The sequence below is a fragment of the Myotis lucifugus genome, unplaced genomic scaffold (genome assembly GCF_000147115.1).
Source record: "Myotis lucifugus unplaced genomic scaffold, Myoluc2.0 scaffold_161, whole genome shotgun sequence".
NCBI classification, from domain to species: domain Eukaryota; kingdom Metazoa; phylum Chordata; class Mammalia; order Chiroptera; family Vespertilionidae; genus Myotis; species Myotis lucifugus.
Window position 1 is genome coordinate 2,843,526 of NW_005871209.1, and position 61,935 is coordinate 2,905,460.

At 41.1% G+C, this 61,935-nt stretch overlaps 2 protein-coding genes across 5 annotated transcripts; one reads left to right on the forward strand and one right to left on the reverse strand.

The window, feature by feature from the left end:
- The first annotated feature begins 6,383 nt into the window (after positions 1 to 6,383).
- TSTD3 (thiosulfate sulfurtransferase (rhodanese)-like domain containing 3) lies at positions 6,384 to 14,002 on the forward strand. Of its 2 annotated transcripts, XM_014461827.2 has the most exons (5): positions 6,452 to 6,529; positions 7,546 to 7,692; positions 13,139 to 13,312; positions 13,407 to 13,566; positions 13,837 to 14,002. In XM_014461827.2, exons 2-5 carry the CDS (start codon positions 7,644 to 7,646, stop codon positions 13,907 to 13,909), a joined length of 456 nt encoding a protein of 151 aa, XP_014317313.1. In that variant the 5' UTR covers positions 6,452 to 6,529; positions 7,546 to 7,643; the 3' UTR covers positions 13,910 to 14,002. The 2 variants fall into 2 exon arrangements, with proteins under 2 accessions (XP_006095906.1, XP_014317313.1); XM_006095844.3 differs by lacking the exon at positions 7,546 to 7,692 and having other exon boundaries at positions 6,384 to 6,529.
- A 1,274-nt stretch (positions 14,003 to 15,276) lies between these two features.
- On the reverse strand, positions 15,277 to 38,434 carry CCNC (cyclin C). 3 transcript variants are annotated; one of them, XM_006095846.3, is made up of 13 exons: positions 38,144 to 38,434; positions 32,979 to 33,085; positions 32,060 to 32,144; positions 31,837 to 31,906; positions 27,932 to 27,983; positions 26,968 to 27,023; positions 23,698 to 23,733; positions 22,956 to 23,047; positions 22,267 to 22,334; positions 19,214 to 19,293; positions 17,916 to 18,034; positions 17,047 to 17,141; positions 15,277 to 16,503 (listed from the first exon to the last, which is right to left on the reverse strand). In XM_006095846.3, the coding sequence occupies exons 1-12, from the start codon at positions 38,173 to 38,175 to the stop codon at positions 17,090 to 17,092; spliced, it is 849 nt and encodes a 282-aa protein (XP_006095908.1). In that variant the 5' UTR covers positions 38,176 to 38,434; the 3' UTR covers positions 15,277 to 16,503; positions 17,047 to 17,089. The 3 variants fall into 3 exon arrangements, with proteins under 3 accessions (XP_006095908.1, XP_006095907.1, XP_023615524.1); XM_006095845.3 differs by lacking the exon at positions 17,047 to 17,141 and having other exon boundaries at positions 38,144 to 38,431; XM_023759756.1 differs by lacking the exons at positions 17,047 to 17,141; positions 32,060 to 32,144; positions 38,144 to 38,434.
- Positions 38,435 to 61,935: the final 23,501 nt, after the last annotated feature.

A 61,935-nucleotide genomic window follows, 5' to 3' on the forward strand; every position in this document is an offset into this window, starting at 1 on the left:
TAATGCGCCCGTGGAGCGCAGTGGCGGAGGAATTTCCAAGAGCCAGCCTCTTAGGCACCCGGAGGCCAGATCTTCTACCCGCGGGTCCGGGGCCTTAGGTTTCACACCTCTGACGTGGCTGGTTCTTACCGGGTCTGAACAGCGGGCAGACTGGAGCGGGCACAGGGAAACCCGGTGGCGGGAGTCAGAGTATCGGAGGCGGGGGCTGGGTGGCGGGGCCTGGGAAGACGAGATCCCGGGGGCGGTCCCGGAGGTCCTGGGCGGGCGAGGACCGCCGCTGGGGAGCCGCGCACCGGGTGGGGCGTGGACAGGGCGGGCCGGGCGCGGGAAGGCCTGCGTTCCCTCCGTGGGCAGAGCCGGTCGGTGCCCGCTGATCTTAAAATAATAGGGCAGGGCTCCCGTTTGGATTCGAATGGCAGCCTGGAGTGCACAGCTCGGTCTTCCCAGGGTCGGGATTCAATCTCCCTTGTGGCTGCGCACCTGCTGGGACAGCCTCTTCCTTTCCTCGTCACACTGTACAACCAAGTCACATCTGACACCCATCATACATGACCTTGCTTTTCTTCATTGTGATTGTCTTATCTTTCTTATTTCCTTTCTGGACAGGGAACTTCTTGATCTACACCTATACCTCTTGAAATTTAGATTACCCGTTAAAGTGGCCTGCATATTGCATATGCTTAGTAAACGTAGCTGGTTTGGAAATATTTCCATTGAACTGAAGCAAGGGAGCAGAAGCCCCAGGTTCTATCCCTCCCCTCCCCTTCTAGGTTAGGGCACTACGGGTTGACTTGTGGCCAGACACCTGTCCCCTTACTGACCCCCTTCCTACTTCTTTGGGTAAGAAATAGTTGAGATGGCCCTAGCGGGTTTGGCTCAGTAGATAGAGCCTGCGGACTGTAGGGTCCTGGGTACCGTTCTGGTCCAGGGCACATGTCCAGGTTGCGGGCTCAATCCCCAGTAGGGGGCGTGCAGGAGACAGCCGATCAATGATCCTCTCTCATTACTGATGTTTCTCTCTCTCTCTCCCTTTCCCTTCCTCTCTGAAATCAATAAAAATGTATTTTTTAAAAAATAGTTGAGACAAACGAAAACTAGTCTCAGCCAGAATTAGCAGTCACGTTGACCTACATCTTACTTTTGGGGCCTAGTTTTGAGGCCACTCTACCCTCCAGAAACCCCCCATCCAGAGAGGAGGGACTGGGATGAGTTGCACAACGAACACCCCGACCCCCACCCCCAGCGTCAGAGACCACTAGCCACCTCCATTCCCTCCCCTTGCTATGGTAGAAACCTCCACCCAGACTCCATGGGTGCGACTCACTTCCTGAGTTGGCCCGCACTCTACTCCTTCTTGAGAGTGTACTGTCACCTTAATAAATCTTCTGTGCTTTGTTTAATCTCTCTGTCTCGCTCTTGAATTTTTCCTGCCCAGTGACAAGAACCTGGACACTGTCACTGGGGTGAGGCCTCCCTTGGCCTCCCTGTGAGCCCTCCGGCATCAGAATGATATTGCAAACATTAATGCTAGTTATGGATAAGCTCTACAATTCTTGTAATCTTTCCAGGTTCTTCAGCATGGGTCAGGTTTGGCCTTATGAATAGAGCCTTGGATTAAGAGTCAAAAGATATTAGAGATAAACCAAAACATAACAACAACAAAACTCCAATTCATTTCTTATGAAATAAAAATTATTTCCATGTAGAGAATTTGGTTAAGGAGATTACTAAATGTTTACATTGTGTATGTTAACCATATTTTTATATAATTACCATTTGTTAAAAGAGAACACGGATTACATTAAAGTCTACACTCTATTTCACACTTGATTTTTTTTAATGTATTTTATTGATTTTTTACAGAGAAGAAGGGAGAGGGATAGAGAGCCAGAAACATCGATGAGAGAGATCCATCAGCTGCCTCCTGCACGCCCCCCAGTGGGGACGTGCCCGCAACCAAGGCACATGCCCTTGACTGGAATCAAACCTGGGACCCCTGAGTCCACAGGCCGACGCTCTATCCACTAAGCCAAACCGGTTCGGCTGATTTTTTTCACCTGACAGTATATCTTGGACATATTTCCACAGTAATCATTCTTTTATCAGTGAATAGATGTATCACTTTTTTTTCCTCTCCAATTATTCCCTTATTAATGTACATTTTTCCTTGCCTACTTGTGGAAATGTTTTCTGTAGACTATTAACAGTGGAAATGCTGAGCCAACAGATTGATTTCAATTTTAATTTTTGATAGAAACTCTTTTGAAAAAAGTTGTATGAAAGGCAAAACATTTCCTAATTCTTCACTTGATTAAAAAAATATCTAGGGGCTTGAAGTGGATTTAGAAAGAAATGAGAAAAATCTCAACTCTTTTTAATAATCCCTTCCTTCCCACTTGTCTTATGCCCCCCCCCAAAAGGAGCAAAGAAAGAGAAAAGAAAATGAGTTGTTTGAAAATTAATCGTTCATATCAACTTAGCATTAGTAGTCCTCTCCCAGAAAGTTAAATGATTTATTTCCCTTTCATCCCACTTTAAGCCTTGCTAACTCTCTCTGAAGGAAGAACTTTGACACTCGTCTGAGGAGCAATCTCTTTTGACAAGATCTTTATGCTCTAAGAAGTCTTAAATAAACCAAGTTTGGCACTGTGCTAGATATGAAAGGACACATTCACCTTTTCAGAAAAAAAGTCTTACAGAAACATATTTCTCAAATAATTAGTCATAAACATTAGGAAAAAGCTGTTTAGTAACGTGTGCTCTTGCCAAAGCATAAATCATTAAATGTGATTCATGGAGACATGTACATTGGTTTCTATGTCCGTGCCATCACAACTGGGTAGTTTATAATTGCATATTCAAGGCCAGCCTGGGGGTTGCCATGGAGAGTACATGAATCTGCAAATATATTAATGACATCTTGGTTTCAAAAGTTAATCCCCCCAAAATAAGATTACATAGGAGACTATGGGTTAAGATCCAAAATGATTTTGGAAAAACCATAATCGTTAAAGTGATGTTATTGGCATAGAAATCTGAAAGTGGTTTTAATAATTTTTAAATTTTTGAAAATGGAACAATTGAAAAGTACATGTTTAATGAAATTAACATGGGAAGGCATTTATAAAGATATGGGTGCTTGGACCCTAATAATTCCATTTAGACATTAATTTTTAAATTCCTTCTGTGAATAAATTCACAGTTAAGTATAGCTTTCTTTTTTTTTTTAAACATATTTTATTGATTTTTACAGCGAGGAAGGGAGAGGGAGAGTTAGAAACATTGATGAAAGAGAAACATTAATCAGCTGCCTCCTGCACACCCCCCACTGGGGATGTGCCCACAACCAAAGCACATGCCCTTGACCGGAATCGAACCTGGGACCCTTCAGTCCACAGGCCGACGCTCTATCCACTGAGCCAAACTGGTTAAGGCAAGTATAGCTTTCTTAATATAGTTCCAAGTATGCTTGGAACCCAAGTTAAGAATAAATTTAAAACAAGATAATAAGAAACTTTATGTGATAGGCTGAATAATGCGCCCCCCACCCCCCGCAAGGTGTTCTAATTCCTGAAACCTGTGAGTATGTTACCTTACATGGCAAAAGGACTTTGCAGATATGACTAAATTAAGAATCTTAAGATGGGAGGTTATCCTGGATTATCTGAGTGGTCCCAGTGTAAGGACAAAGGTCCTTATAAAAGGCTCTATCAGTGGATAGAGCATTTGCCTGCTGACTGAAGGGTCCCGGGTTCAATTCCGGTCAAGATCACGGATCTTGGTTGCAGGCTCCATCAGGCCCTGGTCAGGGTGTCTGCCAGAGGCAACCAATCGATCTGAGACACATCGATGTTTCTCTCTCTCTTTTCCTCTCCCCTCCACTCTCTCTAAAAATCAATGGAAAAATATCCTCTGGTGAGAATTAACAAAAATAAAAAAACAAGAAAAAAAGGGAGGCAAGAGGATCAGAGGAAAAGAAGGGATGTACAACAGAAGCAGGTCACACTTAGAGAGAAATTTGAAGATGCTAAACTGCTGGCTTTGAAGATGGGGAAGGGGACCACTAGCCAAGGAATGCGGGCAGCCTCTACAAGCATGTCAAACTCAAAGGCTAACACAGGCCAGATAAACAAGGTTTAAGTTTATGTGGGCCGCAAAAAAACAAAAGCTTCAATTTTCATAGAAACGTAGGTTTATTTCGATAGAGACAGCTGAATTCAAAGGGCTGAAATAAATGAGTAATTGTTAACATAAAATAATAGAACAGCCCTAACCGGTTTGGCTCAGTGGAAAGAGCATCAGCCTGCGGACTCAAGGGTCCCAGGTTCAATTCCGGTCAAGGGCATGTACCTTAGTTGCAGGCACATCCCCAGTAGGGAGTGTGCAGGAGGCAGCTGATGGATGTTTCTCTCTCATCGATGTTTCTAACTCTCTATCCCTCTCCCTTCTTCTCTAAAAAATCAATAAAATATATTTTAACAAATAATAGAACATTTTAATAAAAATTAATATTTTTTCTTGAACATTACCTTACCAGACACTGAATTACTACACAAATTAATAAGCGTAATGCAAATAAACCTATTTTTCTTCTTCTCTGAAAGCAAAATATTTCCTGTTGCGCACACCAAACAAGTCAGTCCAAGACTAATGATGTAGCAATTGGCTGCTAAAATATTTGCTGCTAGTATTAGTGGAGAGAATGGTGCACCTGCATGTAAGGCGCAAAAGGGAAATGAATGCAACATGATTATAGTAATCTGTCATTAGTGAACATTGTAGTTCGTTATTAATAATTATGTATTACAGGATATTGTAAAAATTAAGTTACGAAATTTTTATTAAAACGTTTCTTACAGCCCTGATTGGTTTGGCTTAGTGGATAGAGCGTTGGCCTGGGGACTGAAGGGTCCCGGGTTCAATTCTGGTCAAGGGCATGTACCTTGGTTGCAGGCGCATCCCCAGTAGGGGGTGTGCTGGAGGCAGCTAATCGATGTTTCTCTCTCATCGATGTTTGACTCTCTGTCCCTCTCCCTTCCTCTCTGTAAAAAATCAATAAAATATATTTTAAAAAAATAAATAATACGTGTCTTACAGCTCTAACCGGTTTGGCTCAGTGGATAGAGCATCAGCCTGCTGACTGAAGGGTCCCAGGTTCAATTCCGGGCCAACGGCATGTTCCTTGGTTGCAGGCACATCGCCAGTAGGGGGTGTGCAGGAGGAAGCTGATGGATGTTTCTCTCTCATCGATGTTTCTAACTCTCTATCCTCTCCCTTCTTCTCTAAAAAATCAATAAAATATAAAATATATCTTTTTAAAAAAGTTTCTTACATACTGTTATATTGACTGGGCCTCGAGTTTGACATGCTTGCCCTCATAGATGGGGAAGAAATTCTCGCCTAGAGCCTTTAGAAGGAACAAAGGCTTGATGACACCTTAATTTTAGCCATGTGAGACTGCTGACCTACAGAACTGAATAATAAATTTGTATTGTCTTAAGCCAGCAAACTTGTGGTGATGTATTACAGTAACAATTGGAAACTAACACATTTTTAAAAAGTAGTTGCACCCTAACCCTGACAAAGTTATCACCAAATATAATCAAATATCATCAAGTGGTGGGAAAAAGATGACAGCATGAGATTATCTTAACACTCGAATCAGTTGAATATCGGAGCCAAGAGAAATTCTGAGAAAAACCTCCATGTAGTTTGCTTTAATCTATAATATTAGAATCCCGTTGAAGCAAATTGGAGAAATATATTTAAATCTTTAAATATTATCTTCGGTATATTTCTTACTTTCTATGTTTTTTTGCTTTTATTAATACAACTTATTTACTTATTTATTTATTTTTAATTTATCTCTATTGTTGAAAGTAGTATTACAGATGTCCTCTTTTTCCCCCAATTGACCCCTTCCCCACCCAGGCCCGCCCCCTCCCCAGGTCTTCACCGCACTATTGTCTGTCCATGGGTTATGCATGTATTTACTTTTAAACTTTATCTCTCCTTAATAAAAATTAACTTTATCTCTCCTTAATAAAAATTAAATTAGTTTCTTTCCAAAAGAATTCTTTTTCTAAATGTTTTTATTGATTTCAGAGAGCGGAAGAGAGAGGGACAGAAACATCATGGGCTGCCTCCTGCACGCCCCCTACTGGGGATGAGTCCACAACCCCGGCATATGCCCTGACCGGTAATCGAACCATGTCTTCCTGGCTCATGGGTGACGCTCAACCCCTGAGACACACCAGCCAGTTTCCAAAGGATTTTAAATGCTAAAGTGGGACAGGTGTGGGTCAGCGATTAGGTCTTGTGGCACTACCCGGTTCGGCCGGCACCTGGCTGGGGGGCGCTCAAGAGCCCGACCCGGTTGGCAGGGCGACGGGTGGAGGAGGCGGAGCAGGAGGAGGAAGTGGTCAGAAGCCGGGGGTCGGGCTGCGCCAGCCCGCGATGCCGCTGCAGAGGTTGCTGCTCGCGGGTGCGCGCCGCGCGGTCTTCGGGTCCGCGGAGCCTGCGCTGCGGGGTGAGCTAGGCGGTCGGTGGGGCGTGGAGGAGCGCCTAACCTCGGGTCCCTGGGAAGGGAAGGGAAGGGATGGTGGGGCGCTCGCTTCTTTAGACACCCCTGAAAAGTGACACCGTACCTCTCGGCACCTGGGGTGTAGCGCCCTACAGTTCTTGTTCCCGCAGATCCCGCGTTTCTGGGGCCTGGGGCTGCTCTGGGGACGCAGGGAGAGGAGCACACATTGCGCCTGGGAGCTCGCGGGGAAGGCACTTGTAAACACACTGGTGCTTGACTAAGGCCGTTCGCGATCCCGGGAAGCGAGCCAGCGGGAGAGACGCAAGGACGAGCCCAGCCTTGAGTTCCACTTACAGTGCTGATAGCTCGGTGGACGTTCACCTAGAATTACATCAGTTAGAGCTCTAAAAGTGCCACCCTGGTTTTACAGATGGCGGAAGAGAAGACAGAGCAAAGGTAGTGCGTGGTGTTAGGTCTAGGACTCAGAGCCAGCCTCCATTCCTTCTCTTCGCTTTATATGCTGCCTCTCCTTTGGCAACAACTGTTATCTGTGGACGCAGGTACAGGGGCCCGGCATACCGGTGTCTCTCCCCCCCCCCCCTTCTCAAGTATTCCTTTTTTTTTTTTAAAGAACACCCAGTAAGAAGCAACTTGACAATGATTATTTATTTATTTTATTTTTTAAAAATATATTTTATTGATTTTTTTTTACAGAGAGGAAGGTAGAGGGATAATTAGAAACATTGATGAGAGAGAAACATCAATCAGCTGCCTCCTGCACACCTCCCACTGGGGATGTGCCCGCAACCAAGGTACATGCCCTTGACTGGAATCGAACCTGAGACCCTTCAGTCCGCAGGCTGACGCTCTATCCACTGAGCCAAACCAGTCAGGACTCAAGTATTCCATTTTAACTGTTGGGACATCCTTTGGTTTATGATGTGTGTTTTTTCTATGCAGATTCTTTGTAGCTTGGTTTTACCTTTGTTCAACAGTTATTTATTGAGCACCTTCTCAGCCAGGCCTCCTGGGGATACAGCCTCTACAGTTCTCTACCATTTGTGGGTAGATAGACACAAGTACACAGTCAACACACACAGCCCAGTCTAGTGAGACTGCAATGGAAAGAACAACTGACTCTACCAGAGTTGGGAAAAGTTCGAGAAAAGGTGCCTTTTCATTTAAAAATTCTAGTAGTAATACATGATTATATTTTGATTATATTAAAACAATAAAGCACAGCATGGGTGTCCTTTATACAACTTCCCATCCCACTCTCCTCCCCAGATATGGTTTGTTATCAATCTTTCTAAACAGTTTTCTATGAGTATACATAAATATACACATAACATACTGCATATATGCCCGGCCGGTGTGGCTCAGTGGTTGAGCCTCAACCTATGAACCCGGAGGTCATGGTTTGATTCCCCATCAAGGCACATGCCCAGGTTGCAGGCTCCATCCCCAGTGTGGGGTGCGCAGGAGGCAGCCAATTGATGATTCTCTCTCATCATTGATGTTTCTCCCTTTCCCTCTCCTCTCTGAGATCAATAAAAATATATTTTTAAAATACTACACATATATGTTACATATAATAGAACTCCATGTTATAAATCACATTTTATATATTATTTATATTACTAGAGGCCCAGCGCACGAAATCATGCATGGGTATAGTCCCTAGGCCTAGCCTTCGAGCAGGGCCATCTTTCCCAGCTGCCAGCAGCCACCTCGCCCCCCGCTGCCACTCACCCAGGTTCCCAGTTTGCCATCGGGTGATGGGAACCTGACAGCTGGGGAGGAGGGACTGAGAGGTCAGCTGTTCCTGCCCACTCGCCAGCCCCACCCCTGCTGTGGGTCGCCCTCTGTGTGTGGGGCAACCAGCGGGGCGGGGGGCTTGGCCTGGGGACCCTGCATCCCCTGCCACCCAACCCCGGGTCCCCGTTCGCCATCGGGCGATAGGAGCCTGCCGGCCAGGGAAAGGGACCAAGAGGTGGTCTGTGCACCTCATAGTGACTGGTTGGATGGTTGTTCTGCCGTTATGGTTGCTGGGCTTTTATTATATAGGATAATGTGATTTACAGTGCATATTTTTCTGTAATTTTTTTCTGTTATGTATTCAGTTTTTTATGACAATACATATAACTCTTTTAAACACTGCATATATTCCATAGTATAGATAACCAGTTTATTTATTTAGTCCCCTGTTGATGAACATTTTGGTTTCCAAATTTTTATTATAAAAAGACTATCCATAATTATCATTGTACCTACCTCTTTGTGTATATGTACAAGCATTTTACTAGAATAGAAACCTAGAAGTATAATTTTTGGATCAGAGTAACAAGTGGCATTTAACTGGGTCTTAAAGAAGAGTAAGAGTGTACCAAGTAGAGATGAGGGAGAAAGGTATTCCCTTCAGAAGAAACAGTGTGCATAAGTCATGGAGGAAAAGTGAAATTAGACATTTACTGTTTGTACTGTGTAGATTATTTAAACCTCACAGCAACTCTAAAAGGTTAAGTAATAGTATTCCCATTTTACAAATAATAAACTAAATCCCAGAGAGTTTAAGTAATCTGTCCAGGGTTACAGAACTAATTGGTCAAGCCAGGATTTAAAGCTGGTTTATCTGACTCTAAAACCCCTGCTTTTATTACTATAAAAATGTAGGTAGGACACATGTATACTATTTTTTTTTTCTGTGTTACAATCCATGTTTGTTTAGTATGTTTGATATATTTCAAGGGAATTAATTATATCTGATAAATATTAATATCTGGGTAATAACAAGCTTTGATGTAATGGTGTTTTACTATTTATCACTATTTTGGCAAAGAAAAATGTTTTAATCATAGATTTATAGAAATTCTACTTAGACGGTATCTTGGAAATAGTATAACTCATTTATTTATTTATACACACACACACACACACACACACACACACACACTAGAGGCCCGGTGCACAAAATTCATGCACTGGGGGAGGGGGGAGGATCCCCCTCTCACAGTCCAGGAACCCTCAGGGGATGTCCTACTGATGGCTTAGGCCCGCTCCCCCAGGGGAACAGGCCTAAGCCACAGTCTGGCCTCCCTCTGCGGGAGGTGACCAGGCTGATCAGGGGAAGGGGCCACCCCCATAACCCCGCTGCTGCTGCCACTGCCAGCCGCCGCAACTGCCAAGATGTTTTCATCAATATAGACTCCAGTCCCCTCACAAAAAACTGTGTCCGCTCTGGGCCTGCTCAAGCTGCGCAGTGGCGGCTCAGGCACCCCCCCCCACCCCCCCGTCTGTGTCCCTGCCCACCGCTCCTGCCTGCACATGCCTGTTGGGAGGCAGTGTGATGTTAGTGCTGGGCAGGCCTGCACACGCTTCCTGCAGAAGCCCCCGCCCCCATCCCTCGCTCACCAGCTCCTGTGTGCGCGCAACCTGTTGAACGGTCATGACTGGGACACGGTTAGGACCAATTAGCATATTACCTCTTTATACATATAGACTAGAGGCCCAGTGCACAAAAATTTGTGCACTCGGGGGGAGGGAGGTCCCCCAGCCCGGCCTGTGCCCTCTCGCAGTCTGGGACCCCTCGGGAGATAACGACCTGCTGGCTTAGGCCTGCTCCTGAGTGGCAGAGGGCAGGCCCAATCCCTAGGTGCAGCCCCTGGTCGGGCTCAGAGCAGGGCTGATTGGGGAGTTGGGGCGCCGCCCCCCTGTCATGCACAGAGCAGGGCGGATTGGGAGGTTGCGATGCCACCCTCAGTCACGCTCAGGGTAGGGCTGATTGGGGGGTTGGGGCACCGCCCTCTGTCACACTCAAGGCAGGTTCAATGGGGAGGTTGCGGCGCCACCCCCTGTGATGCACAGAGCAGGGCCAATCAGGGGGTTGGGGCGCTGCCCCCTGTCACTCACAGAGCAGGGCCCATCAGGGGGTTGGGGTGCTGCCCCCTGTCACTCACAGAGCAGGGCCAATCAGGGGGTTGGGGCACTGCCCCCCCCCATCACGCACAGAGCAGGGCCCATCAGGGGGTTGGGGAGCTCCCCCTCTCATGCACAGAGCAAGGCCCATCAGGAGGTTGGGGAGCTCCCCCCTGTCACGCACAGAGTAGGGCCGATAGGGGAGTTAGGGCACTGCCCCCTGTCACACACAGAGCAGGGTGGATCAGGGGGTTGGGGCGCCGCCCTCTATCACCCACAGAGCAGGGCCAATCAGGGGGTTGGGGCGCCACCACTGTCACACTCAGGGCAGGGCCGATGGGGAGGTTATGGCTCTACCCCGTCACACACAGAGCAGGGCCGATCAGGGGGTTGGGACGCCACACCCTGTCACACACAGAGCCGCAGGGCGATCAGGGGGTTTGGGCGCTGCACCCTGTCACGCTGATCTGGTGCCAGGAGGCCTCACGGCTCCGCTGATCCCGGTGCTGGGAGGCATATTACCCTTTTACTATATAGGATAGAGGCCTGGGGGCTGGCTGGTTTGCCCTGAAGGGTGTCCTGGATCAGGGTGGGGGTCCCCACTGGGGTGCCTGGCCAGCCTGGATGAGGGGATGATGGCTGTTTGCAGCTGGTCACACACCCTTCAGGGTGGGGGTCCCCACTGGGGTGCCTGGCCAGTCTGGGTGAGGGGCTGAGGGCTGCTTTCAGGCTGGCGGTTTTGACTGCTTTCAGGCTGGCGGGAAGCTCCCAACCACTCCTTTTTTTTTTTTTTTTCTTTTTCTTCTGGGACAGCTTTAGCTCTGGCTCTAGCTCTGAGGCTTCCGCTGCTGGTTTGTTTGCCGTTCTATAATCGAAACAATGTATAACTTCAGCTCTGAGATCCCAGCCGGCTATATTTGTTAGAATGTTTCAAACTGCCAGCTCAGAGTCCGGCAAGGCGGGGAATGTTGGAGTCTGCAGTCACGGGAGCAAGGAAGCCTCATGTTCGCTTCCAACTGCCTGGCTGCCGGCCGCCATCTTGGCTGACAGTTAATTTGCATAAGGATACGCTGATTAGCCAATGGGAAGGGTAGCGGTCGTACGCTAATTACCATTTTTCTCTTTTATTAGTGTAGATTATTCCACATATAAGACACATTGTACAGTATTTGTATTTCTCTTTCTGGCCTATTTCACTTAATATAGTTTTTGAGGTCCATCCCTGTTACATATGGCAAGATTTCATTCTTTTTTATGGCCTAGTAATATTCCATTCCATATATATGTATATATCACAATTTCTTTATCCATTTATCTGTTGATGGGCACTTAGATTGTTTCCATATCTTGACTATTATAAATGCTACAGTGAATATGTGGGTGCATATATCTTTGAAATACTATCTTTGTTTTTTTTTGAATACCTAGAAATGGAATTGCTGAATATAGTAGTTGAAACAATCCCTCTCCCAGCTTGAAGGAGTGGCCTCATCACTGTCTTGTCATTCAGCACTGCCTCAGCTTTTGGTTGACTCTCAAACCTTTGTGCTTGTCCAAGCAGCCCAGTACATCTTTTTTTAAAAAATATATTTTTATTGATTTCAGAGAGGGAGAGGGAGAGATAGAAACATCAATGATGAGAGAGAATCATTGATTGGCTGCCTCCTGCACGCCCCACACTGGGGGTGAAGCCTGCAACCTGGGTATGTGTCCTTGGCTGGAATCGAACCTGGGACTCTTCAGTCCATAGGCCAACACTGTATCCACTGAGCCAAACTGGCTAGGGCTCAGTACATCTTTAATAGCTCCCAGTAGTTGAACATATGCCAAGACCTGTCAGTGTCCCAAAAGGGTGACTCTTGGGCTGACTGGATGCCAGACCCTCAGGCATCAGCTTTGTATGCAGATGTACCCAGTCATGTGGGACTAAATGAGTAAGCGCCACTGGCCACCAGAAATCAGGGCTTGTATATTTTTTATATAGCTGGAGGGTAGGGTAATTGGGGCAGTGGAGGAATGAGGAGGAGGATAAGGTTTGAAAAATTATGCCGCAACAATTATTACTGGGTGTTTACCTAATGATGACTGTTTCCATCATTCCTTCTACATTTATCAATTGAAGCAATCCCTTCTCCCCATTTATTTAATTATATCGTTATATCAGTATGGACTGATAGAATTTTTTATTTTGTCTTATGGGTTATTTATCCATTACCTTATTATGCTGCTAATTATTTAACAGAGATAGAAACAGTACCATTAAGTACTTACAAGTGCTTTCAAATGTAAAGCCCCCACATCTAACATGACTTGTTATCTTAATTTGTAAGGAAAAATGATATTAAAATTTTAATATTGTAACTTAGATCAGGGTAAGATTTACATATTATTCACACAATTCAGTTGTCAAATGCTTTATGTGTATTTACAAGTCCTTCCCACCCCCACCCCCACCCCAATTAAGGGGCTTGGAGGGAGTAGAATATGGAGCTGGCATAAGGCCAGCCATTAAGCATGCAGGGCAGGAAGATAGCTGTATCTTCCTGCTCAGTCAGGCTGTGTGCAAAGTACATCCATTAAATAGTTTAGTAAAGTCAAAAGATTGAGTAGAGTTAGCTGACTGGAACCAGGGGAAAAATTTCTTCAGATACTAATAGTGATACCATTTTGAAGGTGCTTATATTATTTTATTCTTTCCAGGTTTGAACTCAATAAAAGGAAACTGGCACAATTTTTGTACTGCTGTTTATAAAGATGTAACTTATAAGGAACTGAAAAACCTCTTGAATTCCAGAAAAATTATGTTAATTGATGTTAGAAACACATGGGAAATTATTGAGTGTGGAAAAATCCCTGGGTCTGTTAATATACCATGTAAGTGACATGTATCTTAATCTGATTCATTTCAAAAAATACATATTCAGCCAATTTACTGTAGATAAAATTTAATTGAGATTCTTTCTTTCAGTAAATGAGGTAGGTGAAGCTCTACAGATGAACCCAGAAGACTTCAAGGAGAAGTATAATGAAATAAAGCCATCCAAATCTGACAGTCTAATGTTTTCCTGTTTAGCTGGCATGAGAAGCAAGAAGGCTCTGGACATAGCAATATCTTTGGGCTTTACCAGGTATGTAGGTGAAGGATATATACTGTAATGTTTCATATATATTATGTTATTGGTCTACTGAATTTCTTACACTATTAGTAATGGCAGTATAGCAAGAGTTAGAGCCTCTATCTTTTCATAGTGCTCAAAAGTAACACAATCTTTTAAATAGGCTTATAGTCTAAACGGTATGGTGAGTAGCCATCGCATCTCTCAATTACTAGTTTTCATCAACCTTGTTTTATGAAGCAGTAAAAAATGTTTACAGCACTATTTGATGTATGTTTTCAGGTCTCAACACTATGCTGGAGGATGGAAGGAATGGTCTACCTATGAACATTCAGAGAAGAAACAAGGAAACTGAAGTTTGGAATACAAGCTGGTTCTTGCCTTATGTACATGCAGCCTAGAGTTGTGGAATGAGCAAAAGAATAAAAATCTAGCTCTGGCACCACTGGCTAATGGGAAGGGGATTTTGTATAAGTCAATTAATTGTTGAATCTTTTTCTCAACTGTAAATTGAGAATACCACTTCCCACCCTGGCCTGGTAACTCAGTTGGTTATTGTGTTGTCCCATATGCCAAGGTTGTGGATTTGATCTCTGGTCAGGGCACATAAAAGAATCAACCAATGAATGCATAAATAAATGGAACAACAAACAGATATTTCACTCTTTCTACAAAAAAAGAAAAAAAGAATACTACTTCCCCCTGCCTACTTGCACAGGCTATTGAGGATTGAGATACTGTTAATGACCTGCCATGGAAATATAAGAGTTGGGATTCCAGAAATTAATTTTTAAATAGGTTACTAGAGTTCAATAGTATTCCAAAAAAAACCAAATTACTATTTGGATTTCCTAATCGTGTGCATGTGTGTTAGCACACCAATCAGAGGCTATGAGTTAGACCAGATTAATAAACAGACTTGACCTTAAAATACCAAGAATCTGAAATCCTTATTAAGTAGTTGAAATAATAAACAATGAAAATATATTAACAGCATCCAAAGACATGGCAGTGTTGTGGCCAGCATGGTAGTGAAATAATTTTCAATTTAAAAATAGGAATCAGAACTGTGGTTGCTTCTATTGAGGAAAGGAGACTAACTGGAAAGGCAAGGAGGGAAATTTCTAGGGTAATAGAAATGCCTTATATCTTGATGTACTGACACATACATCATCAAGAATCATTGAAGTAGACACTTGAAAATATACATTTTCTGTATCATTAAAAAAATATATATGTATATATATTTAAACTTAACCACTAGCATGAGTATATTCCTTAGCAATGCCTTACACTTGTTAGCGTGCTAGTGGTAAAATATTTGTGCTTTCTTCCATCTGTGCCTCTTTGGACCCATCTGGGTAAATCAATGATTATGACATATAATCACTCCACTCTTCCAACACAAGCCCAATCTTAGTTCCTTCAGACCTGAGGAAAGCTTTTTTTCTTTTATCTATCTTATCCTGCCCATGAGACCTTTATTTGTCGCTGATACTGACTTTATACATAATCTCCCTTTCCAGATTCTCTGCTACTCTTCACAACAACAAAAGCCCCCTTAGCACAAGTGATTAATATTTAGCCTTAATTTTAAACCTTTTGAAATTACCCACTTGATTAACTATAGGAGGCTTTAATACTTGTCTAAAGAAGAAGGACTCTTCTCAGAAAACAACATAAGGCAGATTAAAAAAGATAAATATTCAAGACACTGGTCAATATAGCTGGAGAACGTACTTTTATTTTTGCAGTTTTATACTACGAAATCAACATGTAATTTCATTGTTCACAATTGATTCATAAAAATTTTTAATCCTTAAATTGTACATCAATATCCTATGACTCCAAATTTTATCTCTCTCCTTCAAGTCTGAAGAAAATGATTAATTTATTAAGTTCCACAGACAGCACAGTCCCACTGACATAACATTTAGTCTTAAATCCTACGCCCATGTGAGAATTAAGAATAGCCAGTATCAAACTGGCCTGAAACCTGATTGTGTTCCTGGCTCAGGATACCTGTAATAAATTTGTAAATCCAGGCTAAGACATAAAAATAAACTAGAGTGTGTATGTCATATAAAAAACTTTTCACAGTAGAGTAAAAATTAACATTAAAATGTTATAAAATTTCAACCATTTTATGTTTTATCCAATTAGCTTTCTAAATGCCTGATTAAACTGAGTCAAATGCAAATAACTTCATGTAGGTTTTTAAAAAAAGTTTGCCCAGCATTTCAAAATGGTTACAGAATTAATAAAACTTTTAAAATGTCAAAGTATGCTATACATATTGCACTTTTCTGCGAGGCTGGGCTAGTATCTTCCATGGCAAGATACTAAAACTACTGAATAAAATACACTTTAAAATCAATAGGTATTTGATTAATTTCCCTGAAATTATCAATATCATTACCAAAATCTTCCAGGATTTTGTAAGATTTGATTCCTTAAATACAGTTTTAAAGTTTAAGTTAAGGAGGGGGAAAACCCCTCATATAGTTCACTTTTTATGTCCTTTTTTGGTCCTTCAATGACCAAAGAGAATTTTAAACAAATTATGCTTCATGTGTCCTGGCTTAATAAAAAACTACAATTATTATCCAAATTAAGAAAAATTATACTAAGTAAAAGCTATTAATTTTGAAATGTCTGTCTGCAGGTCCCCTTAGAACCTTTCCAAACTTTAAAAAAATCAAGAGCCTTTAATCAATTATGTACTAGAATCAAATTAGGTAAGGAAAACCTTATTTTGCAAAAATAAAATCACTTCCCAATATGCTTGACAGAAACAAGCTATTCATGTTCATTTGTGTTCCATTGAAGACATTACTGAAATCTGTCCAATGGTTTATTTCCAACTGGTCCACTACGGAATTCTTCGGAATGTTTTAAGATTGGCTGTAGCTAGAATTCTGACTTCCATTTGGACCCTGCTCTCCTTCACTGTTCAAGTGGGGAAGAAAGAGATTTTATACCAATTAAAAGATTCATTTTCAACACCCTGATAAGTCTACTAATAATTTTAACATTAGTTATTCTGTAGTACAAACTTACAAAACAAAGACATTCCCAACTGTAAGACACAGATGTGGAAAAATTAAATCCAGAAGACTAACATTTGGTTTTAAATTTTTATTCTTATATAACTTAGTGCCCTCATACATAACAAGCATTCTGGAAGTTAGTGTCCATATACACTCAAAAAATTTAAATTAGGGTATGGGATTTCATTGTCATTACAGGTATCACTCAACATATAGATTAGAGCTTCTGAACAAATTTCCTATAAAATTAAATCTTACATATAAAATCTTATTTCTACTAAACAACTATGAAAAATCAAGAAGTATTCTCCACCCAAAAAATTACTATCCAAAGGCATACTAAAATCATATGTAAACACAGCAAACCTTTATAAATAAAAATATGGTAATTTCCAGGAAAATTCTGAATATTCAAAATAAAAATAACTAAAACTGAAAATACCAGTATCTGTGGCAATAGGATTATTGCCTTATCTTGTCCATCATCATCTTGCAGCTTCAGGCCCTGCCACTAGTGGAGAATCACTCAGGGAATTTCTGCAAAAAATGCATCCAAAGGTAGCTGTTTGAATGACTGCCTTAAAACAGCTCCTTGTATAAGTATTTATTTTTTCCCAACAGTGACATTAACTTATCAGACCTACAAATCTATCTCAATGTTTGATAACTTAAATATAAGTTAATTAGGATGGGCACTATTTGTTTAATCCCTTCTGACCTTGATTCCTACCCCAATGATCTAATGTACAGTGAAAGCGAAGAACCACTAAACTAAATGAACAGATCCTATTAAAACAACAAAAGCCCCCTTAGCACAGGTGATTCATATTTAATAAGGTTATGTTTATTGGGTGTCATTTGGGGCACTCAAAAGCTAAAATTTTTTCTTTACAATATCAGATCAATAATCTAATTCATAAAACAGGATAACAGCCAGTATCGGGGAAAAATAAAAAAGATGACACAGAGTCACACTGACATTGGAGTACTACAGAATTCTTTATCTCTGAATTTCTGATAAACTGGCCTAATTCTGTCCTTTTTAAATTTATGTATAGTATCTAGCCATATGTTGAGGGATACCTGTAATAGACCTGCCATTGCATTAGGAAGTTACTAACAGATGATCCAATTAATATTTTAAAACGAGACATTCTTAATCTATCAAGTCAGAAACTTAAAAAAAATTAGTATGGTGAAGTTTTGGGAGAAATTTTAAGGAAAAAAAAACAATGTAATCTATGAAACAATGTGATAATATGTATGAAATATATAATTAAATGGAATCTATAATTAAAGTTTACAAAGTACCTGTTTGGAGGAGGTTTTGGTTTTGGCATCTTGCTAAGAATAGTTGCCATCTCTTTTCTCTCATCAAAATTCTTCCACTGTTCATACAGTTTTAAAATAACCCTGATTATTTCCAAAATCTAGAAGAAAATATTTAAAAAGTTCTCAGTGACAATGTAAAGCAACATCTAGTATATAAAGAATACACATCCAGCATGCCTCAGAAACAGTGAAAAGACAGTGTCTGTCCTTAAGTATTCAGGCTAGACAATCCTGATAAATGTGAAAGTAGTATTTGTATCTGCTATTTAGGCTTTTCCTTCTAGCCTCTCATCTGTTAACATGTATGCCCCTGTCCATCCTTATCCATCTCTCTGCAGTTAGTTTCCTTCCATCTGCTGATATCTAAACCAAAAGAAAACAGTGAGGTACTAGGAATAGAGGTCTAAATCATGAAGTTTACCACTATACAGTAGTTTCAAACAATTTAATGGAAAGTAGTGCAAAAAGATATTGTTTTGATTCTATTAACTATAGTAAACAAGTTAAGGTGCTAAAAAATTGGCAGCTATAAAGCTATATATCCAGTTTCCAAATTAGCTCTCTCTTTCTCACCTGAGTAGACCTAACCTTGGATTAATTTGAATGCTATTAACATTTCAGCAGGAAAGATGGAAAAAAGGGCAAAAACCGCTTTGCCAGAAGATAGCCTGTGTCCTAGAAGTTTATAGTACCATTTAGTGGTCACTAGGTAGCTTTTAAAATAATCCTGAAAATTAGAGGCTGCTCTTCAACTAATCAAACTAAAAGTTTACCATTCTGCTTAAACCTAAATTGAAAAGAGAAAGAGAACCTTAGTCTTCTTGCTAAACATGTTTCTTCTTTTTTATTTTTTACCAAAAACTTTTTAGCCTGATCTGAGCCTTAAGATTTTAGTAAATATGACCTTAACTTTAAAATGTTCAAGTTTATATTCCACTACGGCAGCAGTTCTCAACCTGTGGGTTGCGACCCCTTTGGGGGTCGAACGACCCTTTCACAGGGGTCGCCTAAGACCATCGGAAAACACATATATAATTACATATTGTTTTTGTGATTAATCACTATGCTTTAATTATGTTCAATTTGTAACTATGAAAATACATCCTGCATATCAGATATATACATTACGATTCATAACAGTAGCAAAATTACAGTTATGAAGTAGCAACGAAAATAATTTTATGGTTGGGGGTCACCACAACATGAGGAACTGTATTAAAGGGTCGCGGCATTAGGAAGGTTGAGAACCACTGCACTAAGGGAATTTTAAAGAATACCTTCTCCATATCCACAGAAAGCTCAGCAAACCACTGTCTGGCATCTTTCTGCTGTACAACACAGGCTACATGTAGGCAAGCTGGAAAGAAAATAAGAGACAAAGGCCCACGTTTAACTAGAAACATACAATGTGTGGACTCAGAACTAAAGGTAAAATTTTCTCTTACATTTTTCATGTATATTTTCCAATATTCTTTTAGAAAATTGCATAGATTCATATAATAGTTACCATTGACCATGCCATCAATTTAACCTCATACAGACAGAAAAAATTATTAGACCATATTAAGGTTCTTGACATTTCCAGCTCCTCAGTGTGCTAGACATGGTGCAGTTGCCTTGAGAGTCAGGGCATGTTAGAGAAAAATTCAATGAGGAAATTAAAGCAGAGAAACTATCTCTGAACAATGATACAAAGTAGTATACAATATAATCAGAAGTCAGTGTGATTAAAAAAAAAAAAAAAAGAAAGAAAGAAAATGCCTGGCCAGGTGGCTCAGTTGGTTGGAGTGTCATCCCGTGGCAGGTTAGGGTTAATGAGGCATGTGGCCCACCAGCCGTGAGTTTGACGTGCCTGCCATACACCAAAGGTGGAAGATTTGATTCCTGGTCAGGGTTCATACCTAGGTGTGGGTTCAATCCCCAGTCCAATTGATGTTTCTCTCTCACATTGATGTTTCTCTCTCTCTCCCCTCCCTTCCTCTCTCTCTAAAATCAATAAACATATCCTCGGTGAGGAGGTAAGTAAATAAATAAATAAAACAAAACAAAAATCTCAGCCAAGCAATATACTGATAAATTTCAACAATATGGACCATCTTTTGATATTTCAACTAAAAGTAGTTTGTTGTCTCTGCCTTTTTTTTTATGTCACATGAGGATATGTTTATTGGTTTCAGAAAGATGAAGGAATGGAGGGAGAGATGTGTGAGAGAAACATCAATCAACTGCCTCCTGTGTGCACCCTGACTGTTGAACCAGCAATCTAGGTATGTGCCCTGGCCAGAAATTGAACCTTGCATGAAAGGATGCTCCAACCAACTGAACCACCCAACCAGAACTACTTTTTAAAGTTATTAGTATATCAAATTAGGTGAAAACTGGGCACATTAGTACAGAATTGAGTGTTGTAATAAAATAGATCTTAGAAAAAATATATAATGCATTGTATATACTTATATACATTACTAGAGGCCTGGTGCATGAATTCGTGCATGGGTGGTGGGGTCCCTTGGCCTGGCCGGCGATTGCGGCCACAGGAGGTTAGCCGGCCAGGGGGAGGGGCCATGGGAGGTTGGCTGTGGGAGTGCACTGACCACCAGGGGGCAGCTCCTGCATTGAGTGTCTGCCCCCTGGTGGTCAGTGTGTGTCATAGCGACCAGTCAACAGGTCGTTCAGTTGCTTAGGCTTTTATATATATAGAATAGATATACAACTAACAAAGATAGTAAAAATTTCAAAGATAACAAGCTACATCATAATTTTGCCCAATATAATTCCTACTGAGCAGCTTGGTTACTTGGATTCCACCCTAGCTTGTTAAAACATCATAAGGGTATATGCAGAGTACATTCAATCCAGCATGAGATGATATAGGGAGGGTTAGTCGGGGGACAGTATGGCTAAAGGTGAAATCTGAGCCAAGTCTTAAAAATAGGTGAGAGTGGGAGCAGAAAATGGCATGCATATAAATGGTCAAAAGAAGTTGTATATTTTATCCAAAAATTGGGAGAAGCACTTAAAAGTTTTCATTGGAAAAAAAAAAAAGTTTTCATTGAGGCAAAATTCTACATCAGAGTTTCTCTACCTTGGCACCATTGACATTGTGGGCTGGACAATTCTTTGAGACTGACAATATCCCTGGCTTCTACCCACCAATGCCAGTGGCATCTCAGCACAGCTGTGACAACCAAAACCATTGCCAAACATCTCCTGAAGAACAAAATTATCTCTGGTTGAGAACTAGTAGCCAAGTTCAAGTGTGGAGAAGATTGACTGGCTCCCTAAGAACAGGGATGCTGGAGGCCAATTGGTCAGGAAATAGACTACTGTGGTAACCTGAACAAAAAAAAGATTATGGGTATGAAATTACTAAAGAAAGGTACTAATTACCAATACAGTGAGCCCTCGATTTAACGAACTTTGGATTTAACGGACAAAATTTCAGGTCCCTATGTCATTTGTCAAAATTAATACCCCGTTAATTCTAAAACGCTTTAAAGCAAAATTTGCTTATAATTAACAGGTTATTTTTGTCATTAATTGTTATTTTAAATAAATTTTGTGAAATTAAACTTCAAAATATATAAGTATAACTTATATGCCACCCCTGATATGAGAAGGATAAGAAACATTAACACTAAAGGAATAATTGAAAAAAGAGAAAACAGTAAGTCTGGACTGTTAAAGAATGGGGGAAGTGATCAAGTGGATAGAATCATGGCTATCAACAGAGAAAAGAACTGGAACAAAAAGTAATAAGTGCCTAATATAAGGCAGACAATATTTGGTGTTCTATAAGGTATCTCATTTAATTCTTACAACAAGTCTGTATGGAGCTGTTAGTATCCCCACATTTTACAATTTAGAAAACAAACTACGAAAAGTTAGATAATTTTTCCACAACTATAAAGGAAGCAAAGTTTAAACCTAGGGTCATCTGACTCCAAAGACTGTGTTCTAACCCAGTACTGCCTTCCACAGATAATAGAATGGTAGCTAACTTATCCCTCCAAAAAGGCGTTAAGGACCACAGAGGCTCCTTTACTCAACCTTTGAGGACTTTATTCTGAACTTTTCCCCCTAAACACTGGTTAAAATTATTTTAAATGATTTAAAAAACAAACAAACAAAAAAACAAACAAAAAAAAAAGGAGGGTGAAGGGGGACAATTTGTGACAGTTTAGTTCATATTATTGAAAACTCACATGCAAGGATTAGTCTATTACTTCATGAAATATAAAAAAAAGTACTACAAGGTGAAATTTCTTTTAGGATGACCTAAATAGGTTTATAACAATTAAACTAATAAAGGTAAATCACACTTACATACCTAAAGCTATCATGAAAGGAGGATACAGTAGGCAAAGATCCGTTCTGTAGGTATCATTCACTATCCTCCTATAGAAATGTAAACCGTATTATTACTGAAAGCAGAACTACCTCATATGATTACACATTTCCCTCCAGAGAGGGCTGTATTTGCCATCTTTGTACACATTATTTCTCTTTTATATTACCGAAGCACAGACATAAAGGTGAAAATATCATGGGAAAAAGATGGATACATGAATGATTCAATAAATAAGCATATTTTAATGAATAAAATGATAGCTAAATATATTTTAAAATTTAAAACCTCACAATAAATTTTAAAGATTTTCTTCTAATTTTTCAAAAATTAGAATATCATAAAGGAAACCAGAAATCATACAACGAATATGTACACCGAATACCACCAGAAAGTATTCTGATAATTTTAAAGATAAATTGACTTTTTATGTCAACAGTGTTTTTCATAATAATCAAATTTTAATGAAAATATTCATCAAATATATAATTTAAAGATTTATATCATTTGTACCAATATAGTTATTAAAATTCAATAAGTATATATTTTTTCAACATAAAATATCTTGGGGCACTACTTTAATTACTTTAAAAATACTAAACTTAATATTTAGTCGTCAATCTTCTTAGCTAATAACAAGTTACACTATGAATAACTTCTGTTCTAATTACCATGCAAGGGGAAGCAACATGTCTTCTTGGCCCATGTCCTGCACATACTGGAGCAAAGGTCTATAAGGATGATAGACTATCAAGCAACAATCCTAGAAACAGTTTAAAAAATGTGTATGTATAAAAACAGATTTATTACAACACAAAAAACTTATCATTACCCTACTGATTTATAATTATGTATTTCTCTAACTCATGCTTGCTTCCCTCTTATTATCTTAAGAAACCAGTATGGCAGCCCTAAACTACTATAATAGAGAAGGCAGTGCTCTCTCTGGAATATACCTTGGCAAATCGGTTGGCAGTCAGTCAGCATCCACTCCCTTAGAGACTCAAAGTGTCACATCTGCAACACACTGAAACCTCTTATTAGCCTATAAATCTGTAATTCCCACCTGGAGGAGTAGAATTCTGCCAAAGACATATCTATCTTTAAATAACACCACAAACTTACACAAATTGTGCAAATAATTGACAGTGGTTTAATGTCCTGACCGTTTTGCTTGTAATTCTTTTATTATAGTTACTATAGAACAGAAAAATATTCCCATCCTAAGTAGGCTATACAAATTATTTAAGAGGATACAGGTGATGATGCTACTAGGTACTATGATTTCACCATCATGTATCACATCACTTAGATGGTTTTAAAATGCACCTCCCTACAAATATTTCCTTAAATAATTTCTAACTTCACTAAATAAGTTTTATTCTATTAATCACAAGGAAGAAATATACTTACCATTAGTTCTAAAAGATAGAATTCACATTCTAATATCTGTTTAAAAAAGATTATAAATGTCAACATGAAATAAAATTAGATGAATCTACTTAGTCTAGTACCGATTTCTAGGCATAGTAATTTATCACAGATTTTTACTAAAAATTTTTAAATCAAGAACATAAACATAGTAACTCATATTAGAATTAACTTATGCAATAAAACGATTACTACATAATGCATACAATTATGATTATAAAGCATTTTAATCCCTAAAGAAACCCAACCTCATGAACATTCTTATTACTTATTTTTATTTAAAATATCCAGTATAAACTTTAGATTTTACAATATACAAAATGCAATTATCTTAAATGTTATTCTTATTATATTATAAATCAATAAAAGGAAAGAATACTAAAAAATGAAACAATAATAAAAAAAAAAAGAAAAAAAAATGAAACAAAAGAAAACCAAGATGGCGGCATAGGTAAACACCTGAAATTGCTGCCTCGCACAACCACTTTAAAACTACAACTAAAAGACAAAACGGACATCATCCAGAACCCCAGGAAGGCTGGCTGAGTGGAAATTCTACAACTAGAAGGAAAGAGAAAAGCACACTGAGACTAAGAAAAGGTGCAGAAGTAAAGTGCAGAGGTACGGAGGTGCACGTGGAAAGGGCTGGCAACTGAGGACATGGTTGTCGTTTTCAATCAGGAGGGAGACACAAGCTCCCAACTGCTCTGAACTCCAGTTCCGGGCGAGTCTCTGGGGACCCAGACTCATACTGGGAGAAACTGGATTGTCTGGCATCGGGTGGAACTTGAGGGCGGCTTTCTCTCAGAGGTGCTTACAGCGATTACCATTACCGAGGGACAGAGACCCGGGGCCGCTTAGGGCAGGGCTGAGGTTCAGCCATAGCTGTTTGCTCCGCCCTGTTGATTCCCTGAGACCCTGCCCCACCCAAGCTGCGGCAGAGGCTTTTGCATATGAATGGCCTGGCCCTTTGCAATCTAAAATTACCTAACAAACTGCAGTTGGGTCAGAGAGACCCAAACATCCAAAAGAAGGCCCAAGGTCCCACAGCAGCTTGCACTGCTTCACAGGTGGGCCTCATCTGGGCACCTCCAAACCCCAAACAAAGAAGAGGAATCTGCAGATCTCTCTGTAACTCCTGCTGGGTAGCCTCAGGCAGAGGCTAAATTAACACCTCCTAAGAGATCCAAGAGCCAGTGTACCCAGTGGTCACAGTGGGACCATCCAGATTACAACTCCTCAGATCCATAAGGGACACACTCAGGGGGCAGACTCAGTGAGCACCAAAGCCCCACTGAAGCAAGTATTGCCCCAGAAGGGTGTCTCCAGCACAGAAGTTCTCCCACCATAGACACAGCTGATTCTCACAGCCAATTGGCCTGGAGGTCAATTCCTTCCAGTGATACCAACAAGAATCAAGGCTTAATTAACTACAACAAGACTGTGCACAAAGCCCACAAAGGAGTGCACCAAGAGTGTTCACCTCAGGTAACTGGGGAAGCTGAGCCACTGGGCCCTATAGGACACCTAGCACACAAAGCCACTCTATCAACACAGGGAAGCAGTCAAAATGTGGAGACAAAGAAACAGCTCACAAATGACAGAAATGGAGGCAAGCAAACGACTGGATATAGAGTTCAAAACCAAGATTATAACGTTTTTCAAGAATTTTCTAGAAACTGCTGGTAAATTTAGTGAGATCCTAAAGAAATCTAGTGAGACCCTTGAGAATATGAAAAAGGACCAACTAAAAATTAAGCATACACTGACTGAAATAAAGAATAATATGCAGAGATCCAACAGCAGACTAGAGGATCCCAAGAATCAAGTCAAAGATTTGAAATACAAAGAAGCAAAAAACACCCAACCGGAAAAGCAAAAAGAATCCAAAAATATGAAGATAGTGTAAGGAGCCTCTGGGACAACTTCAAGCGTACCAACATCAGAATTATGGGGGTGCCAGAAGAAGAGAGAGTGCAAGATATTGAAAACCTATTTGAAGAAATAATGACAGAAAACTTCCCCTACCTGGTGAAAGAAATAGACTTACAAGTCCAGGAAGCGCAGAGAACCCCAAACAAAAGGAATCCAAAGAGGACCACACCAAGACACATCATAATTAAAATGCCAAGAGCAAAAGACAAAGAGAGAATCTTAAAAGCAGCAAGAGAAAAAGTTAGTTACCTACAAGGGAGTACCCATACGACTGTCAGCTGATTTCTCAACAGAAACTATGCAGGCCAGAAGGGAGTGGCAAGAAATATTCAAAGTGATGAATAGCAAGAACCTACAACCAAGATTACTCTACCCAGCAAAGCTGTCATGTAGAAATGAAGGTCAGATAAAGAGCTTCACAGATAAGGAAAAGCTAAAGGAGTTCATCACCACCAAACCAGTATTATATGAAATGCTGAAAGGTATCCTTTAAGAAGAGGAAGAAGAAGAAAAAGGTAAAGATACAAATTATGAACAACAAATACATATCTATTAACAAGCAAATCTAAAAATCAAGTGAATAGAAAATCTGATGAACAGAATAAACTGGTGAATATAATAGAATCAGGGCATAAAAAGGGAGTGGACTGACAATTCTCAGGGGGAACGGGGTATGGGGGGTGCGGGAAGAGACTGGACAAAAATTGTACACCTATGGATGAGGACAGTGGGGGGTAAGGGCAGAGGGTGGGGTGGGAACCGGGTGGAGGGGAGCTATGGGGGGAAAAAAAGGAACAACTGTAATAATCTGAACAATAAAGATTTAATTTTTAAAAAAAGAAACAAAATAAATACAAGTTAAACGGAATGAAGAAATCCCTTGCAAGGTGGAAAACAACATGCCTATATGAATGTCAATAGAGATTTATCTTCTAACACAATGTAAAATTTCAAATATGATTTTCATACTATTCCATAGTAGCTCCAACTGCACATTGGCATCACCTGGGAGCTTTTAGGAATACCAGTCCCCAGACCTCAAGACTGAAAATCTTCATTTAGTTGGTCTGGAGAGGTCCTGACATCAGTATTGTTAGGTTCCCAAAGTGATTTAATGGACACCCAAGGTTTATAACCATTGCTATGAAGTATTTTTTAAAATAATAGAAACAATTTAGCTTTCATTTAGAATTAAAGTCTATATTGTAATATTTGGAACTGCCATTTCTAGGAGACTATTCAGTTTATTCTAATGTAAAATGGAGCTAGTTTATATGCAACTTTGACAAATAGTTTTACTTGATACAATATACTTACATGGTTCATCCTATAAGGAAATTCCTTTGGAAAGGCATATGAAAATCTAGTTTTTACTGGAGAAAACAAAAAAAAAAAACAGTAAATGAGAAAGTGAATTAACCCCAAAGTTCTTTAACACTTTGTATAGTATTAAAGGTAGCGCTTAATCATTTTTAGTAGGGAGCTTGGAGACACTTAGAAACCCAGATTTTCTTGCTTTTAGGTGAGCAGAATGAGTGGCAGGAAGTCCCAGGCCCCCATCCATATTACAATTACAGAGCCTCAATTAAATAATGCTATAACCAAATATGAAAAGATACTTTTTTTTTTAAGGAATAACTTTTTTATCCAATATTCTTAAGCCAAAATTTCCATGTGGTCGTTTAGCTTAGAAGGAATCTGTTCACAAAAATATCTATACTAATAAAAGAGTAATATGCTAATTAGACCGGGTCAACCGGACATCCGACTTCCTTCCAGACAATGCCACGGTGGTGGGCGCCGAGGCAGAGGTGGTTAGGGGCGATCAGGCTGGTAGGGGAGTAAGCAGTTAGGTGCGAGATCAGGTTGGCACAGGGGAGCAAGCAGTTAGGGGCAAGATCAGGCAAGCGCCAGGGAGCAAGTGTCATGATTGCCCCCAACTGCCCTCCCCTGCCAGCCTGATCACCCCCAATTGCTCTCCCCTGCTGGCCTGATCACCCCCTAACTGCTTGCTCCCCTGCGCCGGCCTGATCTCGCCCCTGACTGGGAATCGAACCAGCAACCTTTCGGTGCATGGGACAATGCTCAACCAACTGAACCACTCCAGCAGGGCTTAATTTTATTTTTCGTCAAGTATAATAGCCATGAATGTCAGTGACCTCAGGAGATTTAATAAACCCAAATAATCTGTCACAGGTCTTATAAACTGAAAAACATCCATGCCCTACAGAGCTCTCCTAAGAATTACATTCTTAAAGCAGGATATACTTTTTGCACTTACATACAGAAGTAGCAGCAGCAGTCAGTCTTGTATTTGAGACAACTCCAAATTCCTAGAGAAAAAAAAAAGTGGTCAAGATCAGGTACACAGAAAGCCAATGAACTCAAGGGTATTTGAGATCTATTCAAAACAGAATATTTCCTATGTTTCCTCCTTGTTTATATTTTATCTATTTATTTTTAATCCTCACCTAAAGATATTTTTTCCATTGATTTTCAGAGAGTGGAAGGGAGGGAGGAGACAGAGAGAAAAACATGTGAGAAGCATTCATGTGAGAGAGACACATCAATTGGTTGCCACTGGCAGGCATCCCAACTGGGACCGGGGATGGAGCCTACAACTGAGGTATGTGACCTTCACTGGAATTGAACCTGCAACCCTTTAGTCCGAGGGTCAACACTCTAACCACTGAACTAAATCGGCCAGGGCTCCCCTCATATTTATATTGTCTATTCATCTTCTACCTACTTGAGGTATGATGTACTTAAATCTCTAAATGTATTACCTTTCCTTAAAATTGCTTCAATTTAAGTGTTTAAATAATTTTAATTTAACATCACTGAAAGATACCAGATTAGAAACCAGGGACATGATAGTTTTCTGCACTCAAATTAGCTTCCAAGGAGATTTTTTAGATTCTGCCCTTAATTGCAAGAATATTAAGTGTTCTTCTTATTCAATTGGACCTGGACTAACAAATATTTCATGCCATTTAATAATAAAGCAGTTGAATTTCTGAAGAAAATAAACTTTAATATCACCAAAAGGACTCAAAAGACCACACAATTATTCTTTTTGAAACAGCAAGAGAAGAATGATATAGTATAAGACTTCCAATTTCAGTTCCCATTTCTTCTTTGAGCTTAATATACCACCATTCTAAAAATGACTAAAATTTACGAGGTGATCCACCTTACATACATTGCCTCATTTAATGTAATCAACCTAATAAGATGACTAAAATATGTTTTTTAAAAAAAGATTACTAAAGCCTTCATTTCATTTTATTTTTTATTTTTTTTAATAAATGTATATTTTATTGAGTTTTTTACAGAGAGGAAGGGAGAGGGATAGAGAGTTAGAAACATCGATGAGAGAGAAACATCGATTGGCTGCCTCCTGCACACCCCCTACTGGGGATGTACCCGCAACCAAGGTACATGCCCTTGACTGGAATCGAACCTGGGACCCTTTAGTCTGCTCTATCCACTGAGCCAAACTGGTTAGGGCTTCATTTCATTTTAAAACAAAAATTAAGAATTGGTTCCTTAGCCAACAAAGAAACTAAACTAAATCTAGTCTATTCAAATACCTTCAACTTACATCCTTATCCTTGGACAAGGGAGGGCAGCGGGGCATGTATGTATGTATATATATCTATATTCACATTTAAACCTCAAACTATAATAACTAAGATTAAAAAGTAAACACCTGAGACATCTTCTTAAGTACCATTTCCATTTAATTTTCACACAGCTGGACAAAACAAAGAAAGATTTGGTCATAAAGATGAAAAAAAATAAAGCTATAACCAAATATGAAGATACATTTTTTTAGGAATAATTTTTTATTATTTTTTGAATAAAAATAATTATACACACACACACATATTTGATTTTAGAAAGGAAGGGAGAGGGAGAGATAACAACATCAATGATGAGAGAGAATCAATCGGTTGCCTTCTGCATGCCCCCTACTGACACTGAGCCCAAAACCAGGGCATATGCCCTGACCAGGAATTGAACCTTAACCTTCTGGTTCATAAGTTGAGGCTCAACCACTGAACCACACTAGCTGGGCTATGCAAAATTCTTAAGGCGAAAACTTTCACTCAATAAATTGTAAAATAGGATTCTACTTGGAAAATCATATAACAAAAAAATATAAAGAAACAAGACAAATTAAGAGAAGTTTATAAAATTTTGTCTAGGTTCCCACACTGATTGTGCTTCAAATACATAAAATTACATGATAATATTTGGAAAAATCACCCCACAATACAGGCCTTTTATAAACATTTTGTCTTCCATTGAAAAACTTAACAACAAAGCTGGTTCTGCCTCCTTAAACTATCACTTACAATTAGAAAACCTTAAACCTCTAGAAAGCTTGTCTTAATATAATTTCTAATAGAGTCAACTCTCATTATTTTAGGTAATATGCAGGAAAGATATCATCAACAATCCTAAATAATGGCTAAAATAAAATTCAAAATGAGTATCAAAAAGAATGTAAACTTACTTGGTCAAAATTACATTCAATATTCAAGAATACAATTACTATTCTAAAGCTGTGAGCTAAAAACAGAAACATAACACAAAAGTTTCATAATGCTAAAGACTGCATAGATTATGTAAACCAGTCAATATCTGCTACTATTGTCTGCATTTTACCTGAGCTCTCTTAAAAATACTGAAAAGGTAAATAAGGTGGCCAAAGATTTGGTTTCACGTGCAAATTTTCATCTCTCTTCTCTCTCCCTCACCTAATTTCTCTACTCTCACTGCCAAAATGATTCCTCATTAGAATCTATGTAGCTAGAGCCACCCCCAATCCCTGCCTTCCCCTAGCTTTCCCTATGGGTTGGTGAGAAGCCAATCATTAGGAGGCAGGAAGGGAATACAGTAGGACATAAAAAGCAAATGAAGGATACTGTCCAGTTTTAGTAAGAACTTGTGGCACTTATGGAATACTACTTAGTGCCAAACAATAAATGTCTTAGAGGCAGTACAGCAAAGCAGTTAAGTGCATGGGATTTATGAGCTAGACTCCCAGAGTTCAAATATTAGCTTTGCTGCTTACCAGCTCCATGATCTTAGGCAAATTTCTTAACCTCTCTGCAGTTCAATTTCCTCATTTATATATCTACTAGAGGCCCAATGTAGAGTAGGCCTTCCTTCTCCTGGCGGCTGGCACCGGCTTCCCTCTGGTACCCAGGACCTGGGCTTCCCTCCTCCGGCTGCCGCAGGCACCCAGGACCCAGGCTGACTTCCCCTTGCCCCAGCTTCATCAGGAAGGATGTCTGGAATGACATCCGGAAGACGTCCAGTCTAATTAGCATATTACCCTTTTATTATTATAGACTAGAGGCCCAGTGCATGAAAATTCATGCACGGAGGGGGGGGGGCGTCCTTCAGCCTGGTCTGTGCCCTCTTTGCAGGCTGGGACCACTTGGGGGATGTCCACCTGCTGGCTTAGGCCTGCTCCCCAGGGGGACTGGGCCTAAGCTGGCAGTCAGACATCCCACTGGCAGCCCGGAAGCCCTTGGGGGATGTCCAACTAATAGCATAGGACTGCTCCGTGGGGGGTTAAGCCTAAACTGGCAGTCAGACATCCCTCTGGCAGCCAATGTCCGACTAATAACATAGGCCCTTGAGCAATATCCAATAACAGCTTAGGCCCGCTCGAACATCCTTAGCGCTGCCGCGGAGGCGGGAGAAGCCCCCGCCACTGCTGCTGTGCTGGCCAGCCATGAGCCAGCTTCTGGCTGAGCAGCACTCCCCACGTGGAAGCGCACTGACCACCAAGAGGCAGCTCCTGTGTTGAGCATCTGCCCCTGGTGGTCAATGTGTGTCATAGAGACCAGTCATTCCCAGTCATTCTGCTGTTAGGGTCAATTTGCATATTACCCTTTTATTATATAGGATATATCTCTTTGTTATGAAAATTAAGTCAGTTATAGTTGTAAAAGGACTTAAAATAGCACTTGATACACAGTAAGTGCTATATAATTGTTTATTAAATGAATATATAAAATACAGATATGTGTATATTTCTTTAATTTTGGTACAAATTTCAGTATTTTGCATAAATCACCATCTATTATTATTTTTACATAGGTAATGTGAAAACTGGGGCAACACACATTGACTATACTTGATGAAAAATAGAAAATTATTTCATACCTCTACTTTGGATGCCAAAAACACACATGTAGGAGCCATTAATACAGGATCTATACTTTTCAGAGAATACCTAAAAAACAGTAAAACAAAGTTACATGTAGAAAAAACACTAGAAAAAATTAAGATAACTATGGCAAACACATGATTCATCTATATTAAGGTTCATCAAACTTATGTAAGAGTCTCAAATAAGCATTACATTCCCAAAATAAAACAGTCCTACCTGGCATAGAATCTCTTGAAATAGACTGTAGCAGTGGCAATAACTTGTTGTCTTAATTTAAGATGTTCACCTAATGCTTGGATAACTAAAAAGAAAAAGTTTTAAATGTATTTTCTGGTATCCATGTGGTTAAATCATAACTATATTCATTTTTAACATAGAGGAAAAACCTACACATCCTACAAAGCTCTACTTGGATAACAGTGTTAATACTAGAATTTACAAAAATATATGGATATGCATAAATAAAAACAAAAAATTGAATTGCCCCACAGCAAACACTATTCTTGTATTAAAGAAGTTGAATGATAGGAATTTCTCCTCTACCTTCTAAGAATTTCAATGCCTCTCATATTATTTTTAGAATATAAAAAAAAAAGATTAAATACCTATCAAACTCACTATAACTACCAACTTATAAAGTTTACTTACAAATCCATAATGAATCTTCAAAACAAGAGGTAGGTTTGCAGAAGAGTGAACTGAAGGTTAGAAAGATCATGTGACAAAGCTACCATATAGCAGAGCAAGAATCTTTTGCCTCTAAATCCCCTTCCCTCCAAAGCAAACTTATAAGATAGGAATGCCCAATACAGGATGTCAATCCAAAAAATCATTTATCCTCAAAGTAATCTCCTCTAGCCAATCTTAAATTGAGTTTAATAATGCATCAATAAAGGCTTAGATTAAGGAATACTTTGAAACTGTCTTGAATGTTTCTGACATTAAGATTCAAAAACGACTTTATTTAGATCGCGTAAAAAAAAGATAAATGAATATGAGTTGTAAAAAGGTTACATGTATAAATAAAAATATTAAGTAGGGACTAAAACAGCTCATCACAAATTACTGCACAAAAATATTTTAATTCAGAGGTAACCAACTGTACCATTTCAACTAATTAAAAATTTTTTTTTACCATTTGTAAAAAATATTTGTAATTTCCAATATTCTTCTTCTGAAAGAAACTTTAAGTCCTTTTGGCGTTCCTTCAACAGATCTTGTTCATCCAAAATCCATTGCAAACTAAAAGAAGCAAAGATGTTAAACATGCTATAGAAAAATCAACGAAGTCATAGAAAATATTCTAAGATCAAACAAGTTATTAACATTCTGAGAAATACAAAGTACACATAACCCTGAAAGACATTATTTTCCACATTTCTTGAAACTCCCAACACAGAATTATTTTGCTAGTAAATATGCCCTGAAATTTTTTATATTTTCTCTCTTCCTTCTCAGTCTGTCACTAGTTTTACTGTATTTTCACTGATACTATGATTCTGACAAAAAGATGCATCTTACAATCAGTGGTGCCTCAGCCTTTTAAGTGGCCCTACTTTTATTCTTTCTTAGTAATACATAAAATAATGGTGAAGTTATTTGGCACCAACTGATGGTGCCTTGAATTTGATGAAGTATATCTTTTATCAGTTGTTCATGGGTAACTGGAATATTTAATTTTCCTACCTAACCATTCCAAACATGTTAAAAGCTGCTTCAGAATTTATTCACTGACAGCCTCCTTCCTCCTGCCTAGTCAAGTCTACTATTTTTAACCAGATATGAAAATGACATGATTCCCCCCACCCCCCACAAAAAAAAAACTATTCTGCAACCTGCTTTTGTCACTCAGTATGTATTGGAAGTATTTTAATGTCACTGAATTTATTATTCAGCATTCTTTTAAAGTGATGAACAGCATTATGGATTGAATCATTATTTATTTAGTTAATCCCTATTGATAGGCATGTAGGTTATTTTTCCCCACTCCATTGCAAGTAATACTTTAATGAATATCTTTGAAATTTAGCCTTATATATTTGATTAATAATGCATCTGAAATAATTTCATAGAAGTAGAACTGATGGGCCAGTTTTGCTGGTAACTTTGATATAAATTGTCAGTTTACTAGGTGTACCGGTTAATAATGCAGATTTTTTTCGATAGATGGAGTTACACATGTTGATATATATGCAATTTGATATGTATGCTATTTTGTTGTATTGACAGCAAGCTTCAAAACTTTATATGTCAAATTTGCTGAAGGTGTTAACATCATAGATATTTTTATGCTTAAAAATGTCGAATTACATGCCAAAAAAAGAGCATTTGCGGAAAGTTTTAATTCATTACTTTATTTTGAAGAAAAAGTTATATACTTCAGGAAGCTTATGGTGAACATGCTCCATCTCAAGATACTTGTGAACGCTGGTTTAAACACTTTAAAAGTGATGATTTCGATGTGAAAGACAAAGAATGTCCAGGTCAACCGAAAAAGTTTGAAGACCAACAATTACAAGCATTATTGGATGAAGATGGGTGTCAAACTCAAAAAAAAATTGCAGAAAGATTCAACATTGCTCAGCAAACAATTTCCGATCATTTACAAGCAATGGGAAAGATTTTAAAGGAAAATGGGTGCCACATCAACTGAACGAAAGACAAATGGAAAACTGAAAAGTCATCAGTAAAATGTTGCTTCAACAGCACGAAAGAAAGTCTTTTTTGCATCAAATTGTGACTGGCGATGAAAAGTGGATTTATTTTGAGAATCCCAAATGCACAGAATCATTGGTTGATCAAGGTCAACCATCAACATCGACTGCAAGGCCAAATCGCTTCAGAAAGAAGACAATGCTCTGCGTTTGGTGGGATCAGGAAGGTGTGGTGTATTATGAGCTTCTAAAACCAGGTGAAACCATTAGTACTGATCACTACCGACAATAAATAATCAATTTGAACCATGCTTTGATCATGAAACGACCAGAATCTGCCAGAAGACACGGCAAAGTAACTTTGCTTCATGATAACGCACCATCACACACTTCAGAACCAGTTAAAGACACGTTAAAAGATCTTGCCTGGAAAGTATTAACCCACCCGCTGTATTCAGCAGACATTGCTCCCTCAGATTACCACTTGTTCCTATCGATGGCACACGCATTTTCTCAGCAGCACTTCAAAACATACAAAGAAGTGGAAAATTGGGTCTCTGAATGGTTTGCCTCAAAACAAGAAAAGTTCTATTGGGACAGTATCCACAAATTACCTGAAAGATGGGGGAAATGTGTAGCTAGCGATGGACATTACTTTGAATAAAAGCACTTTTGATGTTTCTCTTGAAATTATCGTGGTTTTTTTTATTATAAAATCCGCCATTATTAACTGGTACACCTAGTAAGTTCCATAAGTCACAACAATTTCCATTCCTATTAACAGTACCTGGGCATGTCTTAAAGTATTTAACCATATGGGTTATTGACAATCTTCCAAATGATGTGTCTCTCTTCTATGGATGTTTCTCTCTCTGTATCTCTCCTTCCTTTCCACGCTCTCTAAAAATCAATGGAAAAATATCCTTGGGTGAAGATTTCAAAAAAAAAAAAAAAAGGAAAGAAACATCGATCTGCTTGCTGCCTCATGCAGAGCCCTACTGGGGATCAAACCTGCAACCAGGCATGTCCTGAGGGGAATCGAAACAGCAACCTCCTGGTGCATGGGTTAAAGCTCAACCACTAAGCCACACTGGCTGGGCTATTTAAGTATACATCTTAAGTTAAACATTTTCTATGTTTTTATTAGTCAAATAGAATTCTTCTTTTGTACATTATAATTCTAATATGGCCATTTTTTAAATGAGATAGTCATCTGTTTTGTTTAGGAGATTCTTCTGATCTAAAGTTTGTTTATTATGGATAATAAATCATTTGTCTATCAAATATGCTGCAAATATTTCCAAAGTTTAGCATGATCTCTCAATATTTAATTATTTGTAATACAGTAATCTGAATCACTTATATACATATTGAAATGTACCCATTTTTTTCCTTTAAATTTGTGATCCATCCAGAATTTATTTTGGTATAGGATATAGATAGAGATCCAGCTAAATGTTTGTCAAATGGTTATCCAAATGTCACCAAAATATTTCCTAATGTATAATTTTATCATTATATTTGAATTTTCTTTATAATTTCCTATTTTTGTTTTTTCCTCCTTATACCATACTATTTAAAAACATATAACATTAATTAATTAAAATCTAGTATGGAAAATACCCTCTCCTTGATATTATTTTTCAGAAAATTTCCTGCTATTTTATTACAATTATTATTATTATTATTTTATGTTAATTTTCACCTAAGGATATTTTTCCATTTTTAGAGAGAGTGGAAAGGAGAGGGAGAGACAGAGAGAGACACATGGATGTGAGAGAGACTCATCAATTGGTTGCCTCCTGCACGGGTCCTGGTGATTGAGCCTGCAACCCTGCAACCAAGGTACCTGCCCTTGACGGGAATGGAACCCAGGACGCTTCAGTCTGGAGGCCAATGCTCTATCCACTGAGCCAAACTGGCGAGGGTTTCTTATCACAAAATAGACTTCACAAAACAAGAGATAAAGAAGGCCACTTCGTAATACGAAAGGGAATGATTCAACAAGAAAATATAACCCTTGTAAACATATATGCACCCAATATAGGAGAACCCAAGTACATTAAAAAACTCTTGATGGACATACAGGGAGAGATTGACAGCTATACAGTCATAGTGGGGGACTTTAACACCCCCACTGACATCATTGGATAGATCTTCCCGACAAAAAATTAACAAGGAAACAGAGGCCTTAATGACACACTAGATCAGATAGATCTAACCGATATTTACAGAACATTTCACCCCAAAGCAACAGAATATACATTCTTCTCAAGTGCACATGAAACATTCTCAAAGACAGACCACATGTTTGGGCACAAAACAAGTCTATACAAATTCAAGAAGATTGATATAATACTAAGCATCTTTTTGGATCACAATGGCATGAAGTTAGAAATCAACTACAATGAAAAAAACTCAAAAACCCTCAAATACATTATTTTTTTAAGTTGAAAAATCCCTATAAATTCTGACAAACAGCTGTCAATTCTCTCACCTCCTTTCACTTTCTCAGAATACCTCTTCTCCACTACCTAAATTTCCTGTATTTTAATTTTGCCCAAATATTTCAGTGAGTGGAACAGTATAAAACAAAACTATCAGACGTAAAGCTTTTATAGCATTTCATCTCCACAGAATCACTTTACAACAAGAGGAAAATCTGCTTTTCTGAAAATAGGTATCCATGCCCATTGTTTCTTTTTTCTGCAAAGGGCTAAAAAAAAAAAAAAAAGAACACTGTAATCCAATCTTTAAACAGAATCAAAATTTAAATTACAACTACTAATGCTCTCTTGGCATTAGAGAGTATTTACACTAAGATATCATTTTTATCGGGTTGTATTCATCTTCCACTTGTCTAGTCCAAGTTCAATTAGCCCCATCACCCACCTTCCTGACTGCTTAAACAAATGTATGTAGGGGGAAATGTTTTTAATATTACTCTAGCTCTTCCATGGTCATTGACAGAAACAAAAATTTATTCATGAAAAAGGTGAAGGAAATCGGCAACGTCACTGATAAATACACTCTTAAAATATCAGGCACAGATGATTAATGAAATAAATGTTGAGAGCACCTGCCCTATACCTTACCAACAAAGCTCCATGTAGACATAAAATACTGGCAGGAGGCGGTTAAAGAGAAGAAACAAGCCCGACTCCTTCTCGGAATAACATTAAATCCACTCAAGACAGGAGGCGGATGACAAAAGACGAGGTAGGATACCGACCCATTGGCGAGATCCCAGGCAAAAGGTGACCCACCAGGTCCTGAAGAGCCAGCGCCCAGTTCTGAACTGTGCCACGCTCCCCTACCTGTGCCAGCCCAGCCCAGCCCAGCCCAGCCCAGCCCCCCGCGCCTAGCTAATCCAAGAATCCTAAACCTCCACCCGGAGACAGAGGCCCCTTCCCCCACGCTTCCCGCTCAGAGATCTAGGGCCCCCCCCCACCCCCCCAACCCAGCCAAAGGGAGGGGAGAGGGGAGTTGCCAGAGAAAGACGCATCCCGCTTCCGGCCGCCACCGACTGCCGGGAGATTCCGCGGCGTTCGGGACAGGGGCTATTCTAGGCCAAGGGGAGTCGCAGGCCCCGTCATCACCGCCCCCCCAAGAGCCAGCCCCAGCGAGAAGACGGAAGCTCACTTACTAATGGGAGCTCTGCCAAAAGTTCCCTGCCATGGAACACAGCTTGCCCTGATAAAAAAGCACCAGGCGGCGGAGCGGCTCGCGGAGCGACCATAGACCCAGCACGCCCGGTAACCGCGCTCCTCGATCTGATCGGCTCAGCTCCGCTCCGCCGCGACGAAGGTAAAAGGAAGAGGATGGCACCCAATTCCTTTTGACGCCGGCCGGCAACACTCGACTGTGCAAACCCGTTCCTATGGATAAAAGTTCCGGCCCGCCCCGCTGCGGGGGAGGAAGCCGGCTGGGAGGAGACAGCCTCTGGGCGCACCGAGATAGTGGATGGAAACTGGTGCTCACGAAGGCTCGTGGAGGGAGGGAGGCTCTCGCGAGAGCTTGGCGCTAGTGCCGGCCTGGAGCCCGTGCTGCCTGGTTTTCTGGGGCAGTAACCATTCGCTGGGTGGGGATGCGATGCTCTTCGGGCTTTGTTATTCCATTGTCCATATTACAGGACCCCAAAGCAACATGGTGGCATCGAATGAAAGGTTTGCTGACTTCACTTCTTTCTCCTGCAATTGGGAAGAGAAATAGAGATTATTTTGGCCTCAAGGCTGCGTTCTTAATGGAGTTCTTTTGAAGTGAAGCAGAGCATTTAGAGCAGCGGTTCTCAACCTGGGGGTCGAAGGACCCTTTCACAGGGGTCGCCTAAGACCATCGGAAAACACATATATAATTACATATTGTTTTTTGTGATTAATCACTATGCTTTAAATATGTTCAATTCGTAACAATGAAATTGGGGGTCACCACAACATGAGGAACTGTATTAAAGGGTCGCGGCATTAGGAAGGTTGAGAACCACTGATTTAGAGCAATAGTACTTTCGAGAAAGCACTTTTCACACTGTGGGTGGAGACCAATTAGGATGTGGTGAAGCATTTTCCTAAATAAAAAAAAAAATCAGGTATATTAGAAATAGCAAGGCTATTATTTAAAATTTTGACTCTGTTACATATGAATATACATGTACTACATCAATGTATCATATGATTTCACTTATAAGTGAACAAAATAAAGGAGCAAATAAAATAGAGACAGACTCATAGACACAGAGAACAGATGTATGGTGGCCAGAGGTGGGGTTGGGGGGCTGGATGAAAAAGGTGAAGGGATTAAGAAGTACAGATTGGCAGTTACAAAATACTCACTGGGATGTAAAGTATAGCATAGGGAATAGAGTCAATAATATTGTAATAAATATGTGTGGTGCCAGGTAGGTACTGGAAATATCAAGGGGAACAGTTTGTAAAGTATATGATTGTCTAACCATTATGCTATACATCTGAAACTAATACAAAATAATATTGAATGTAAACTGCAATTGAAAAATAAAAGTTAAATTTAAAAAAAGATGTAAAATGCATCTTAGTAGCTTAACATAAAAGTATTTTATATCACATGTCCCTCCCATAAAGTCCCATAAAGTCTGATATGGATTAGATTGTTCTCCTTGATAGTTGCCCTCCAGATCTTCAAGAATCTAGTATGTTTCCATTTTTCAACTAGTCCATCTTGGTTTTTTGCCTTCAGGCTTAAAATCTTTCTAGAAAGAGTGCCCAGAACTTTCACGGGCTCTTAATCAGTGTTAAGAGACTTGAACCAGAAACAACACCATCACTTCCTTTCTTCCCATTGACCAGAACAGGCACATGCTTCTAAATTAAATGCAAGGCAGGTGAGACATGTAGAGGAGTCTATAGTATAGTTGATGAACACTGCTGTCGGCTACACTGCCAATCCCAGTCAAAAAAGTTTGAAAGGCAGTAGCTTAAGAAACACCAGGCCCGAGGCTACCTCACATTGGTTCAGAATTTCTTCAACTCTCAGAGGTTGCCAGTCTGACATCCTCCAGAAGGTAAGGAAGGATCCAAGTTAATATGATTAAATGTTTTGTTCTGTGTGCCCCCATTTCACTATTTTTAACACTAGGCTAGCATTGTTTCATACCTAATTCTGCACTCTTCTTCCCACAAAACTGTGAGCTTCTTCATCTTTTTTTTTTTTTTTAAATAATAGTTCAGGGTGTAACACATGGCAGGCGCTGGTATTTGTGGGGCTGGGTGCTTAGAGAAAAACAATATGACACGGACACAAAGTTAGGTTGAAAGGTATTTAGAATGCAAAAAGGAATCATAACAAATTATTAGAGTCTTGAAGATTTAGGTCATTTTGTGAACTCTTTTAGGCAATTTATCAGACATACTACGTAGAAATGCTCTTGTCTGAACCTGGTTTCTACTTTGCACCCAGAACTCCAAATGCCTAGCAGCTCCCAGTGCTCCCAGTGGCTGCGAAAGCCAGGGGCCTGAAGCTTAGGCTTTATTAGCTTCTGATTGAGTTATCTCTGAGGGGACTTTTTAGAGGCAGGTTAAATTGAATGACTTGAGCTAAAAGCTAAACTTCATTTTAGGATATCTGATGGAATAGAGCAATTTACAAGACTGTTAAAATGCCTACATATCTCAGCTTACCTGGATGCAAAAGATGATGGGCCATGTAGTTTTGGTTCTTTTTGCTAATTTAGTTTTTTAACTTTTCTTCATAATTTTAGGGATATTGTGTCTCAGTCCTCATTACCTTCATAATTTAAACTTATTGGAAGCAATCAATCTTGTCCCTTCTAAATTTTCATTTACCTTATGCTTTTCAAATAGGGAAGTGATCAATAAATTCTTTTTTTTTTAAATATATTTCTTTATTGATTTTAGAGAGGAAGGGAGAAGGAGAGAGAGATAGAAACATCAATGATGAGAGAGAATCATTGATCGGCTGCCTCCTGCACACCCCCCACTGGGGATTGAGCCCGCAACCCAGGCATGTGCCCTTGGCCAGAATCGAACCCGGGACCCCCCAGTCCGCAGGCTGATGCTCTATCCACTGAGCCAAGCGGCTAGGGCGATCAATAAATTCTTGATACTAATGTTGATTCTCCTGTGACACACACACAAAAGCAATTTACCCTTTTTCCTACAATACTTTCTCCAGCAGCATAAATACTACTTCTCAGAAACTAAAGCCTAGAAATTTAGTGGTTTTATCAAGCACACTTAGCTAGTTAGTGGCAAGAACAGCTAGGATTCAGTTCTGCTTCCCAATGCAATGAACTTTTCACCCAACTATATAGCTTCAATAAAACTATGACTAAACAACTGTAAACACATTATTCTAGGTTTGTAGTAAAAATTTCTCCTCCCAAACACTATTACTGAAGACCATCTTCTCACTTTTAATTAAATTATTATATGCTTTGGTACTAACAGTCATTATTGTGAAAATATTCTCTCCTCTATCTAGTCATTTATTGTGCCACCTTTAATTCAATTCCTAGACACCTATGCTTGTTGAAGATGACTAAACCTCGAAACCTTCTGGTAAATTATACTAGTTAAGAACTCAGCCTCTAAACTCCTTGTAGACTGATCAGTTCATGGAATAGATCTGCCACTTACTAGTTATGTAACTGCCTTAGTCAGCATAGACTGCTGTAACAGAATACCATAGTCTGCATGGCTTAACCAACAGACATTTATGTCTTACAGTTCTGGAGACTGAGAGGTCCAAGATCAAGGTGCCATCCCTGTTCTTGGTACCTGGTAATTCGATTTCTGGTGAGAACTATCTTCCTGGTGTGCAGATGGCTGGCTTCTTGCTGAGTCCTTACATGGTAGAGAAAAAGAGAGAGAATAAGGAACCAATCCCATCATGAGGACTCACTCTCATGATCTCATCTAAACCTAACTAACTCCCAAAAGTTCCATCTCCAAATATCACATTGGGGTATTAGGGCTTCAACATATGATGTGTGTGTGTGGGGTGGGGGCGGGAGGGAGCGGGGCGGGGGAAGACCGCATACTTTCAATCTATATTAGTAACTTTGGTCAAACTTCTTAGCCAGTCTGAACCTCAGTTTCTTCATCTGTAAAACAGGGATAATCATATTCCTAAATCATAGGTGTGGTGAGGTTTAAATAAACCTTAAATGAAATTAGAATAGTGCCTGATACATGGTAAGAGCTCCATAACTCTTTTCTTTTCCCCTTAGCTTTTATTATTTAAAACAAGTAAATAATAGATTTACAATCTGGATAATAGAGTTCTGTTTTCACAGATAAGGAACATGGTGTCGCCCTGATACAAAGACAGATGTACTTACTCTACCGCTTAGCACTAGCCCTTGACACTTTAATGCATTTGTACTCTACAGGGAACAATAATCAAATAATTGTTGATTTATAGTGTTCCACTGTACTCATGCCATTGGGCATTTGTTCTGCCCTGTGCACTTCTAGGTCTGGAATCTCCAAACAGTTTGGGGGATTCTGGAATTCACTTTCTGGTTTCCGTTATTCTGGAATGGCCTTTGAGAGAACACAATGTATCAATAAGAAACTTAAGCGCTGCAGCCCAGTATTCTTATTGTCTGAAGATTCCAAAGACCAAGAAATGTCCCGTTTCTAAGAAGACTCCCTAGAACAAAAAAATGTCAAAAATTAGTAAAATTGGTAAGTCAAATCAAGGTGATCCAGGTGGATTGCAACTAAAAGTTTACACCAATTTATCATATTATTTTGCAATAAAGAAGGTACTTAAGGAAGGACAATTTATGGAATAAACGAATGGAAGTCAGAAAAGTCAAATTTGGCAGGGTGTCTATATGAGTTTTCTATTGCTGCTATAATAAATTATCGTAAACTTAGTGTTTTAAAACAACACAATTTATTATCAAGAATTCTGCAAGTCAGAAGCCCAGAATGAGCCTACAGAAATCTTTACTCAGCTACTGGGTAATTTTTTTTAATCTTTTTTATGAATGAAATCTATTAACTACCTGAAATGTCACCATGGTTAATAATAGTTACATGTACATATTTTATTTAATCTAATTAACAAGCCTATTAAGTGGGTATTCTTATTATCATGCTTTTATGGATGAAAAAACTTAGGCTCAAAGGTTAAATAATGAGCTCACGTCTACAAATGTAGTATGGTGAAGTAGGATGCAGTAACAGCCTATGTGCCTGGAGTGTATATAACTTCACATCTTACTCATAATGCCAAGAAGGCACAAACCAGCTATGTGACAACGCTGAACATATTAAGGAGTAATAAATATCATACTTCCACAGCCCATAATACTGAGTACTTAGTTACTAATGATTCCTCAATAAGTGCTTATTATGAAATTTTTTTAAAAAAATGTCCTTGCTGAAATATAATTACTATTTAGGAATGGTGGGAAGAGTACCAAGCTAAGCATCAGACCCAGATGCTATCAAAGACTCTTTCATTAACTAACCATTGGGCATTGGACAAATAATTATCTGAGTCTCCATTTTAAAATCAGAATAAGAATGCCTGCTGAGCCTACTTCCCACATGTAGAATCATATATGAAAATATGATGTTGACCAAATAAAAGGCTTTACAATCTCAAATTCTAAGTTCAGAGAAGCCCATTAGATAGGGGACCACTCCTTTGGAAAAAACCAGCTCAACCTTTACCACAGACTTGATTATAGTATAAACGTAGCTCAACATCCCACCATAAGTTTGGCTAAGAACACTGAAAACCCTTATTTGATTTCCAGAGGCCCAGTGCATGAAATTTGTGCATGGGTAGGGTCCCTAGAGGCTGCCGGCTGCTGGCTGGGGCCTCCCTTCCCCCTGGCCTCCTTCGGCCGCCACCGGCCAGGGCCAGCTGTGTTGAGGGTCCGTGGGCAGTTGGCCAGCTGGCCCCACCTCCTGGTGGAACTCCTGGTGGAACTCCCGGTTGAGGGGACAATTTGCATATTAGGCTTTTATTATATAGGATACTTTTCTGAACCTTTCTGACTTCTTCATTTGATTTCATCACCCCTCAACTCAAACTAATCATCTTCCTTTTCAAAGTCATTTTCTGTAGCTGAAGAGAAGAAAGTATATTGTCCAGAGGTTAGATCAGTGATGGCGAACCTATGACACACATGTCAGCGGTGGCACGCAAACTCATTTTTTTGGTTGATTTTTCTTTGTTAAATGGCATTTAAATATATAAAATAAATATCAAAAATATAAGTCTTTGTTTTACTATGGTTGCAAATATCAAAAAATTTCTATATGTGACATGGCACCAGAGTTAAGTTAGGGTTTTTCAAAATGCTGAAACACAGAGCTCAAAAGGTTCGCCATCACTGGGTTAGATCCTGGGGCATTGTATTCAAAGAACACAGGAATCTTATGTACCCTTTTCTTACCCCAAGCTAAATTTAAATTTCTCTATATATTATGAAGTTTTGACATCTTAAAAAAATCTTTCTGGCTGGAGAGAGACTGCCCCTTCCAGGGGTAGCCAATGCCTGAAGCATGTCTTTGATATGCAAACTAACCAATCCAGAGCCATACCTCCCTGCTCTGGCCCATATATCCCAGGAGACTATATTCCTCTGCCTTAATCATTCCAGGGCCAGATGCCAGGCAACAAGGTACCACCCCTACAGCCCCAAATCCGAGGAAATTGTTCAATAGCCAATCCGAGACTGTTCATCCTACCTACCTCACCATTCCCACAGAAGCCCCAATATTCTGGCCTAAACATATTGCTTGTTCCTGCCTTTGCTTCCTACCAAAACCTGTGTCCCTGTACGATGTTCTTCCCCTGTCCCTGTGTGGTGATTCTAGGGCAGCTGTACCAGTAAACCTTTTTTCAATGGCATTGATCTTTCTGTGTTGTCACTCAGTCACATTTGTAAATTAAGATCTAAGCACAGAATACAGGCCCAGCCAGTTCTTTTCAAAGCCAGAAGCTAAAGTAGCTAAAAGGGACGTGGAGTAGTTAGTATTATCAAGATTTCTACTTCAGGGTGATGTTGTCAGGATGTACTCATTTTATGATTCTAATTTCTTTAATTGGTAGTCCTTGATCTAAGTTAAAAAGAGCGAAGAGTTGCTATGACTTGAACTCACAATGTTTCTTTGTGAAAAGGGAAATGGGTTTCAAGATTAGCCCCACCATTCTTTTTGGTTTTAATCTTTGGACTGCCTGTGTTCTTCCTTCTCCTCATTCCTTTTCCCCCCCGCCGACTTATTTATTCAGCTTTTGTTCTCTTTGGGTGTTGTTCAATGAGACCAGACTGGCGATTATGTATAGACCTTAAAGTATATAAAACACACTGAATACCTTAGTCCCGTGGATGGCAAACTGCGGCTCGCAAGCCACATTCGGCTCTTTGGCCCCTTGAGTGTGGCTCTTCCTAAGCCTTAGGAGTACCCTAATTAAGTTAATAACAATGTACCTACCTATATAGTTTAAGTTTAAAAAATTTGGCTCTCAAAAGAAATTTCAATTGTTGTAACTGTTGATATTTGGCTCTGTTGACTAATGAGTTTGCCAACCACTGCCTTAGTCCATTTGTGCTGCTATGACAAAATATCATAAAATGGGCGGCTTAATAACAACAAACAATTATTTCTTACAGTTCTGGAAGCTGAGAAGTCCAAGATCAAGACCCCAGTGGAGAGCTCACTTCCCAGTTGTATGGTAAATAGGAACATGGACCCCTTTCCATGTTCCAACTCCCCCTCCAACCCTTTAGGAATTATAGTGAAGGTCATCTGTAAGAAGACTGTGAGATCTTGGGACCCTGGACAGAACTTCATCTAAGAAAGGTAAAGAAGAAACTGCTTCTAGATATGAGCTTGGATTATAAACAGCTAGTGTTTTTATCTCACACAGGCATGTCTCCCTCCCTCTGCGAGCCTTGTTTTTCTCTGTTTTTTTTTTTTTTTTTGTACTCTATAAAACTTTGTGTTTGGAAAGTCTGGGTGGCGGCAAAACAATAGCAGCAGCTGGCTGCTATCAGTTAGGCTCTGTCTGCAGTCCAAATGTGTCTTAGTGGGACAGCTTCACCACTGGCAGGCAGCTGGTTCAGTGGTAAACCTCACTGGTCAGTCACCACCAGTGCTCAGGTAAATCCTAATAAACCCATATCTTCCACATCTACTCCTCAAGGTTAGTTCTTTAGAATTCATGAATAATAGCTGAGGTTTTCTGGGACCTCATCACTTTGCATAACACTGGTTCACAGACAGTGGGCCTCCCAGGCCCAAAGAGGAAGGGATCTCTCTGGGGTCTCTTTTATAAGAACACCAATCCCATTAATGAGCACTTCACCCTTACAGCCTAAGTACCTCCTAAAGGTCCCACCTGCTAACACCATCACATTGGGCATTGGGATTCAACATATACATTTTGAGGACAAAAACATTTGGACCATAGTACTGAAAATAGGTAGGTAAAGAATGTATGCGATATTTTTTATGCTCATAGAACACAGAGCTGATACTACAGGAAGTCCCTCCAATCATCCTTTACCTTATTGTCGCGCCCTAGAGACACACGGAAGAGGGAGGGGATTGTTCTAGTTCTGTGGTAGGCAGTTAGACAGACACGAACAGAGCAAGGACGATGGGCGGGTGCAGAAGGGCACCCGGGTGAAAACAGTTGTAGGGTGGGGCTGCATACCCAGGGTGACCTTTTCTCCCCTAGTCATGCGGTTTGGATCCCCTAACCTTTCCTTCCTAGAGATAACATCTAGTGGGCAGTTGTATTTCAGTTCCAGGTCTAGAAAAGCAGGCAAACCAGACCAGTGACCCCATGACTGACCTCAGGACCAGCTACGTGGAATAATGACCCCTGCCCTGGGCCCACCAATCAACCACTGGAGACGGACCCTGAAATGACACACCTGGAAAGCTGCTGAATATTCTATTGAGATCTTCCCCTGGGACCTCCCCTAAAAACTCCACCCTTAAAACCCTTAGGACTGCCCAACCGGAGTGGCTCAGTGGTTGAGCATAGACCTGTGAACCAGGATGTCAGGGTTAGATCCTCCGTGAAGGCACATGCGGGGCTAGCAGGCTCATCCTCAGTGTGGGGCATGTAGGAGGTAGCCGATCAATGATCCCCTCTCATCATTGATGTTTCTAATCTTTCTCTCCTTCTCCCTTCCTCTCTGAAATCGATAAAAATATATTTTTTAAAAAATACCCTTAGGACAGAAGACCCTGCACTCTGCTCTTCCACCAGCGAGCACACTGGGGCCTTTCTCCTTCCCCTCTCCACCCACCCAGGATCATCACCCCTTACCTTCCTCATTTCTAAGCTCCAAGGACCCTTCCTTTGCCTCTATAACTTATTTCCTAAGCCATTTCTTCTATGATTACTTCTACCTCTGTGATTTTCTAAATAAATATTCTCTTGAACATTTGAGTCTCGGCTCTGAATTCCTTCCTAGGCAAAACTCAAGTACTGATGTTGCTGAACCCAGGTCCTGTGGTCTGACCCCACCATCTAACACCTGGTGCCCTCCTGCAGCCGCCTTCCTGGCCCCGTGTCCCCTTCCTGTCCTTTTTGAGATGATGAACGGGAAGGCGGCCCAGAGGTGGCATTTTCTTTTCTACAGCTGCTCTTGATACCCGACTCTTTTTATTTATTCAGCCCACGGGAAATGTAAAGTTGCTGAGGCTAGATGCCTTGTCTGTGTTCACGATTGTGGCAGTGCCTGGCGCGTAGTGGACGCTCAGCAAACACTTGTTAAATGAATGAACCATTAATTTACCGAGCGCTGCTGTGCACTGGGTGCCACTCCAGGAGCTGAAAATAGGGAGTTTAACGACTGCAGCACTAAACCCGACGCGCTGAGACCAGCGCCAGGCGGCGGCTCTGGGTGGCGTGCGTGTCTGTAGGGTCTGTCTGTTCCTGCCGGGTTCACGCTTCTCTGGCTCCTGCTGCGCCGACCGATCTGCAGCTCCAGCAACAGACCCGGGAGCGTCTTGAACGCCAGATGATTCCTCCCGACGGACTCGCCCCGGGCATTCCGCTCTCATTCCCAGACGCTCCTGGTGCTCCGGGGCGGCAGCACACACCTGTCGACCTCCTGGGCCCAGCTGGGGCTCAGGCCTGCGGGACGCCAGGGAGCGACGGGCCCTGCCCCCATCCCATCCCCGGCCGAGGGCCTAAAGAGCAGGGGTCTCAAAAAAACAAACGCCCTGCATAGTGCCTCCCCGCAACTTGGCCCACTCCGCGTGGGCTCGGGCTTGAAGCCCAGGGAAGAGCGTGGAGCGCAGCCTGGAGGGCGGCAGCGGCCAGGCGTGCCCTGCCCTCCTCCCCCCGCGGCCCGCGCTGCGCGTCCTCTGGTCCTCGGCGCGTGCTTTCACCTCGGTCGGGGCAGGGTCGAATCTCGCGTGGGAATTGTCCGAGCTTCAGCTTTAGCTGCAGCCGGAGAAACCCGCTGTGCCCAGGGGCCAGCCTCACGGGCACAATTCTAGAGATCTCTTGAAATTCCCCTCATCTTACACTCTGAACATGCACGAGAGACCCAGAAGAGGGAGTGTGGCGGGCGCGTTGAAGCTGGGGGTGGGCGTGGAGGTGGGGGAGCAGCAGCTCTAACAGCCCAGGAGGTGTGTGCGCTTCCCTTTGCTCCCAGAGTCGGCCTATGCCACCTGCTGCTCTGGGGCACCGGGGTGACCTACTAACCTTTACTAAGGCAAAGAGCTGTGAGCCCTGCTACCGCTCCCTGACCTCCCCAAACACTGGCAAGCCCTGCCACGGCTGTGTGGTGAGTTTGGGGTTCAGGGGGAGAGAGGACTAGCCCAGGAAGAGTTAATCTCCCAGAGGAATATCGCATCTGTACTCTCCTGTCACTTGTGCTTTATTTAAAGATAATGTTAGACGTCACTAGATATTTCAACTGATAACTTCAACATTTCACCCACAACATTGTCTAAAAGAAACAAGTCCTAAAAATAAAATAAAAAATAAAAGAAACAAGTCCTCCTTCTTGATAAGCATGCTTTCTCGTTTGTGTTTCATAATATACAGTATTAAGTTGCCCGCTATGGATACAGGAAACCAATCACTACCTTTTACAGCCACAGCCACCAAATCTCTGTGTTTTCCTTAGGATCTGAATACTTACATTGACTACTGGTTTATTCAGCTGTAGTGTTAACTCGTGGACTAAGTAGAATAGATTTTTACACACGCCAACCTTTAAAAAAGTAAAAAATAATAGCGATAAACATCATCTTTAGCGCCTTCCTGGTCTTGGCGTTGGTCTGTTTTCTCCTAAGCATCAAAGCCTTGGCCTGACTCCCAGACTTGACCCTGGGACCTAGCAAGCCAAGTGGACACCTTTCCCGTGTGCCATCCTACCTTCCTTCCTAAGGGTCGCCAAGCTCTCCAGATGTGTTGGAAACCGTCCATGTAACAGCTGCCTTGCAGCGCTCCTGAAACGTGGGGGGAGAGTATTTCTGAAGGGCCTCGGGAGGCCTGAGGGGACGCGCCAAGCCCCCGCCATCTGCCTCGGGAGGCGTACTCTTAGGAAACCATTAACGGTGCGTAAATTAATACAGGTGCTCACACCCAGAGGCCGGCTACTCAAACTTTGCTTCTCTTTTATTATCATTTATGTGTTTATCAGTAAAAAGCATTAGATGATATTCTTTCAAAAGGACTCCTATCGGGAGTGCGCGCCACCCCCCCCCCCCCCAGCTGGTCGAGCCGTGGGACCCTAAGGACAGGCTCCCTTCGCTTTGCCTTCGAGAGTAAAGCAGGGGACCTGGCGAGGCGGGGCGGCGAACAGGGTGTCCGCCTGCCCTAGGGGGGTGGGGGGTGGGGGAGGGAGGGTGGCCCCTGGAACCCGCTCCGACGTGCGGCTTTCCGTGAGCGCGGTGGTCCCAGCGCCACCGCGACACCAGGCGACCTCTGAGAAGGCGTAAGACATGGGGGACACGGCCACAGGGAAGAGGGAAGGGTCCGCGCCGAGGTCTGGGGACAGCTCTTCCTCTCCATCTCCGCAGGAAACAGCCCTGCCGGCCGGCCAGTCCAACCCCAGTGGACAGCAGAACGGCCCCGCGCCCCGTTTTTCAAGCCCCAGAGAAGGCCCACACGCTTCTCCTCCTCGGGCGCCGGGCTTAGGGGAGGAGGCTAGTCTACCGACTCTGCTCCCCAGCCCAGCCGGCCCGCGGAGACCCACCCTGTGGTCCCCGCGCCGTCCAGTCCCCAGCCCCGGACTGGGACATCCCCCTCCCGCAGCAGGGATCCCTAGGGTTCGGGGCTCTGCCTGGTCATCGTCAGCTTCTGGGTTCTCCCGGCGCCCAAGGTCAGAGTGCTTTGCGAGGGGCCTGAAGAACCGAATGGGGCCCAGGGGGAGTCGCACACAGCATTACTTTCTCACCTCTGTGTTTGTCAAAGGGCTCTTTGTGTGCTGCTTTCTGCACCGGACCTTCAGTTTGATGGAGTGAAGTACAATCTTATGCCCTGAGCAGTCATTTCCTGCCCGAGATGACCCAGGTAATCATTGGAAAACCCAGCTAATCTCATTGCTCCAGAAAGAGGAATCTTTTGGAGAGGGCAGTACTCATTGGAACATTTGGTCTCTCCTTTTATAAGATGGAGGGGGTTGGACTGGGTTATTATTAAGGCCTTCAGTTTTGTGATTTGGTGAGAGAGGAGGGGGGATAGTATTGGGGACTGCCTGTTGTGCCTGTCTCCCAGTGTGCTAGAAGTTTGCAAAGATATGTTGTTATCAACCATCCTGATTTAACTCAGCAGTTGTCCCCTTCTCTTTTTGCGCCGTCAATATTTCCTTCATTACCATCATCATACAAGCCTGTTGGTAAATACCTACCGACGTTTAAAAACTTCTTGATCCCATTTCCTCCTCCAGTTAATACCCTATTTCTCTAGTTCCATTTATATAAAAACTCATTTAAAAAGTAGCCTATAGTCACTGTCCCTACTTCCTCTTTTCTCATTCTCCTTTGAACCCAATTCTTATCAGAAATTCACCCCAGGAGTCCAATGGGAACTTCTGGGAAGGGAGAGAGATAGAGAGTCAGAAACATCGATGAGAGAGAAACATCGATCAGCTGCCTCCTGCACATCTCCCACTGGGGAGCACTTGACAGAGATCAGCATTCTTTTAGAAAGAAACCTCACTTGACTTCAAGGACACAATTTCTTTGGTTCTACTTCACAGGTTGCCCCTTCTGTCTTCTCTGGGGTTCCTCCTTACCTCTCTGACTTCTAAAAGTTGAAGTGCTCCAGGACTCAATCCTTGGGTTTTTCATCTCTATATGAAAAACAGTTCTTTAAAAGTCTCATCCATTATTGTGACTTTGTTAACCCTTACCCAAGGATATATATTTGTATTTCCACATTGATTTTTTAGAGAGAACAGAAGGGAGGGTAGGAGAGAGAGAGAGAGAGAGAGAGAGAGAGAGAGAGAGAGAGAGAAACATTGATGTGAATCATATCAATTGGTCACCTCCCAAATTTGCCCCAACCAGATCTGGGGATCAAACCTGCAACCCAGATACATGCCCTTGACAGAGAATCAAATCATCTACCCTTCTGTCTGCGGGCCAATGCTCTAACCACTGAGTCAAGCCTGCCAAGGCCATTATCGTGACTTTGAATGCATATACCGATTTATATCACTAGACTGACTACTTTTCTAAATTCTAAATATATACATCCTAGCTTCCTCAACTATTTCATTTGAATGCTAATAGACATCTCAAATTTAATACAAACTTATGTTTCTCTTCAAATTTGCTGCTCCTTCAGTCTCTTTCATCTTAGTAAATGGCAAATCCACACTCACAATTTTCTTATGCCAAAAACCTAGCATTCACCCCTGATTCCTCTTTTGACACCCCAACCCAATCCATCAGGAAATCTTAGTGGCTCTGCCTTAGAAACATCTCCAGAAGTTTGCCTCTTTTTATCCAACCACCATCTTGGTCCAAGCCACCATCATCTCTCCATTATTATAGTTTCCTAGTTAGTCTCTGCTTCCACCTTTGTCCCCTTTAGCAGTCAGTGTGATCCTTCTAAAGTAACATTCCAATTGTGTTCCATCCCTGTTCAAAACCCTGCAATGATTGCCCATGTCACCAGAATAAAATCCAAAATCTTTAAGATGATTCAAAGGGCCCTACATGAATAGGCCCTATTATTTCTCTCTCCTCTCCTCTCCCACCACTCTTCCCCTCACATACTCTGTTCCAGTCACACTGGCCACTTGTTATACCTGGAATTTACTAGGCACACTTTTACCTCAGGGCCTTTGCACCTCCTCCAGATATCTTACACAGCTTTCCCCCTTACTTACTTTGAGTATCAAACATCATCTTATCAGAGAGAACTTTTCTAGCCATCCATATAAAATAGCACCTTCCTCCATCAGTCTTTCACCATTTACCTTGTTTTATTCTTTTTCACATCACTTATCATCTCAGACATTACTTAATTATCTAAAGGCAGAACTGCTCTAAGGTTGGGTAACTCAATGGCTCACAATGACAAGTCTCTGGCCTCCTTAGCATGTTGGGTTCCTGCCCTCAGGTTTGTTCTCTCATGATTGATTGCTATTACTCTATGAATCTCATCCTCACACAACATTCAAAGAGAAGTAATGGAGACTCTTTCCTTTTGGACACCACTTTTTAAGACCAGGATAAACCTTTCCCATGTATCTCCAGAAGACTTTCCCTCATGTCTTTTTGGCCAGAATTGTCTCACATGCCCATTGCTAAACCATTCACAAGAGGAAAGGAACTGTTATGATTGAAGATTCACTTCCTGGGAGTTGGAGGGACTTAGCATTCCTAAAGCCCTTGACCAATTTTATACACAAACTAGAGGCCTGGTGAACGGATTCATGCACTGGTGGGGCCCCTCAACCTGGCCTGCAGGGATCGGGCCTAAACTGGCTCTCCAACATCCCCTGAGGGGTCCCCAATTGCGAGAGGGCGCAAGCCAGGCCAAGGGACCCCACTGGTGCATGACCGGCAGGGGAGGGACCTCAGAAGGGCTCCAGGGTGTGTCCAGCTTGTTTCACCTAGTCCCTATCAGCTGGACCCCAGCAGCAAGTTAACCTACCAGTTGGAGCGTCTGCCCCCTGGTGGTCAGTGCATGTCAAAGTGACTGGTCAAATGGTCAAATGAAAGGTCTGACACTTAGCATATTAGGCTTTCATTATGTAGGATAAACTCAGGGTTCTGTAAGCAAAAAAGAAGTGGGGCCCGGCTGTGTGGCTCAGTGGTTGAGTGTCAACCTGTGAACTAGGAGGTTGTGGTTTGATTCTGGGCATATGCCTGGGTTGTGGGCTCGATTCCAATCAATGAAAAAGCCAATCAATGACTTTTTCTTCATTGATAGTTCTCTCTCTCCCCCTCCCTTCCTCTTTGAAATCAATAAAAATATATTTTAAAGAAAGAAAGAAGTGAGGACAATGGCTGTTGGGTGAACATATTAAAGTGTTTTCTACACTTGTGATCAATCACAATCCCCATTTTGTTGGCCATCTCTTTTCTAAATAGGTTGCCCTCTCACAATTGTACAGCTGATCATGTGTAATGAGGGAGTGAGTAGCTTACTGGTTGCTGCTTTTTTGTTAAACCACTCTTTTTGTGGTTAAAGGCAATCCCCCATTAATTTATCTTGCATTTAACTGCACTCACTTATGGGAAATACATCACTACCAGATACTGAATAGCTAACCACCTTGAAACTTAGAGGCATAGAACAACTATTTATTTACTGATGATTCTGCAATTTGGACTGGAATTTCCTAGTCCAATATTGCTGGTGTCACTTAGGCTCATTCAAGTGGCTGTAATCATCTGGTGGGCAGCTGGGGGCTGGGTCTTTCTCTCTTTCTCTCCACTAGATCTTATTCACACAGTAATCAACAGTGTATTAAAAGGAAAGCCCAAATGTGCAAATATTTATCAAGTTTCTACTGGTGTCACAGCATCAGCATTTGCTGATGTCCCATTGAGCAGAGCAAGTCACATGGCCAAGCCCAGAGTCTTTGTGAGAGGACATTACAGGAGAACATAGATATCAGAACATTTGATTCACTGGGGATGATTGTGTTAACAGTTACCACAAGAGATTAGCCATTGAAGAGAAAAGAAAAATCACTGGGAGAATTGTGAAAAGTCAAAGAGTATTATTTTGGGAATACTATACAACTTCTCTAAGCTATGACTGAGCTAATGTAAAAATGAGAGTTCAAGTCTATGGAATAACCCTAGCTGGTTTTGCTCAGGGGTTAGAGCATCAGCCCAAGGACTGAAGGGTTGCACTTTCGATTCTGGTCAAGGGCACGTACCTTGGTTGCAGATTCAGTCCCTGGCCCAGGTCCGGGAGGCAACCAATCAATGTGTCTCTCTCACATCAATGTTTCTCTCTGTGTGTCTCTCCCCCTCCCTTCCACACTCTCTAAAAATCAATGGAAAAATATCTCCAGTGAGAATTAACAAAAACAAACAAACAAACCAAGTCTATGGAATAAAATTTTTTGTTATGTGTGATTTATTATATATTTAAAATTATAAATTAGTAATCTAAAACTAAATTCAAATTTGGGTGAAGGCAACAGAACCAGGTACAAGATTAAAAGTGAAACATCTTTCTAGATATTTTTTATGTACAAAAGCAACCAACCTTTTGCTGTCTACTGGTATTATTTTACCCAGCATCATTGTTTTGTGAAAACAAAAAGTCATTATTGAAACAAGAACCTGAAAATTGTTTTCAGCTTGTCAACTTTATTAATTACTGTATTTGGCTACATATCTTAACAAGACATGTCCTTTCTGCTCTGGTGTAATGAGGGAGTGAGTAGCTTACTGGTTGCTGCTTTTTTGTTAAACCACTCTTTTTGTGGTTAGTAGGCACTGAAATGTCTAAGTCATCACTGATACTAAATGTTATCTGAAAAAAATATTTTGCTTAATTGCATTTTCCTTGTGAAGTATTAAACCCAGAATGTTATACCAGCAGAATCCATCTCTCCCCATGTTTTCAATCATATTAATCAGAAAATCCTTACATCTTTCTCTGTTGCTTAATTGTAAAGAATTCTAACAGCTTTTCTCCCTCCTTTATCTTCCTTTTCCTCTCTGTTGCCCCTTTATCATCTCCTTATCACTCTCCATTTCTCTTCTTTATTATTCCTGTCTCTCAAATCAACTCAATTCTTCACATGACTCAAAAAGAGCTGAAATTAAGTAAAGTTCTCTGTTGTCACCATCAGTAGTAAAATTATATTGTTATACTTGGTAAGTTTGATAAGAATATGGCTCAGTCTGAACATAGAAACCAGTAAGTGTATCTCCTTCACGTTTAGTGATGGGGACCTGCTCATATTTCCTGCACTTAACACAGTTTTGCATTTGTTACTTGTCCCCGAGAAACCTGAAATATGTTACACAGCTACTGTCTTTGATATGAGGAATGAATGAGTTAATTCAATTTTGAAAACGAAGAAATTGAAGAAGATTGATGCTATGCAAATAGTTTACTGTTTTTTTTAAATCAAGCAGCTACTAAAATATACTTAAACCTTGAGTCAACTAACAATGTCCATAATTTATACCACTGATCACAAATCCATGAATGCACAGCAGTGTTTTACTGGATTCTTTATTTTTAAAAAGTTAAATGGCGGTTTTCGGGAGAATGGTTTCTGATGTAATAATAAATTGAAATTTTTATTCTCCAATAAAATCAGTGGTATCTCAATTTAAATGGTTTATTTATTTATAAACCTCTCAAAATAAAAACTAATATAAATTACAAGGAAATTTAAAAAGTCAATTTATTGATAACAAAAACAAACAAAGACAAAGCCCAAGAAGAAATATACCAACATGTTTCATTTGTCAGTAGTATCACTTAGGAATTTCTTTCATCTGTAGTAAGACCCTCTTCCCTTCGCCTCCTCCTACCCACACACCCAAAGTAGTGGTTTAAAGCTACCAGTGTTTATTTTCACCTAAAAGAAGACAACACATAGGTAATCCAGGGTTGGTGTGGTGATTCCACTGAGTCATCCTTAGGACCTGCTTCCTTCTGTCTTCTGTTTGGGCATCCTCAGCACATGGATTCCATACACAGGGTCATTTCATAGACTACGATGGCTTCTGCAGTGCCAGCTATCATGTCTGCGTACAGGCATAAGGAAAGGCAAAGGAGGGCTGAGTTGTCTTCTTAGTCAAAGACAACTCTTTGCTTACATCACATTAACCAGAACTTACAGAACCACATCTAGCTACAAAGAGGTTGGGGACACACAAGTCTTTGTTCCAGACAGCAATATAACCAGTGTGATGTAATGCAATCAGAGTTCTGTTAGAACAGTGGTTCTCAACCTTCCTAATGCTGTGACCCTTTAATACAGTTCCTCATGTTGTGGTGACCCCCAACCACAAAATTATTTTCGTTGCTACTTCATAACTGTAATTTTGCTACTGTAAACAATATGTAATTCTATATGTGTTTTCCGATGGTCTTAGGCGACCCCTGTGAAAGGGTCGTTCGACCCCCAAAGGGGTCGCGACCCACAGGTTGAGAACTGCTGTGTTAGAATATGGGGAGAATGGATACTTGGGAGGAATATAAAGACTGCTACAATGACTAAGGCAATGTAGTGAAATTGTATTATGCCTTTTTTCCTCACCAGAATCTACGGAGACCCTTCAACTAAGACTAGGAATATCCTTCTTCCCCTATTTGTAAGTCAAAAGTTCATTCTCTCAGCTTTCTTTTTGTTTTTAGGGCATAGAAAAGCAGTTTGGAATCTAAGTCAGATGCCAACCCCAGGACTTTGATTTGGAAGTAATGTGAAAAAGACAATGTCTCTGTGTAGTCAATTTTTGTGAAGTTAACAGCAGGGGCATCAACCTTCTTGAGGCAGCGGTGGCACAGGTCCATGGTCAGACTTGTCAGTGCAATTTGTGTGATCTGTGTCCTGTACAGTGGCTGTGGTGTCTCCAGTGGAACCATGCTGTGGACTACTTTGGGCAGTTATCCTGGGGCAGTAGCCTCCAGGTCTGGCTTTCTGGCAATTGCTTAGAATCAGAACTACCTAATATCCTTTTCTGCTTCAACTCTTCAGAAAGGGTTTCTGAGGCTTGTACCTGGATTAGTTTGCTAGGGTGGCTGTAACAAAGTACCACAAACTAGGTGGGTTAAACAACATAAATTTGTTGCCTCAGAGTTCTGGAAGTGAGAAGTCCAAAATCAAAGTTTTGGCAGAGTTGGTTCCTTCTGAACGACCTTGACAGTGAGGGAAGGGTCTGCTCCAGGCCTCACTCTTTGGCTTGTAGATGGCTGTCTTCATGTTCATATGATGTTCTCCCTATATTCACATCTGTGTCCAGATTTCCCCTTCTCATAAGGACACCAGTCCTATTGGGTTACGACCCAACCTAATAACCTAATTTTAACTTGATTACTTCAGTGAAGTCCCTATCTCCAAATAAGGTTGTATTCTAAGGTTAACTGGGGTTAAAATTTTAACAAATAAATTTCAGGGGGACACAACTTAACCCATAACAATACATAAGGCCCTTCACTGATGTAGATGTGTCTTGGGACACCAGTTAGGGACATGTTACCCCTAATTTCAGTAGAAATACAGAAAACTTCTTCTCCCCCCTGCCTCCCCTATTTCCTGTTGGTTTCAAAACCAAAACTGCAGGGCATCAAAGGTCAGGGATGAATGTAAAATAACTTTATCGATATTTTTAAGGAAGGTCTTTGTATATATAAAATGAATTTAGGCTATTTATAACGGACTTCATCACAATCCACATTTAGTGGCTTCTGTTCCAATTGAGAGGAAGAGAAAGAATTTTGCTCAGTGCCACAGGATTAGCATTTTTTATTGTGACAGCTTTGGGCACTGCCTGTGGTTCCTTAGGCCTGATGGGGCACCACTGTAGCTGTGAGGATTCCAGATGGCCATTGAGATCATAGACTCTGCAACTCAGCACATTCTCTCTGGCTCATCGTTGGTATAATTTCTTAAAAGGTCACAGAACAAAAGAATATATATTTTTTCATGTATTTCAATGAAATATTGACAGTGTATACACACACACTGCCTGCCTTAGATCCCTCCTGCCCTACTACAAACCTATTTTTGCCCAACCGTGTATGTAAATGGCTTGCCCATTGTCATGCTAGCCATCACTGATGATCATTTTCTGCATCTATTATTTCTCTAAGGGTTGCAAAACATTAATATCTGAATTCTCGAACTTCTTTATTTATTAGCTGAAATATGTCTATAAAGTGAGGAGGCTTTCCCTGATCAACTATTTGTTGCCCTAAAGTACACATGACTGTCTTATGTGACTGCCTAAGTGGCCCCTGGTGTCAGAAGTCCTGTTCCATTTAATGTATCATGTACACCATCCAGTCTAACAGTACAGAAGCTTATCATAGGGCCCAGCAAAATAGTAAGCATAGGTATCATTATAAAAATATGAATAACCAACATTTCTGAGTACATTCTATGTCCTGAGTGCTATGCTAAGCACTTTCCATCAACATCTTTAAAATCCTCTTAATAACCCTGAGAGGAAGATATTATTACTCATATTTTACAGATGAAGAAACTGAAGAATAGTGGTTAGTAAGTAGCAGAGACATATTTGAATCCAGTAGTCTGGCTCTAGAGTCCACTCTCTCAACCACTAGAATATCTCATGATAACTTTATGATCCTCATGGAGAAGAGCAGATATGTGAAGTCAACCTTTTGGATGTGTGTGGTCAAGTCAAAATAGCCTAGGCTTTAAACTCAGAAGGATGTGGGAGGAATTCTGCTCTCTATTATTTACTGTGTGACCCTAAGCGAGCTTCTTAACCTCTCTGAACTTTTCTCATTGGTAAAAATAAATACTGAAATCTACCATATAGTGTTGTTATGATGGTTAAACCTAACAGGCTGTTTTGTGTCTGGCATTTAAAAATTTATTTTAAAAAATCTATGCATGGTCAAAAATAAAAAGACAAACAACCCAAACACTGAATTGTACACTTTAAATGGGTGAATTGTATGATATGTGGGTTATATCTCAACAAAGCTGTTTAGCAAACAAGAATGTTTTAATGTATGTGCATAAAGATTCATCTTTTTAAATTTACCTCATTTTTATGTTGTAATTATGTATATATTTGAAAGGTTACCTAAATGTGAATCCCTACTGTAAAATGAAGGATACATAAAATTCAAGCATGCTTTCAGGAACCTGAAATGTATTGTCATTTGGTCTTGGACATGAGTGATGGCATTGCATTTTAAAATAGGCAAACAGAGCTCTAGCCATTGTTGTTCAGTGGATAGAGCCTCCGCCTGCAGACTGAAGGGTCCCAGGTTCCATTCTGGTCAAAGGCACATGCCTGGGTTGTGGGCTTGGCTCCCAGTAGAGGGCGTGCAGGAGGCAGCATACCGATGATTCTCTCTCATCATTGATGTTTCTATCTTTCTTTCCCTCTCCCTTTCTCTCAGAAATCAATAAAAAACAAAAAACAAAACAAAACAAAAAACCCAAAAAAACCCCAGACAAACATAAATAGTGGTGACATTAGGGGAGTATAGAGGATCCTACTAGTGAACTTACTAATTGTTACTCAGACATGCTGGTTATGATCCTGAATTCAGTTTTTAGTTGTGACATAGCTAAATATTTTTATTACATTTTCCTATTGCTATCACAATGACTCTTTCATGAACTTCCATCACTCACGGATTGTCCTGGGCTAGAAAGGATCTGCCAGGACAGCTTCCTCCTGTTATACACCTCTTTCTAAGAGTTGAAAATGGGTCATGGGTTAAAGGGAAATTCTGTGCCTTCTGAAGACAGATTTACAAGTCCTTTCTCCAGGATATGTGCCAGCCTGGGGAGAAAGCAGGGTTTGAGGTCTGGTGAGGAATTAAAAGATAGAAAAAAATGTTTGACTCAGGGCTCACCACTGGGGCTGGTCCTAAGCTTAGTCAGCCATCTCCTATTCCCCAAGGAGCCTATGTTCCCAGGTGGATTTAAAGAAATTAAGAAACAAAAAAGGAAATCCAGATGATTTTGGAGCTATCTGTTCTCCCCCTCACTATTCTTTTCTTCAGTGTTCATATGTCATTTCTGGCTTCTCTGCTCCTCAGGGGCTAAAAGAGGCCGTCACTGCCCTTTGCTTAGACAACTGTTCCAGCCTCAGCTCCAGGCTGATTTTTCAGCTTTTAAAAGGCCTTGGTACCTTCCCCTGTCACTTCAGGGTGGAGATTTACAAGAGACTATCTATCTACATACACAGTTTGAATGTATACAAATATTTATCCTATGCTCGTGATTTAACATAGAGTATGTATATTTTACACACAGACACACACACACACAAAGCATTGACTTAGTGGTTGTGAAGTTCTCTTTAACATACAAAAGAAGATACTTTTGTTTCTTTTGACTTCCCCCTCCAAGCCCCCCCCCCGCCCCCCACTCCCGCCCGCCCAATTCAAATACCAAATTGTTCTTATTATTGCCCCAAGAGAGGGTACATTCTTTGGGGGAGGGGGTGGGAGGCAGAGATAAAGAAGAAAGACAGGCAGCTCTTCAAGGGGAAGGGAAAAAAACCGTCTGGGAATCTCAAGAACATCTTTATTTCGCCTTTTAACTCTCCGCCTTTCTGATTAAAGAGTTCAGACCCGCTCCCCCGCCCGCGTTCAATTATCCCCCAGCGTCTTTTCTCCGAAGCTGTCACCACCACTTGCTGAACCGCGGCCCCACCGCGAGCCATTAGCCGGGTTCTTTTCCGTTTCGCTTTTCTTTCCTCAGTTTCTCCCGGCAAGCTTTATAAATCTCCCTTGGAGGAGGAGCGTCCAAGCGGGTGGAAGTCTGAACACAATGCAACCTGAGAATTTCTGTCACTCTCTGCATATGCTCCTAAGTGCTTTAATCCCAATTAGGGGCGGCTGACACACGGTCCTATTCATTCCCATCAGCTCTTGAATACATTTGCCTAAAAATGAACTTCACAAATAGAAGCGCTCCTAAATGTGCCCAACAGCAAGGAAAATCGAATTGAGTGCGGGCTCACTCGGCAGCGGCCGCAGAGGAGCGTTGAATGTGGAGGTGCCCCGAGACACTGCAATTCAGCAACATGCTCGCTTGACTTTTCTTTGTACCATGTCAACCGAAAGAGCCAAGAAATAAGTTGGGGAACTCCGGTTAAAAGGCAACTTGAGGGGGAACTCTGAATATATTTACGGAGCCGCTGCCAATGTAGGACTTAAAAAGCAACACAAAAGGCACCGCAAAACCCACCAGCGGCGTCCGGGCAGCGTCCTAGAGGCGCGATTGGAACCTCCCGGCCCGCGGTGCACCCACCGGCCCCGCAATTAAGGGGAAAATGGCCCGGTTGCCGGCGTGTCATCTGGTGGCGTTCCCAGAGCCCGTCGCTGCCGCCCCATTCAGGCCCGGCCTTAATGTCCCACCCGCGCCTCCGGGGCCTCGCAGCTGGTCCGCGCTGACCCGGTGGCCTTGCGGGCGCGGACACCCTGGTGGGGATGGGGGGATGCGGCCCGGGCCATCTCAGACCCCAACTCTGCGTCTCCAGCCTCTCCCCCCTCCCCTTTCCCGTCCCCCGCCCCCCCCAAGCCCCCGGCGCCTTCGCCTGTAGTCCCAGACTCCAAGCGTCTCCAACTCGGGGTACGGGATCTGCGCACCGCCAGAGTCGGGGCGGGGAGGTGAGAGGGGAGGAGGAGGAGAGGGGGTTGGTGACTAAGCCTAGGCGCACAGCTGGGGCCACCCTGGGGGCCGTGAAGCAGTGGTTCTCAACCTTCCTAAATGGCGCGACCCCTTTAAGAGCAGTGCCCTCATGGTGGGGTGACCGCCGAATTTCATTGGTACGAATTGACGTAAGT

Bases quoted from the DNA above. Each gene is read 5' to 3' on its own strand.
- TSTD3 (XM_006095844.3), top strand. From the start codon at position 6,457: ATGCCGCTGCAGAGGTTGCTGCTCGCGGGTGCGCGCCGCGCGGTCTTC. The intron at 6,530-13,138 runs GTGAGCTAGGCG...TATTCTTTCCAG, and splicing joins CGCGGAGCCTGCGCTGCGGG to GTTTGAACTCAATAAAAGGA. The intron at 13,313-13,406 runs GTAAGTGACATG...TCTTTCTTTCAG, and splicing joins TGGGTCTGTTAATATACCAT to TAAATGAGGTAGGTGAAGCT.
- CCNC (XM_006095845.3), bottom strand. From the start codon at position 38,175: ATGGCAGGGAACTTTTGGCAGAGCTCCCATTA. The intron at 27,984-31,836 runs GTATGAAATAAT...TTTTTTCTCTAG, and splicing joins TTTTGGCATCCAAAGTAGAG to GAATTTGGAGTTGTCTCAAA. The intron at 18,035-19,213 runs GTATTCTTTAAA...ATTTTCTTCTAG, and splicing joins TTTCTGTGGATATGGAGAAG to ATTTTGGAAATAATCAGGGT.